This window comes from Poecilia mexicana, unplaced genomic scaffold, assembly GCF_051168715.1.
Source record: "Poecilia mexicana isolate PSO_F unplaced genomic scaffold, ASM5116871v1 scaffold_19, whole genome shotgun sequence".
Classification (NCBI taxonomy): Eukaryota; Metazoa; Chordata; class Actinopteri; order Cyprinodontiformes; family Poeciliidae; genus Poecilia; species Poecilia mexicana.
The window spans coordinates 24817304-24878461 of NW_028263388.1; the positions used below are offsets into that span (position 1 = coordinate 24817304).

Consider the following 61158-nt stretch of genomic DNA (forward strand, 5'->3'; position numbering starts at 1 on the left):
GTGAGAAGGTGGGGATGGAGGAAGGAGGACGGGGTGGGCTGGGGGGATAGAGGCAGCCTGAGATGAGGAGATGTGTGAGCAATGCTAAGGCTAATGGTAGCAGCAGTGTTAGTGAAACCCCCTTCCTCTTTGCACCAGGCAAGGCGCAAACTCACATGTCACACATGCTCTTCTCGCAACACTTTCCAGCGAGGAAGAGAACCGTTCCTTCTCTGCAGAACATGCAGCTTCACTCATTTCCTGAGCATCATAAGCGAAAAGGACACAGATGAGGCTCCTCCTACCGGGCGCATCTCTGTAGAAATGGGCAGTTTGGAGCTGAATGGCGACCTTCTTATTTTGCAGTGATTCAATCAGCCTAAGCCGCCACAATGAGTCCAATGGCCCACAGGATGCAGATAAATCAGCGCAGAATGCACACGGAGACCATTGAGGAGACCAGAGCTGTTTCATATTGATGTCATCATCCTCTTCTGTCAGGACCCAACACAATCTCATTATCTCCTCATATATATCGTAAGCCATTAGAATAAAACTGTTTCCTCAACATCGAAGGATGCAAAGCAGGCCATAAAAGTCATGTGCTCTGCAAGGAGCCCCCCATGTCCTCTTCTCTCCGAATTTCTGCACATTTGTTGGGCCTAACAAGCTGTGCAAAAACCAGATTCAGACTGAAGTGAAAGGTTTTATCATCATAAAGCAGACAAAGAAGGAGACTTAACACCTTTGGTTTCCATAAGTTTTCTGCTGCCTGTCAATTGGCATTAAGGCCTCTTGGCAGGAATATCAGCTCTTTATGTCAATATATTCATGCAGGATGGGACCAAAAAGGAAACAAACCTGCTGAAAGGGAAGGACTGCCTGCACACAGGATGTTTTTCATCTGAACTGATTTATTTTGTTTATTTCATTCATTTACATTTTAAACCGAGCATGTAACATAAACATGTTGACATAAGCAAAAGTTTAGAATAAAAATAAGTACCTTGAGGAAAAAAGTATCAAAAGCACTCTACTGATTCATTGTGCCAAATGAATTTATGTACTAATATAATTGGTTTTAAAGTTTACACTGTAAAATATGCCAGTTAATTTATTAAACAACTAAACACAAAATCAACATATTCTGGGTTTTACTTGTTTCAAAAAGTTAATTATAAAACCTTTTAGAATCATTTAAAACCTGCATAATCTATGAACAATCAGTTACTCATTTCATTAATAACTTTTCTATGATAGCTTGTACAAGTTAAATCTGCCTGTCTCAACTCAAATCTAAATATTTTGGCTCAGAAATGCACCTTTGTTACCTAACTTCCTGAACTATGTTGTAAGTATTTACAGTGCAGTGAAAAAGTATTTGCCCTCTTACCGATAGCCAAAGATAACTTCACACAAACTGTATTTATTACTAACAGGTTGGCAACATTTATCTGATGCATCAGTTTGTTGTTACACTTTGGACTCATTAGTCCACAGAATATTTTCCCAGGTTTTGAGGATCATTGAGGTTTTTTTTTCTGTCTTATCATCCTGAGGTGTTTGGACTTTTTAGTTTAATTTGTGTTTCTGTTCTGTGATCCCTTCTTTGTTCCATCTTAGTTTATGTCTTGTGTTAGTTTATATATTTTCTTTGTTTATCGTTTATGTCGGTTTCAGATTTTTCCTTTCAGATTTCTCTGTTTTGTTTCCCTCAGCCTGCCACTCTGCTCCCTTCCCCAGCTGCACCAACTTACCTGTGATTAGCTCTTCTGGTTCTCATCTCATTCTCCAGTTGCATTTATGTTTTATTCTTTGTTTCTTTTTTTATTGAAGTCTTTGCTTTCCATTACGCTCTCGTTTGAGTCCTACTCAAACAAATGTGACATTTTGGAAAGGTTCTTTGTGGTGCTTTTGGTCAGCAGTGGTTCTGACCTTGGGATTCCTGTTGGAGGCCATTTTTGCTCAGTCTCTTTCTTATTGCTGAATCATAAAAACTGACCTGAGGCAAGGGAGGTCTGCAGCTTTAAATGTTGTTCTTTGTCTTTTTATGAGCCACTGGTTGAGTTCTGGATGTCCTCTTGGAGTCATTTTGGTGCTTTATTCTCCATTTGTGGATAATAGCTTCATTCACTGCAGTACCAAAGCCCTGGAAATGGTTTCCAGACTGATGTTTGAGACTTTGTCATATGTTCTTGAATATCTTTATTTTGGGTTATGATGTACGGTTTTCGAGATCTTTTAGCCTATTTTGTGATGTCAGGTTCTGCTTAAGTGATTTCTGGCAGTAATCTGCATGTGACTTGTAAAATAAAGGTGGGTAATCAGTGAATTTTTGATTTAACAAAGAGGAAAGTCACTTTTTATCAAACCGTTTGGTTTGATAAAAAGTGACTTTTTTCCTTACTAAATAAGATCTCATTTGAAAACAGTATGTTTTCCCAGGTTTGAAGAAAAATGTTTGATTATCTGAAACTTTAAAGTATTACAGATAAGTTAACACTTTTCACTGTATTATAAATCATGCTTTGACTGTTGACCCTTTGCGCGTGACGTCATTCTGTCCAGAACTCCGCCATGACAGACCAAAACAACCAAAGCGCTCCTTTAAAGCTAGTCTGAAAACAGGCATCTGTTACCTAATATCGCTTCTATTTAGTTGATTTCACTTTAAAAATGGTCATGCTGCGTGGTCGGCTGCACAAACAGACAAGGATGAAAACCAAACTTGCCGTTTAACTTTTAATGAGTAAAGATACGCAGCTGTGAATAATGACTCAGTGTAATCCCGGAACACTTTTCACAAGGTAAGAAGACTAACGTTTATATACTTTATATGTATGTATGACTAGAACGATACAAAACATTGCGTTATGGAGAAGGTACGTGTCTAACCATTGGTAACCATGGAGACAGTGCCGCACCGTCATGTAGCCTAGCATGTATGCAAAAAACTGGTTAACATCTCCTCTTTTGGACGTTTTTATGTTGCTCCGGTGTAAAGGTAAACTCTGTTTATGACATGGTGACATCATGTGGTGTGAATTCAGGCGAAGTCAGTAACTTGATCACCACGTCAGGAGAGAGGAGGTATGGGTCGGTTTCTAAGCTAGCCGTTTCAAACTTTTGTAAATTCCCCGTCTATGAGCTTCAACCAGGTGACTTACGTTCAGAGACAAATTAGCGTGACTGGAACAAGTAGAAGCCATGAATAAACTGGTAAAAACAACTTGGGAAAACTATTTCAGCCGCTATGTTCTATACTCTCGTCCCTCACTTCCGGCGTCCATCCAATGATTTCGTGACGTAGTTGCAAAGGGTCAGTAGCGTAACGTGCTCTCTCTGTCACCTTCCCAGACTGGACCCCATCAGATCCAAGCAAACTTTCTGGTTTCATTATCTTCTTTTAAACTTTGCATTGACCCATGACTAAGCAGCTCATGTATAAAAGTAATTTCTTCAGACCTGTTTAGCAGTAAGGTATCATGAATATGTTTTCTTCTGCTGACACCAATCATAACAGCTGCATAATCTATTCACTATTTTAATGCTGAAGACATACGCAGGCAGATTTGTTTGCCTCTGTGCACATCCAGCATGCATTTCTCTGTTCGGAGCGAATCGTCAAGCTGAACTGCAGCTTCATATTTCGTCCCTGTAACGACTCGTGCCAGAGCTGATGCTATGATTGCCACTGAGGCATCGAGAAGATAAGTGGGGTAAAAGTCTCTGCATAATTCATGGCGCCATTAAAAGCAAAAAGTGCCACAACATTTACCAGGCAAAAGTAAAAACATTACCGCCCATCTGCTGTTATGGTAAATCGATACTCAAGTAAGTGTAATAATCTAATAAAAACATGAGCGCAGAGCCTGAAGAGTGCGGCGTGTGTAGGAGGGGATGCACTGGGGAACAATTTGCTACATACCTCCTTCCAGTAAATACATGCTGTCTGTTTGTTATGTTGGCTGGAAAGGAAATATTAATAGGAAACTAATTACCTTAAATAACTTCCACTACTTTAGGCAAAACACTTTCTCTCTATATCTGAGAGCCGTACTTCCTTTGGCAGTTATAAAACTAACTCCTCCCACTAATTGTTACTTTCAGTGGCAGGTTTTCCTTTGGAGTCTGCATCAGAGGAGGTGTTTTCGCCTTAATAAATAAATTCAGCTAAAAACACTCCTTTCTGATAGGTTTCCAACTTTCACATAGTAACTTTAGACCAGGGGTGTCCAAACTGTGGCCCGGGGGCAATTTGTGGCCGTTGGGTCACTTTGTGCGGACCCCAGCTGCAATTCGAAAATGGTGCAAATTTGGTCAGTTGATGCAGATGGAGACTTTTAATTTGTAATTTTCTTACAATGGAAAATGTAAAGTACAACACAAAGTGTTTGTCTTTTTATAGCCAAGTTTCAGCGAAAGGTAAAACTGTGTTTATTCAGAGACTTTAAGTGAAATGATGCAGCTTTTATTCAACATGACTAAATATTAGTGATGGGTAGATGAGGCGTCATGTATCGTTTCGACACATAGCACAACTGTGTCGATACTGTGTCACTTAATAGTGACACCTGCTGGACATTAAAAATTCCTACAGGCATCGTAGTGATTTGATGACCTAGTCCATACAATAAGATTTAAGTCTTTGTATTTTATTGAATATTATATATTGTATTATGTTATATCTTCAGTTAAAATTTAAATATATTTTATATACAGTCAATAAATACTGTGAACATGTACTATAAAGTGAAATTTTAAGTGAATGTGTTTGGAATGAGGATGCATGGACTGTTTCTTTTTCCACAAATCTTTATTTAAAAAAAGTTTTTACAACATTTTGAAATTTAGCCTGTTACGCTTTTTTGACAAAACTTATGCTGTAGAAAAAAATTAAGTAAACATTACATTTACAGCGAATCTTTGTTTTTCTTAGAGGTTGCATTCCGAAAATAACCCGTGATAGGTGAAGTAGTTACCTTTAGTTTTTACAATTATTACACAGCATAATTAAATACTCTACATTGAAACCAAAGAACAGATCAGCGGATGTGTGTGTGCATCAGTCGGGCCTTAATGTGACCCGTAGTCATGTCATTAAAGTGTCTCCTCCAACCTGCCCCAGAGATCCACAGCTGTATCTACAGCAGAGCGATGGATCTTGTCAAGCGAGCCCCTGCGCTGCCTCTGGCCACAGTTTTTTTCCAGCAGGCATTCAATGTTTCAGTTTCCATCTCCTGAATGGCCAATCTGTATACCGTAACGTCTTTGACACTCGGGTAGAGAAGAAGCGCGGAGACTGTTTTTACCAATCATACGGTAAACTAAGAGTCAATTTCAGCTGAATTTGGAGTCAGATAGATCAAGTAGAAACTGACAAGAACCGGATGAAACAACAAAAATGAAAACAAATTTATTTTCCAATATAAGATCTAAATGGCCCCACACTGCTGCGGAAACCTTTCCTTTGAAGCTGCTCCATAGTTGACGCTGTACCGTAAAAGATCAAGAATTCGTTTGGCAAATGCATTTGACAGATTGACAGATTCGCTTCCTTATAAACACAGTTTGGCGCGTTAATGTCATTTCAGAATGACGGTTCCTGTATCGGTCACGTGACTTGCTGAAACCAATACGCGCACCGACACGGGTTTTGGTCTGTGGGCTTGACACATGTGCCGACGCATCGGAGTTGCCGGACCCATCACTACTAAATATAGAAAATGTTTTGAAAGAAAGCGACATACATCCCGTTCTTATTACTGAAAATAAGTTCTTTTAAACGGCAACCGTGCAAAATCTACGACGGCATTTTAGGGTCACTGTAGATAAAAAAAAATTAATTAGTAGTAAATTTCCACCAAAAAAACTGAGAAATTTTGAGAGTAATATTTGACATTTTATACAAAAAACATGAAAATTTTATAGTTTAAAAAGTCAAAATTTTTATACATTTTTTTCTAGCAATTTCCTGGGGTTCATCTGACATGAGTTTTTTGGTGGAAATTTATAAGAAAAACAATAAAATAATAAATTTAGCTACTTTATTTGCTTGATTTTAGTTTTTTTGTGTGACTTTTAGAAATTGTGGAGTTGTACTTTTTTATTACTTTAGTACAAAAAAGTTTTTAGTATTACTTTAGACCAAAATTTATCGTTCAACTTTTAATATCGGAGTGAGACGTAGAGAAACTCCTGGTAAATTATCAACTGTAGAACAAACTTAGAAAGTACCATCTACTTAAAAACCCAGAGGAAGAATCAACATCTGGAACCAACATTTAGTTTTATCAGAACAAGAATCCAGAGAAACATTGACTAGTTTATAAATTATGGACTGCTTCTTCTTATTAAACATGGGAACCAGTCTGTAGTTTTATACTTTTACCTTTTTGTCTTTCTTTTGGTTCCGTTTGTATTTCATCTGATTTATGTAAAACTCTTTGAACTGCCCTGTTGCTGAAAATGTGCTACATAAATAAACTACCTTACTTTACCTATCAGAGGGGCAACATTTAAATGAGCAGATATTATTTTGTAAAAATGAAAAGCACATATTATTTTCAGTCAACTAAACATTTATGCTCTGGTTTGTGTTTTTCTCACATAAGATCCCAAAAAATGACCCTGAAATTAGAAGTTGTGACGGTATAAAATGTTTAAAAGTTCAAGGCGCAGCTTTCGGAAGGAAAACACTTCATGTTTTATTAAAAAAAAGACAAGAATAATGGATATCAATAATTCACCAACATAGTAAGATACTGTCTATCTTCCAGAAATAAAACGCAGCTGGATCGCTGTTGTGTTTGTCGTAAACTCTCCATGCCAGTGAGCGTTTCTGTGGGAGTTTAGCTTTCATTTCGTCTCTCATCATATCAGAGATGCCAAGGCGTCTTCTTTACTTTGTTTCCTTCCAGGACTGCAGACTGCAGCAACATTAAACGCCCCATTCTCTTGTTGGCATCAAAGGAAAAAAGAAAAAAAACAACAGAAAAAGGCTTTTGCACTCTTCCCGGTTCCTCGACGCGGGCCCCAGACTGTGACACCTCTGCTTCACAGCAGAGTTTATGTTGCGTCAAGTTCCCCACAGACTCTGCAGTCTGTCTTGGGCCAGAGGAGCCAGGGGAATCCCTGGAGAAACACACAGCTGGGAGGTTTATTGAAACTGAAGGCAAAGACAGCGCCGGGAAGAGGAGACGATTGTTCAGGCGCGGCGAAACTGTGGAGAGCGACTGTACCGACGCCGAGCGAAGGGAGCAGAGCATCTTCTGGGAGGATGCTGCAGTCGTCAAACAGATCAAACTCTCCTCCTCGTTCTACCAAACAGAAGGGGCTGACACTCCTGGGAGGGATTTGTGTTATTAAATCCACCTCCAGTGGATTACAGGTTTGTCCTGCTGAAGGGGATAAAGCTGGGTTTTTAAAAATTCCATCGTTGCTCGTTTGAAATGACACGAAAACATAAAATGTGTTTGCCTCTAGTGCTTCACTCTTAGTGCATATTAATGATCTCAGTTGTGCTGCACAAACATTGTTGGGTCACAGGACTTCACATGAATAACAGCCTGTTTAAATACAGGAAAGTGAGGACTGAGTTAGGTTCTGCAAAGTTATTTTCAGTGATCGTCTCTTGTGCAAAGGAGAGCAATTGTGCCTCTGTGCAAAAAACCAAATAAAAGATATTTTTGTGTGATTTTACCTTTATGCTTTATAAAATGAAATTACGATTGTTTTGACACCTGATAATCTGATAGATTTGGTTAAATTGGGAACAAGATTGCAGTATTTGCTAGATTTTCAGTTGCTGTGTTGTGCTGCTCTGTGTCAATATATCCAAACCATTTGAGTAACTTGTTCCCCTCCTCGCCTGTGGGGGCGCTGCACCAATGAAGAAAACGACACAAAACCCTCTAAAGAGGAAACTGAGCGCAACTTTCCTCTTAGTGAAATGGTGTCAGATTTTAGAGGTTGTAGGATTTCTCTTTTGTGTTTGGTAAAAAAACAAAAAAAAAAAACATGAGCCATTTCTTCTGCTAGCCCTAGAGTGGTGTGTTTGTTTTGGTTGTTTTTACCCAGAATGCCCTGCGCTGTAGTCCACTTCCTGCTTTTGGAGCACTCTCCGGTCTGGTTTGTGTTCACATATGCATCCGATCCTCATCAGAGTTCACTCTAACCGAACTGAGACGAAGGTTTATAAGGGCCAGAGTTTGACTTTTTAAATTCACATCAGAGTTTGATTACGCATTCACACCTCAACAAATGAACTTTGACCTCCTAAACAAACAAAGCAAAGTTAAATTACGACAGATCAAACAGGACTGGTGTGAATGAATCTTAAAAAAAATAAATTTTCTCCCTTTTCATGTTAATTTCAATCTGAGGTTGATTATTTTAACACCACTGCCTCCCAGTTCGTACCACCCTGGGTGTAGAACCAAATCGCAGAACTTCTCTTCAAAAGAATTGACTTTTTTCGTCACCTTTCAACCATATTTTCTCTCTAGCATCTTAAGAAAATCAAAAACCTACTGAAGCTCTCTCAACTTTTCCAGCTTCATCGCATGCCGGCCTCTGAACATTGAGACGTCTCATGGGTGGGAGGTTCTCCAGAGACCAGAGTACAAGCCAAGGACAATTACATTCAAGAAAATGACTTCACAGCGTCCCCTCAGATATTTCAAAGTCAATCTACCAGCTGTAGGGCCCAAACGTTTTATCTAAACATATTAAATTTATGGTTATGGTCCACGGCTGATGCAATGCTTATGACACAAATCCCTTGAAGTTGTTTTGTAATGCGGCCTCCAAAGTGGACATCTGTGAAAGTCTGTGCAGATTCGCCTCACCTCAGGGGCTTCCAAATACGTTATAATACGGAGCAGGATAAAAACATGCGAGGCAAAGCACTCCAGCTCCATTATGTCGGCCTTTTCAGAGAAAAAGAGCGGAAATGGGAGGCCGGAGAAACGTTTCCGTCCGTCTTCCATGGGAAATATCTGCCTGCGTTTGTCTGACTGCATCACACATCACCTATTTGGCACATTCACAACATTAATAAAAATAGCAGTGCAGGTTACTGTGCAATTATGCTAATGTAACATGACAGACCATTTGATCCATTAAAGCAGCTGCCACGCTCTAGTGATTAAGGGATGTATTAATGTTTTGCTGGTTTTGTTAAAACAATATGAGCTTCTTTTTTTTTTCCTTTTAATGAGTTACTCAGATAATCTGTCTCCTGTTATCTAAGATTAGAGTGATGATTATCATCCCATCACAACAAAACAATGAATCTTTATAGGTTTATGCTAAAACAAAGCAACTAAATAAATGTAGATATTTATAGTAAGGAAACGATTCTCCCCAGCCTTGTTAAAATAAGCAGGAATTTCTCCTGATCCAAAATGTAATATATTGAGAAAAATTAAATAAAACTCATTTTTCACAATAAAACTTGCAGCAGTAACTCGTATGAGACGTCATTCGTCACTTTGACCTTGTTAGCTGGTTTCCTGTTTAGTTAGAAGCGATTTTTCTGCAGGATGAAATCACAACAATGAATTAAAGCGGCATATGTTTCTAATTGCTGAATAACTTCTTATGGCTGGCGGAAAATTGAGGGAAGCGGTGAAATAATTAGCCTGTCAGTCACCGAGGTGCGAGGACAACACGTCTCAATTTTGACAGACCTGAAGACGTTGCAGTCGTCCACCGCGTGTTTTCACCTGCATGAGGCTCTGATTTTAAAAAAAAAAAACATTTTATGTTAAGTTATAACAACCCAAACTGACGTTGCTACCAGAAACAGGCAACAGCTGGATGCTTTAAAGCAATTAAATCCTGCAGTTGGTTAGAAGAAAGCACCGTTCTATTTAGTATTTTTCCTCAAAAACAATTCAAAGCAGATTTTTTTTTTTTTTGACTTTATGAAACAGAGCAGCTTACCTTCACAGGAATTAAAGGTCAGTCCATTTTCTTTTCTTGCAGAAAACAATTTTAATTCATTTTTCCTCACCAGACCAATAAATATCTGAACTAAATCATCTAGTTTAAGTGACTCCTGAAGCCTCGATACCTCATCTGTAACCAGAGCCGCTCAAAATGCAGAAATTAGTTTTCATCCCTGGTAAAGATGTGTAAAAAGCCTCAAAATAAATTCCTGTTTCATTGCTGTAGCGTCGTCTCCCGCTGAATAAGTTTGAAAAACTCGGCCTTTAAATGGAGTGTTTTTATCCATGTTAAGAAAATCACAAAATCATGGCATCAGAATTACCCTCAGGAGAACCAAACCCGCAGCATTACAGATCCTCCACCCTACTTGGAAGTGTGTATCAGCTGCTTTTCCAACAGTCACCACCTTTTTATTTCTCCTTAAACCTGTGAAGTCCTTGTTGCTACACTGCAAAACACAAAATATTACCAGGTATTTCTGGTCTAGTTTCTAGTGCAAATATCTCAGTACACATGAAATAAGACAAAACTAACTTAAAACTAGATATAGAGGCTTGTTTTAAGTAAATAATTCCTTAATATTGTTGAAAAGGATCTACTTCCTCTGACGCTGTTGCCTAGCAACCCAAGCCAAGCCGTTACCTAGCAACCCAGTTCTAGTTCCGCTGGCAGATTATTTCACTTATACCAAGACATTTTTCCCAGTTAATTTATCTGCCAATGGAACAAATACTTTTTTCATCAACATTAAGGGATTATTTACTTAAAACAAGTGCGTGTATCTTGCTGAAAAGGTTTTTTTCAAAGTTAGTCTGTCTCTAAGACATCTGCACTAGAAACTAGACCAAAGATACATGGTAAGATTTTGTGTTTTTACAGTGAGGTCCAATTTAAACGGACGGTTTCCTCAAATAGTCTGATGTGAAAGTTTAACTTGGACCAAACAACCAGGCTCTGGTCCATCTGGAAACTCAATTTCTCATTTAAAACATAATATAAATACACACAAAAAAATGCAAAGAAATCCACGTTTGCATGACTCTGGGGTTTCACTTGCATGTGTTTTGATTCTGAGGAAACCAGCTGACAGATGGATTTAGGTTTGTGATCCTACGATCCTAGCCAATGGTTGAGCCAGATTTTTTAATGTTTGATGTGAAAAGGCTCCTGTTCTCATCTGACCACATGGTTCCAGTTAAAGTCGCAGCAGAGGGAAGCAAATTTCACATCAGTGATGGTTGGATTAATCTGTGTCGTATTTCTAAGCCTGCAAGACTGAACATCATGGTACACAAATTATAAATCAACAAAGTTAAAATGACAAATTCTACAATGACTTCAGTTGTATTTATTGTAAAATGATTGCCAGGGCTGCCACTTATTTTTGTATTTTTCTCAGTTTTTCATGGTGATGTTGGTACAGCAATGAAAATTTTATTTACTTTGAGGCTTTTGCACATCTTTACCAGAGGAAACTAGAAATATGTTCATGTCTATATTATTTGGTTCTTGATTGAGAATCACATGTTGGCTAAAATTTAAGCAGTATGCATTGTTCTTCCAAACGTAAGAATATTGATAACTGTTATTGTCACAGTTGATAACAGCTCGTCTCAGGCTGTAATATTAAAATCTTTATCTGAAGCATTCAGATAAAAATATCCCTGAGAAACGAAACCCTGGTTTTTAAATCCTCTTCGTTTCTCATTGGGTCAACTCTCCCATCTGTTGATACGATCACATAATTACAGGTGCATATCAGTAAATTAGAATGTTGCTGAAAAGTTAATTTATTTCATTTACTCAATTAAAAAATGAAACTTAGGTTTTATATTGAATAATTACACTCAGTGGGATATAGTGTAAGCATTTGACTGTTGCTTTTCATGGTTACGGCCCCCAGCTAATGAAAACCAAAAATTCTGTTTCTTATTCAAAAATGGATGTTAGACCGATGAGAACTGGACTTTAACCGCAGTATCTTGGTCTGGGCTCCTTTTGCATGAATTACAGCATCAGTTAAGCGTGACCTGGAGGTGATCAGCCTGTGGTTCTGAAGAGATGTTCATGTTTATTAGCAAGACTAATAAAGGCCGTCCTGTTGCTTGAACACCATTTTCTTCTGGACTTCTTCCTTCCACTCAACTTTCCATTAATAAATGATTGGAGTATTGGACTTTTCCCCAGCATGCTCAGTTTTAACCTCCTTCTTTGCTGGTTTCATTATTTACATGTTCAAAAAGCTAAATTTGCGGATTTCATTAGCTGTAAGCCATAATTACAAAAATGCTTGACATATATCTCTCTGTGTAATGAATCTATGTACGGACTTGAGCTGACCTTCTAAAATTATACCATTGTTGTTGATATTCTGATATTTTTTGCACCTGTAAACGTTAAAAAAAAATTCCAAATCTACCAGAAGCAATCAGTTATTTCACAGAAGCAGATGGGAATTCACAGATCTTTAAAGATATTTTAGAGCAAAGAGTACACTGGCATTGAAGATGTTCTTTTCAAAACCTCTATGGCAGAAATCCATCACTTATATTAGACATACAAATGTCCCATTTTAGCATCATCATCATTATTACTATGACCTCTTATGTCCTGTTACAGTTAGTAAAGGTTTTTTTTTCCAGATAACATAAAAAACTGAAAGCTTATGCTTCTGAAAGTACATTGTTAGCTAAAAACACTATTTCCAAGGGAGGGGTGCAAAAAAAGCCACAAATGTGTCGACGGAGCTCTGGACTGAATGGTCACCAGTTCAATTTGAGCTCAATTGCAACAAACATTTAGTTCCTGTTTAACAATGTAAGCATATATTTTATTGTCTTCAATCTTTCTTTCATTCATAATCACCAGAACAGTAACCTGACAAAAAAACCAAACAAAAAAACAACAAATGATCATGGGAGAAGCAAGCTGACTAATTTCAGACTAAACCGCCTTCATAGAAATGTTTATTTTCCAGAACCAGTAGCGTCTGTGACCATGTATGGGGGAATGACTAAAAGCCTGTCTGAACAGCGTTACAAAACAGATGGCCCCTATCATTACCAGGGTGACTAATGGCTAAACCACAAACCATACATTCAATCCAGGTTTAGCGCAGGAGGGACTTCATAACGTCTCAGTTCTTACTCGTGTGGTTGCCATATTGACCCGCCACAACCCAATATATGATGGATTTATTTCACACGTAATGACACATGGCTAGACAACTGTACACATTATATCAAACTAACAAAAATAAAGTAATACAGAGTTGAAACGCAAGAAGCGTAAATGGCATTTAACATATGAAAGTTACACTGTAAAAATGTGGATCTTACAATTGTCATACAACCAGACATTATTTATTAATATACTGTACATTTGTCACTCACTCCAATCATCCTTCTATGGATGCGTAATCCCTTTTCTTCAATGCTGCTGAAGATGTCTAATCATCATCATGGCAGCATTTTGCTGCATGAGAACAGAGGTCGTATCAAATTCCAGCCTAAAAGCAATCATCCGGTTACTGATCGGATTCAAATAACACAATGTCAATACTTTATTTTTATCCATACAGGATTCATTTATCATATTGGTGAAACAGCATTTTTACCATCATACGGCGCTGGTATTTAAGTGTCAGAATTTACCAGTTCAAATACCACATAGCTGGCTTTTACAAAATACATAATACACTCTCAAAACACAAAAAAGTTTGTAATGATTATTATTACTCAAACAACAGATGAAAATTTGTCAAACGGAGATCTGCGTTTGCCGTTCTACAACCTAAATGGTCACGAAAGCCAATTGAAAGATTCACAATGAGTGTTGCAATTGAGCCCTTATGTTTCTGAGAAGTAGCCAAATTTAAAACATAACAAACGTCCACCTGTCACCACCCCTGATTATTCACAAAGAAGAAACAAACTATACCGGCTTATACATCCGTCCCAAAATATGTCTGCATTGGAGTCTGCAATGATACATATTTAGATGAAAATATATTTATATTATTTGTGGATTTTTCACAGTAGTTTGTACTGCACTGTACCTTTTTGTCCATCTATTATGCCTACATAATTTTCACCTTGAGGGAGTCTGTTGAGTCACTTGAGAGAGTGTTTCTCATGTATTTCTTTTTTTGTGGAAGAAAAATGTCTCTTGTATTTTACTCTGAAACATCTCCATTCTGCAGTGTGGTAAGTGCTGTGCGTATCTTTCGTCTCTGCTGGCCAACAACAATTGGGGAACTGAATTACTCTGACAGACTAGTTTGTCTCTTTTTTCCTACGAGAATACAGCTTGTAGAAACTGCAAAAAACATTTGCTTTGGCACAGATTTACATTGTAGCAATGGTCACTCCTTGATCTCCATGGCCATGGTCGCTTCTACAAACACAGTTGGGCCATTGTGGTAATCCTTGGCTCAGTACACCGTCACGGATAAGTCTATGTGTTTGTGTATTGCCGTGTCAGTCTATCCTCTCTCCTGGTGTAAAGTCAATGCGCTCTAGTGTCTTATCATTCCACACGTTAACCCGACATCAATTCCCTCTCTGTCTTTGAGTCCTGCCCGCTCTCCCTCTCTTCACTCGCTTTTGTTTTTAGATCTGGGTCTCTTGGACGTTTTCCTTGGAGCTCCCCTTGAAGAGCAGTGGCTCCATTTGGGGGTTCTGGTTTTGGCCCATGAAACCCTTGATCGATCCATGTAAGCCCATAGTTGGCATGGGGAGAGACATCGGCAGCGGTGGGGACATGGAGCTGGTGTTGGTGCCGTTGCCTGATGCAGAGAGCAAATTTGATGTAGAGATTGGGACTGATGTGCAGGAGATGGGGTTGTCCTGGCCGTGCTGGTTCTTGCTGTTGAGGATTCCACCTGGTCCCATCCCATCAGTTATACTGAGACCCATCACATTGTTGTTGAAATGATGTGTCTTGTAGTAATGGTTTAGGGTATCCGTGCGACCGATGTTGGGAAGGTTGACTACTTCCGGGTGATGTATTCTCAAGGTTCCCTCCGTACCAGTCCCAGAATTTATCGTCGAACCGCCAGAGATGCCACTTCCAGCCCCAGCTCCAATTTCATCCTCGACGTTGACAATCTCAATCGCTCTGGCAGGGCCGTGGTGTTTGTGTAGTTGGTGTTGCTTACGGAGTTTGTAGAAGACCACCAACATCACAGCTGCCATGAAAGTAATGGCGACGAAGCAACCAATGATGATCTTGGTTGTTTTCATTACATCGTCCAGGCCTGGAATGTTAGTTACATCCATTAGAGACACAGTCACTGAATTTTCAGTAGTTCTGGGTGACAGTGGCGACAGAGTAGACAGAGATGGCGATATAGTGCTGCTAGATAGACCGTCTATCCCTCCATGACCTGGAGGCTTGGGGGAACCAACAAAGGTCTCATTCACATACTGTCTTGCTGAGTTCTCGTCATCTCTTGGCTCCACCGACTCAACTGTGACAGTGGTGAAATAGCTGTAGCTGTTACTAGGATCAGAAGCAGAGACGTTGAGCACAGCGGTTGCAGTGGTATTCCCAGCGGAGTTGGTTACCATGCAGGTATACTGCCCAGTGTCCTGCACGGTCACATTCGTGAAGTTCAGTGTTCCGTCATGAAGCACTGAGATCCTAACTCGGTACGATCCGTGTGTCATCAGTGTGCCGTTTGGGGTGAACCAGTTCACAGAGGTCATAGAGGTTCCGGTACGGCATTTCAGCTCTGCGGCCATGCCTTCGGTGACATTCAGATCAGTGGGCGGCTCCACAATCACAGGAGCATAGCAGACAAAGTGGGTCTGATCCAGTTCCCCAATGTACTTTCCTTTCAGACCTGGCGGGGCATGGCAACGAGCACAACACGTGGTGTTGCTGGGAACTGTCTCTTTAAGCCACCAGCTGAGCCACAGGACATCACAGTTGCAAACCCAGGGATTATGGTTGAGGTGTACCCTCTCCAACTGGTGCAAAGGGGTGAACAGATCATGGGGCAGAGAATGCAGAGAATTATGGGAAAGGTTGAGCTCCTCCAAGTTCTTGAGGTCGTCAAAAGCATTGCGTTCAATGATAGTCACTCTGGAGTGCATCAGCCAAAGCTTTCGAAGTGACACCAGTCCCTGAAATGATCCAGGACGGACAATCCCCAGCTGATTCCCTGATAACTCCAACTCCTCAAGTCGAACAAGCGGGGTAAGGTTAGGGATGTCCTTCAAGCCGCACATGCCGAGATTCAAAAAACGCAGATTTACCAGACCTTCGAAGGCAGCCTCTGAGATGAAACCCAACTTCCTGAGTTCCCCCAGATCCAGACGTCTTAATGAGGGAACGCGGTTGAAAGCAAAGGCTGGCAGTGTCTCAATGGGGTTGTTTCGTAGCCATAGTTCTCTTAGTTTGCTGAGGTACTCAAAAGCTTGAGTTGGTACCACTGTAAGACGGTTGTCAAAAAGCTCCAACGTGTTGAGGTTGGGGAGGCCATTGAAAGCTCCCACCTCAATCTGCCGGATGTGGTTCTTGGAGAGCTGGAGAATTTCTAGATGCCGCAGATGCTTGAATGTGTCAGACTTGATCACCTTGTGTAAACAAAGAAGACAAAAAGGGAGACATGGTGGCAACATCAGAATTGATTAAATCAAAACCCGTCATTTGATTCTTTGACTTTTGAAGGTCAAACCATGTTTACCTGAATTGAGTTCTCTTGTAGATTGAGGTATCTTGTGTTTTCTGAAATGCTGTCTGGGATTTGATCCAAATTCTTCCTTGTACAGATGACCCGGCTCGCCTGGTTGGAGCAGGTGCAGGGGTTGGGGCACGGCGGTGCCGCCTCTGTCAGCTGGGGTCCATGGTGGTGAAACCACAACAGGAGCTGGACCAGCCAGAGGAGGGGGGAAGGGGTGCAGGGGCTGGTCACCATGACAAGACGCATGGCAACTGAGTCATGACCCACCCCTAGTTCTGGAATATTGATTAGTCACCTCCAAAAGGGTAGGTTAAGTGCTTCTCTCGACATTCATGGTTTTATCTGACTTTTTTGTCTTGAAGAGTCAAAAACTTGAACTGTTACAGTAACGATTGGTAAGTAAAGCTACCTACTTAACTTTGCTCATACTGTCTTGGGAATCAGACTTAATTTTTCAATATTTCACTGAAAGAAGTCCTGCACTTCTGCTCCCATAACATTCACCAAAGTAGCTATCAAGTTAGGAGGGAGAGGTCCTTGAGAAGAGCCGTCACTGCGGGGGCTGTTGCTTCTTACTGTGGGAAGAAAGAGAAACGGAAAGAAAAGAGAGACAGTAAGTGCACAGAACATCAGTATAGGTGCAACAATTTAAAAAGCCAGGCTTAAATCAATGCATATTATTTTTGGTGCCACAAACTGGGCTAGTGGTTTTCTTCATATGTTGAAACATCAAAGTCATGGTTTGTATTTCAACAAATTAACAAAGCCAAAAGAGAATTTCAGGAGTTTTATTCAGGCATTGATCAGACAGAGTTGACATTTTGGTTTGGTTTGATTCCATTTTCATCCCATGTCCTCCTGTTATTGTTTTTTAATTTAATGTTTGAACAATTAAATCGTAGGTAAGGCCCTATTGTCATGTTGATATGTTACAACTAATTTGATTTGATAAAACAGGCATGCCCAAATCCAGTACTGTTTTGTAACTTTTACATGCATCCTGAATCAGACGTTTTGCTACCAGGACTAAATAACCTGCTGATGAGGGACTTCAACCATTTAATTTTGGTTTTGGACATCTAGGATAGTAGCTCTCCAGGACTGGACTTGAACACCTCTGTTTTTAAAAAAAATTAGCACCAATGTTTAATAAAATAAAACTCGTATTTTTTAATTTCAAACACATAATCCTGGCTTTCAAAAAGAGGCAACGTGAAGGACAAAAAAAATAAAGAATATTATAAAGAAAGCATGGCCTTTAAGCTCATAAAATTCATCCGTAAAAATAGTTTGCCTGGAAAGAGTAGCAGTAAATTCATAGGGGGGCTGTTCCCACCCCCATACCCCCCTTTGTGGTGCCACTGCACACACTCATCAATCACTGGGCCTGAATATAGCAGTGGGAACAAGAAAATACACACTGTCACAGCTTCATTAATTACACTGGAGGGTAATAACTGATACCTGACAGCTGCTTTATAGCATATGTTGAATATTATGTGCTATAACAAAGATTTTCAAACAAAAATTGTAAAAATATTTTAAAAATCTTTTTTTTTTGCATTTAAAAAGGGAGGGTTTACAAATCTGCACTGTGTCATTGCCATTTGTGGTTAAAAGGGTGACGAAAACATTTTCAAACAGAAATGGATCAGCAGACTCTCTAAATTTAGAAATCCCTGGGCTGTTTGTGCCGTAATGATTCGATAGATAGAGTGCTCGTTGTTTACTCAAACACCTCATGCTTGACACTGTGACTTTAATGGTCACATGGCTGCAACGTCCGTGGAATAAAGTCAACAAGAAGGCGCTTGTATCCAAGAGCCGCTGGTTTTCATCATCCATGTTCCGTCTGAAAGAAGCGTGTTTGTGCCGCTGCTTCTAATTCCCTTAATAAACTGGGGTTCTTTCGTCAGCATCCATACATAGCCAGTTCTCAGCATCTGCTTTCCTGTGCAGCAGCGATGCATTCACTCCTAGGAACACGGTTGCTGTGGCAACCTGCTCACTCACCATCTTGTGTTTTTTACTGTCCAGTCGCCCTATTCAACGTTGCTGCGGTTAGCCGAGCCAGATGAGGCTTTGCAGAACAGACCAGCAGCACCTATTGGGTCCAAATCTCCAGATATCTGCCTCAGTCCTGATCTGTTATCATGGAAGACCGAAAAAATGAGACTTCTGGTCAGACGGTGCCGATGCAGACGAGAAGTGGCTCTAAATCTGATCAGTCTGAACCTTGGCCTTCAGTAAGAGCAGAGGAAGCAGATCTGGCATCTCTATGAAGTCTGAGGTTGAAGTCAAGATGAGTCATTATTGAAATTATAGTTCTCAGAAGTGATAAAGCAGCGTTTATAAAAGCTCATATAGAAAAGCCTGATAAAAATAGGCCCTTTCAGACGCTGAGCACAGCCCACATCCTCTCTTTGACACACAGAAACGTACACCCATCCATAACTAATAACATTTCAACGTCACGCTATTAAATTGTTTTGTTATTAAGGTGTTATTTACATATTTTTCCACCTACTCTCCACTAGTAATAATAACATCTAACACGGCTGAATGAAGGTAAAATGGCAAAATATCTCTTCAGATCAAGGGATCCAGGATGGCTGTTGTATTGTTACAGTGACTCATGAAAGCATCAAAACATTATTAATATTCAACCAGTTACAGATCACCAGCTTTCCCAGGGAAAAAAATCTGTTTGCTGACAATGACAGGGCCGAACATAACACAGGTTTACAGGAACGATTTATTTCTGGTGAGGCGTTTTAGCCGTCAGATTTTTGTGTAGAAAATCAAATCATTGTGAAATTCTTTGCAAGCGTCACACCTTCAACTAAAACCCTCGTCAGCCATGACAGCGAAGTTTAGCCACATCCTCCAGGTCTCCTGTCTGGTGTATTTAAAAAATGACGATGTATTTTACGTTTTACAGGCCTGGCATTTCGGATGATTCCAGAATAATGCAATGTTTCTAAGCAACTTTCTATGTGGACTGCTAAGATATAATTCGACCGATCACTGTGCTGTACAGGACATGAACTTGTGCATTTCCACTAAAGGAGACGAAGAGACACCAGTTAACCTGACATGCATGTTTCTGGACTGTGGGAGGAAGCTGGAGTACCCAGAGAGAAGCTAAATATTCAGAGGCAGAGCATCAAACTCTGTTACAACGTGGCCGTTATCATGTGTCGTTTCCATGTCAACGGGGCACCGAGTTCGACTCTGTCCCAGGGGCCTCTCGTCTCCTAAATCCGGCCCTGTGGTCATTAGAGGCACAGACATGGTGGCATTACTGACACTCAATATATTAAATAAAAACTGTTACAAAATCCCCAATCAATGACAGTTTGTACCTGTTGGTTATAAAATAATGCTAAGAGTAGAAAATGGTAATAAAATAAATCCTTTTCTTCATAGAAACTCGTTCAGTTTTGTTATTTTTCTGTCTTTTGAACCAGAGGTCCCCTGGCAGAGGAGGAAACTGTATGGACACCTGTTGACTTGACCTGCCATCCTAAAATTTTCCACTCCACCAGAGCAGCAGCAGCAGCAGCAGCACCCCTGATGTTCTTTAATATTTACATCACTCCTCAACTCAACTGAGGGCCATTAAAACCCGGCCTTCATCCTCAACCCCTGCGATTTTCTTCCCACTTTCACTCAGATGAATTCCCCTCCGTGGACTTAGCTGTTTTAACATGTCAAGAGCAGATTGCAACCATGTAGATATTGATTCTTCGATCTGATCCGAAGGCGAGCGCTGGGTCGTGAAAAGACAAATTAGCTCCAAGCTGCTGACCAACTACTCCAAACCCAATCACATCATCATAAGCATCTGGTTGCACTCAGAGCTTCTCCTTCAGGTCTGCAAAGAGGCAAATCAGAAAGAGGACAGACACACAGGGGCTCAGACCCACCAGTCACATATCATGTATTTACAAATGATGGAGAAGAGCACAAAGCTGCACAGGTGCAGCAGGGCCAACATCATCTACTGTAACTATGACAACGCTAGATTGATTCAGGACGTGGGAATCGAGGCAGGATGGGGCTCATTTCCACCAGCATCCACATAAAAAAATAACATTTTCTCTCGTCTTTTTGCTGATGGCAACATTTTTCCCTCCTTACACGGGAGGTGTGAAAATGGTGATAAAAATGCATCAACTTGACCGCTTCCTCCTGCAGTCCTCATCCTAATCTGCAATCTCACCTCATCATATAGCCGCCAGCTTGATATCTCCTTACAATAGCACAGAATGGCCTTATTCATCTGCAGCTGCGCTCACTGCACGGCGCACCTTCTCGGGGAACGCAATTGAAATTCTGAATAGGCCTAATTCTGCACATGCTGCATTACAAAATGGCTTGCATCCATTCTCTCTTCGGGGTAATGACAACACGACTGCACCCACTATATAAATATTCTGGATTTTTAAAATTGTTTTTCGTATAAAAACAGGCCCGGTGCGCGTGTGTGCGGCTTACATAAGGGAGTGTATCGTTTGATTACATTAGATGATCAAATCCTATTAATTATTTACCAAAAATGTTATGCATCTTTAACCTTTTCGGGTATTTTTCCCCCCCAGCTGATGACTGACTTCGGCATCCTCGCAGACAAACATGACAACACAACACGCCAACCATTTCAGCCCCTTTTCTACCTGTACGTCCAAGAAAAGCTTAAAACAGTACATACCTTTAATGTTCGGCGTCTGCATGCGGCGTAATGTCTGCGTCCCCTCTCTCCCTTTCGTGCCCCCTCTGCGATCGTGCCTTTCCCCCCCTCCACAACCTCGCTATCTGTCTCTCCTTGTCTCTCCCCTAAATTGATTCGCTTGTTTCCACGGCTGTGAGCTGGCTCTTGTTCTTGTAAGCTAGATCCGCAGCGCCAACGCAACGCAGGGGGGCTACAGTGCTGGCAGGTTAAAGATGAACACAATCCACACACACACGCGCGGAACCGAGCAGGCGGGGTGGGGGGGAGCGAGGGGTAAAAAACAGAGCGAGAGGGAGGGAGAGAGAAAGAAGAGATCAGATTACGGGCCGATGGAGAAAATGATGTTATAATTGTCACATTTAGGGAACGAGGTCGGGGACGAGCGCATCGATGCGTCTTATCCTTGGAGAGGAGCGCAGCGAACGCGACGTCGCCCGCCGGGCAGAGCGCTTTGCGTCCAGCATAAACGGCTCTTTACGCACATTCCGTATGTTTCCGACTGAATCCCACTAAGGCGTAATTGGAGCGGGGGATATGTGGCTGCGTCCGCCTGATGCTTGGAGCATTAATCAAGGAGAGACTCACATAGAAAGGTTTTTATTTAACCATGCAGGTTCCTGCTGCAACATCAGCTCTGTGCATGTAACGAGCAGCTGTATGGTCACATTTATTAATATGACTCAGCAGCGCTGAGGTATCGGTGGGACACTGTGAGTCAGTGTGTTTTCTGCGGAGAAGATGAGATTTTAGATTTCAGTAAACATTGTTTGGTTCTGGTTGGAGTTGTGTAAAAACATATGCACGTTTCTTTTTCATATTTTTACCAAAAACTAAACGTGACCAGGCAACACGTTGTTGTGCATAACTGTGAAATGGAAGAAACAACATATTTTTGCACAAATAGAAATCTGAACCCCCTAATAAAACCCAGACTGGTTAAAGATGATTTACTTTGATTTAAATAAAGCTGTTTTGCATATAATGCAAAACTAAAATCACCCTTAACGCACCATCCCTATGGGAAGGCATGGTAGTGGCAGCATTATGCTGTGTGAAGCTTTTCAGAGTTGATAACAAGATGGACGGAGCTCAAATGACATGGAAGCACCTGGAAACAAAAATAAAATGTTTTTTCCCAATTAAAAATCAGAGTAGGATGCTTCTATCCCGTCACCCCCTTTACTCTGACAGCCCTAAATAAAGCTCAGCATCCACAGAGTGAAGCTGAGCGCTTCCAGAGGTCACTCATCACATCTGCCATCAGATTTTTAATAATGTATGCAGTAAATCACATGTGCTCTTTATGCTGCCTTCATGTGAAATATGCATTCTGTATTTATTTGTAGATAAATACAGATTGACATGAAGGTCATGAATTTTAAAATTCATGCAATTTGTGTGTGCATTTTTAAATACAGATTTTAAAAAATGTTTTTAAATATAGAATTTAAAAAAATATATATTTAAAAATTTCAAATTATGTATTTAAAAATGTCAAAATGTAATGTATTTGTTTTATATTTTTCCTGTGAGTATTTTTTTTTAGCTATTCTTATATTCAGTGGGTTATGTTTTGTTACTGTACTTCTGTATTTAGTGAATTTTCCCCACTGTGAGATTAATAAAGGGCTTTTTTATTCTATTCTGTCCTAACATCCAGGTGTGTCGCCAGATCCAGATTAGTAAAACAGATTTTACTGGCATCTGATTTTATCTCCAAATACTTGCAGCTGTTCTGCTGAGGCCTCGGTGGTCATGAAGACCAAGGATGGCAGCAGACATGTCGTTCTCTCTCTGAGTCATCGCAGATATGGAGGAATAATATTCTGACACAGGAGGAGAACAAACGCAGGAGAAAGATCAGATGAGAAAAACTCAACTGTTTGACCAAAATGGAGAAAATATGTGTGGAAGTTTTAAAGGTGACCTTATTCTTTCTGGAACAGGTCTGTTCCAAAGAAACACATGTTTGTTACACTTTTTCCACAAAATCAAACTTTTGAGATGTTTTAAGGTGTCCTGTCACTTTAAATCCAAACTCAACGTTTACACTTGCAAATGACAGTAAACTGATGTCCAGTAATACAACTATATATCTTTGAAAAGCAGAAGTGGAGCTTCCTGCACAACCAACTAGAAGGCAGCGAGTGGTTTCTAAACAGTTAGTCAACAACAAAGCACTTTGTCTTTTTCAGCAGCCATTGCACAGTGCATACAGCAGGAAAACCAGCTGACCAAACATGCTGGAGCTCAGCTTTGGTTGCTGGGTAATTTATCTGCTGATTTGTGACGTTACATTCCAGAAGTTTTTGAAACGGCTCATTTTCCTGAATCCGAAATACATTAACTTACTAACAAAAACTCAATAGGGGTGTGTGTGTGTGTGTATGTGTGTGTGTGTGTGTGTGTGTGTGTGCGTGTGCGTGCGTGTGTGTGTGTGTGTGTGTGTGTGTGTTTTGTGGTTGTTTTAACGCTTAGGATGTTTTATGAAGCAGCAGAAACCCAAAAATGTACAAAATGTGAATTTTGCATAATAGGCCCCCTTTAAGTTAAATTTATTTGCACATTTCAGCAACAAAACAGTTCATACCATAAGGACATAAAACAGTTATCAAAACAATCCATAAACATTACATTTCGTCAAACACAAAATCTTACCAAGTAGTTTTATTCTCTTTCTTGCTAAACTTGAAATAAGACAAAACTAATTTAAGTAACTTTTCAGCAAGACATAGGAGCTTGTTTCAAGTAAATAATTCCTTAATCTAGATTAAAAAGTACCATTTCCACCTGCAGATTATTCTTTCAGGACATTTTTTCCATTTTATAAGTGAAATAATCAGCCAGTTGAACTAGAACATTTTCATCATTATTAAGGAGTTATTGACTTAAACTCCTGTATCTTACTGAAAAGCTACTTCTTTTATTTCATGTGTACTAAGAAAGTTGCCCTTGAAACTGGAACAAAAATACTTGGTAATATTTTGTGAAAATTTGTTCCAGATTTGTGGAGCATAAAAACTGAATTCTGCTGAAAGTCCTAAACCCAACTGGGATCTGAGGCGAGTTTTTACAGACGCTGTCCTTTAAATCTGAACTATGATCCAACGAAGAACAGATGTAAACTAAAAGCTGGTAGAGACAAACCACAGAGAACGTAAAGCTGTGGTTCTACAAACGTTTACCTCAGGAGAGCTGGAAACCGACGCGCTAAAACCCTTATTTTTATTTCAAACTTTAAAAACCATGCATCCTTTTCCTTCCACTCTAAAATGATGCACTACTTTCTGCTGCTCTATCATGCAATCCCAATAAAACGCACAGAAGATGTTCATAATGAATGCCCGGTGCTGGGACGAGCATGTTGGAACGGCCAGCCAGGACTAAATCTTGCTAACTAATGATGTCTGTTTTCTGCAGACTTTGCATGTGTCCACCTCTACAGTAAACACAACGCTGTAAATAAACAAAGCCGCCGCTGCGTTTCCTTGTCATCAGCATCCAGACGCAAAAAAGAAAAAAGTCTGTTGCCCTCGTGAGCTTTGCATATGACTAAAATAAAAAAAACTTGTGTTGCTAATGTGCAAACAGGAAGTGTTCTGTGAGATGCACTGTAAAACATTAGAAGGTTTAACGTGAAAATGAAATTTAAGTAAACAAAAAATAGTTTTGGTTTTAACTCAGAAATTAAAGTTCATAAAGTTGATTTAACAACAAGAGACAAGTTGTCTGAACATTGTTTTTAAGTTCATTAATCTTGACTTGTGAGTTTTAACTTAATGCTGCATTTAAACCAAATAATTATTTCACAAAATGCAAGAAAAACAAACTGTCCCATGAGCCACATTTCTCTGTTATTTTACTCACAATATGAAGTTAAAATAACGACTTATTTTACTGTAGAATAATTTAAATTCTTGTTTCAAATCACATGAACCAAATTTCTGATCTGATGATGAATTTTATGAAACATCTGAATGAATTCAGCTCAGAAACATTTAGTGTGAACAGAACAACGTAACACACTTCCATCTCAGGAGACAGAAACACGCCGCTAAGCATTCTGGGAAATAGTTCCCACTCCTGACTTTTTCTTCTTTCAGTTTTTTAAGTGTTAACCTAAAAACTCTTAATAAAAACTCTTAATAAAAACTTTAACACAACTTACTGCTGTAAGTTTATCTTTCACAAATTCACATTTAGGTTCAAAATATGAAACTCACTAAATTTATTTGACTTAAAGAGCAGAAGACAGACTCAACTCAATGTGAATGTCATGTTTTTCAGTGTGCCATCAGCGGCTTCCTGCATGTTTTAATTAGCCAACAGAGACGGTTTGTGCCGTAAAGAGGCGCCACTCCTGCGTCAGAGCGCGGCCTTCCTCCCTGCTCTCTGCCATGTCTGACTCCACATGTGGACGGATCCTTTCGGGTTCGGGTCGTAGCTGGAAGGAGGAGAATCTTCCTTTTATAGCTTTTCATCCCAGTTTGTGAGTAAAAATAAATCTGTGCACATCTTTGCTCTGTCTCAGCACACACTAAAGGTCAAAGGAGCGAAAAGGCCAGTGATGCTTCAGAAAGACCCTGAAGATATGAACTCCCTCTCCTCCTCTGCACCCCCGCCCCTCTCTGTGAACGCCGTGGCGACCATTGTCCTCCATCCACTAGCTTTTGCTGAAAGCTGCACAGCAATGAGGTCTCTGTGCCTTTTTGCCTCTCTCTTCCTCTCCCCTCCCCCCTCTCACTCCTTTCCTCTCTCTTTCTCTCTATCTCTCCCCCTCTATTAAATTTCCAGTCACACAGTGGTGCAGAGGATATTCCTCCTTTCCCTCTTCTCCTACCCTCCTCCTCCTCTTTCCTTGTTCTCTCTCTCAGTCATGGTAAAAAAATCTTCACCTATATCCAGTTCTGGCCCAAACTGCCTTTCAGCGCTTTTTTTTTTTATCCCTTTCTGCCTCTCGTTTCGTCTGTCTGTACATCTTTCTGCCTTCCGCACCATTTAAAGCGATTCCATGCCAAACCCACCCTGCGCCTCGGCTCCCCTTCCTTCCCCTCTTTCCACTCTGTGTCCTCTCTGTGTCATTGCACATTGAATCTGATATCCCTCTTATGGATGTATGGCATGTTCGTGTGTGTGTGTGTGTGTGTGTGTGAGCAGTGGATAGGAGCAATGGAGAAGGGCATGCATTTGTGCACAGTAAATGACCAAACACTCGCTGCTGTATTGCTTGTGTCATCAGTACATCGAGGGTCTTGGAGTAGAAATATAGGGAAGACGACTAATCCCCCAATCCAGAGGATGAGTGCACTGCATTTCCAATACAAACCCAAACCCTATAAACTCTTAATGGTGTGTTAGGACGCCACAGGGGAGGAGAAGAGGAGGGTGATGTGGATTTGGCAGCAACATGCTAGCAACAAGACATATGTGGCATGCTGATAGCGCCAGAGAGGTGCAGCTCACACCGAGGAGAGGCTTTGGTTCCCGTCCATCAATCAGTGCGTTAGCTACACCCCCAATCCCAAACCGGGCGACGCACTTCAAAGACTACATCTTGCAGGAGGCGCTCATGGGGGGGGGAGGGGGATTTAAGCTCTATTTAACGGCTCTGACCTCCTAATTGGGATTCTGAACTAAGTGATTTTTTTTTGGGAGGCTATATTTAGCGTTTCAGTTGAAAACGTTGGGTTGACTTATGTCCAAGAGAATAAGAGAGATACAAGAGAGAGCTTCAACTTATTCACAGTGACATCCGTTAGTGTGTGTGTGTGTGTGCGTGTGTGTGTGTGTGTGTGTGTGTGTGTGTGTGTGTGTGTGTGTGTGTGTGTGTGTGACAGAGAGAGTGGAGAGGAGAGAAAATAGAGTGAAAAATCCGAGTGTCACAGTATCTTAGCAACTGCCTCCATCTCCTTGGAGACGAGAGCTGACATCATTTCCTGTCTACGAGAACTCACTGAGTTTGTACACGGTGTGTTTGTGCACATGGCTGTATACGCCGGGCTGCGTGGGTGTGTGTACGTGAGCCAGGGTTTCCAAGTAAATATGCAGATGTGTGTGCGGCCTTCTGCGCGGAGACGGAGAGCCGAGAGCTTCCTGGAGTTCAGGAGAAAGTCCGCTAACCGCTAAAAACCCCCAACAGAAACTGTTGTGTGTAACTGTTGGCCGTGTGACGTGTTTTCCAGGAATCGCGGTCCAGCCTCGGTTGGACCTTTCTTTCGTTAGAAAGATGTCTGTTTCATTTTTCTCACCGCTTCCACTCACATTTTAAAGAAAACCTAATATGATGGATGTGTTTCATATTCGGGCTTTGATTGGAAAAATTCTGGAAAGTTGGTCCGTTTCTGAGGATTTCTTGTTTGTGCTCAGGTCAGCCATTACAGGAGGCGCTGCGTTGAGCGGAGACAAAGCGTTGACTGCCATCTTGTGGACAGAATGGGTAACTGCAGCCCTGTTTCCTGTATTTCCCAGGGCTCAACCAGTTTTCCACAAATTTAAACAAATCCAAAAACCAAGACTTAAATAGAGAGCTATTAGTGCTGTGATTTTTTCTGTCCCAGCTGGGAAAAATCCTCCCCACAGCATGACACTGCCACCACCATGTTTCACAGTGGGGCTGTTAGTTTTCTGGAAAAGAGCTTAACTGTTTGCTCTGTAAAACCATTTTATGAATAGAGGGGAAACTTTTTATCTTTTTATTTATTTCATTTTTTGAAGGGAAAAAAACACGATTTACTGCAGCATTTTTTTATTTCCTTCGTAACAGATTCTACAAAGCTTCTTCATTGTTTGATAATTTCTTGCTTTGTGTTCATGTTTTCCCTTCAGCAGCTGCTTGATTTTAACATAAACAAAGCCTTGCCTGCCATCTTGTGAGCAAAAGGTGAACTGCAGCTCCCTGCTGTATTTCACAAAAACTCCCAACTGTTTTTGCTTTGCAGATTTTTCCAAGTAATCAAAAAAGCAGCATCAGTTTTACTTTTTTCACTCACTTTTACTGGACTTTATACAGCTTCTATTTCATGTGATCATCTATAGACTATAACATAATGTAAATAAATTCAGTTCTGTACTGAATTTATGATATTTATGACATTTTTCTGCATTTATTAATGCTTCAAATAACTATAACTTGTATGAATCTTCACATTTTTAAAGTTCTGGTGAAAATCTGAAAAAAATAAATAAAATAAAAATAAAATTAACCTTATTCCTGCAGAATTTCATGCTGGAATAATATGACAAGGACTTTTGTTTAAGTTTTTATCTTCCTTACCATCTAGTTTACTACCTGGTAAGAAAAAAGTCCCACAGCATTACAGACCCCACACCGTACCTCAGCAGTGATTATCAGCTGCTTTATCATATATTTCTCTGCTGTTGTATTAAACCCGTCTGGATTTCTCAGTCAGTGTCGTCTGTTAAAATCTGTTTTATGTCAAAATTCATGCTATGTTTTACAATAAATATACATTTCAGTCTCATAAAGTCGATGCAGAAGGTTCCAGGTCCAGTGAATTTAGCAAACATGTTTATTTTTCATAATAAAAAAGGAAGAAGTGGTTCAGTGTTTCCCACACAAGACAAGCTGAAACTATTCACACCACAAGCAGATTTAGATTTAAAATCACAAACTTTTATTTTTGATACAAAGAAATAACATCAGCTGAAGCTTCAAGAGTTTCTCGAGGATTTATTCCTGATCCTTAGAAAGTTTGAAATCCCCAGCTGTAAGAGAAAAAAAAAAACAGAAATAAATATTAAAAACACTTAAAGATCTGATGAACAAGTAGGAAATTTATATCACAACTTTTCAAGCATCACGAACTCAAATTGTCTTTTTTTTCTACATTTAAACCCAAACAAATGAAAACAAAAACCTTTTCTTCAGAGGTCCGTTAAAAAATGCTAATAATTTAAGATATGTGTAACATGATCTGCTGCTCCGCTCCTCTCTGATGATCAGATACAGAAAAGCTTTGATTATCTGATCGGAAAAACAAACTAACGCCATTAAGGTCACAATCAGCAATACCCGTTTCCGCCTGCAGGGGCGCTACTCTAACAGACCGCGGAAATAAGCAATCGATCACCTGGTAAATTAAAACCAGATCAGTCATTTCTACTCTGATTATTAGTATTTTTTGAAGGGCAGTTTTGCTTCCAGGGACTTTATAACCCTCCCATAACATTCTGTTGGTTTTTGTTTCCGTTTTATTCTTTATTTTTGTTTGTTTTGGCGGATATTTAAAATATCTTCCAGTTCCTCTAATAATTCTTCACAAAATTAAAGTTTTTTTTCATTCTGCATTATTATGTCATTATTAATGTATTACTTGAAATTGGTCTCAAAACAACAATAACATTATCGTTTATCTCAATAATTTCTGGGGCAATTTATCATCCAGAAAAAAATGCTGTTGTGACGGACCTAACCAGGGGGGCCCAACATATGGTCTGTGGCCCCTGGAGCGATTTTGTGCGGTCCTCAACTGCAATTCAACAAGTAACAACTTTAAGTATTGCATAGAGTAAAATTATTAGCAACAAATTATATCTTGTTGGGTAGAACACCATTTATTTGTCTTTAAAATCTGCAAACTGTCTTTCTTTAGACAAAAATGCAAATTTCATCCCAAGAGATGTTGGACTACTTCATTCTTTTAATTATTGAGTGGGTAAAAAAAGAAAACAATAACATCTTTATGTTTTTAACTCTAAAAAGCGTGTTTATGTTCTTGGGATCGTGATGAAAGTCTTAGACTGTTAAATGTGAAACAACTGCTCTGTCAGATTACCTCTTTCCAGATTGCCTTCTTCGCCTTCGAGTTGCGCGGACATTTCAGAAGTCCCTTCTTCTCAAAAAACAGAAACTCCACCAGGAGCTTCACTGCCGTGTTGTCGAAGCTCCTTTTGTCTGGTAAGGTGTAGTTCGGGTCGTAGGTGTGATGCATCGCCACCAGAATCACCTTCCGGCTTCCTTTGACAGGAAGACAAAGCGTGAGTCAGAACAGACCTGTTGTAGGGACATCCTGGTGCATATTCATTCACCTGAGACGGTGGACAGCGCTGACTGGATGTCCGTCTCAAAACGACTGACGATCGGACAGAAGACGATTGTGTAATCACTCAGATCAGGGCTATTCTGCAGTTTTGCGCCTCTTTTCTTGAGTTTTTTTTTTATTGTGAGATGAGAGTCTAAGGTGTTTCCAACAACATGTAAGTAAACCTTCACCATGATTCCTGAAAAAGAGAAAAACAGTCATTTACGTTTATTCAACCAAAGCAAGGCAAAAATATATATTTCTAGAGATGCACAGATATCGATACCTGATATTGATATTGGTGTTTTGGTCGATAACCAATATTTTTACTGATATTATTTATACTTCTCTACTGTTTGGACACCTTTGGTGGATATAACTCAACCAAAACACTACTTCATGTTGGATTCAATTTGCAACTGTAGACTCAAAGCAAAAATTATTTATAGCATTTTGTATATTTTGAAAATGGATGTTTTATTTATTTTTTTTTAAGTTTTGTATTATTATCTTTTCGAATGAAACCAGATTATATTTTACTGAGAATTTACGATTGAATTTGGAAATAGTGGTGGTTTAACCAAATAATTATTTCACAACATGCAAGAAAAAAATCTGTCCTCACCAGTTAAAGAGCCACATTTCTCTGTTATTTTACTCACAATATCAAGTTAAAATAACTATTTATTTTACTGTAGAATAATTTAAATTCTTGTTTCAAATCACATGAACCAAATTTCTGATCTGATGATGAATTTTATGAAACATCTGAATGAATTCAGCTCAGAAACATTTAGTGTGAACAGATAAACGTAACGCACTTCCATCTCAGGAGAGAAAAACATGCCGCTAAGCATTCTGGGAAATAGTTCCCACTCCTGTCTTTTTCTTCTTTCAGTTTTTTTAAGTGTGAACCTAAAATCTCTGTTTATTCAACTCTTAATCAGAATCCTTAAGATACGTTTTATTATTCTGTTTTTCTGATTGATGCTCAAAAGAAACAGGCGTTCTTTGTCCATTACACCTTGTATAAAAGGCTCTGATGTTTTTCTGTATTTTATTTTGTAATATTGGTTTAGAGGTCATTTGGGAAGTGACGTAAGCCTGTGTTAGTACTGAGCTAACGCTCATGAGGGCAACCTAGCACAACTTCCGGGTCAGTTCACTGCATTTTTCCAACCGTGAGGCCGCATTCCCGGTGTAGCACTGAGAAATGATGCTCCGAGTGTTAAGTTGATGACAGAAAGTAAGTTACTGCATTTAGCGTTCTATTTGTTCACTCTGGATTCAGTTATATGTGTATTTCAGCCGTATCTGTTACTGCTTTACATCGAGTTGTCGCGGCAAATAGAGTAATTAAGGGCATACGCTGCCGGTTGCCGCCATTGTGTAGATTTTATCTGGCCACATGATGGCGCCAAAGTGCTTCTTATGTTAAATTCAGCTAAAAGACTGTCTGTGGGTTTTCACTGAGTTTGTATAAGTTGAACCTGTATTGCTGTAATATATTAGCCTAATGGCAATTTATTGTTATTGCAGACTGCTGGCAACACTGAGTATCAAGGCAGAATAAACCAGCTCACATCTACAAGTTTGGTCTCATGCTCTCCTTCCTGTATCCTGACCGATACACCGTCTTGTTGGCTGCAAATACCCACGAACCTAATCCACATTAACATTGGTCCTTCGAGCCGGATACAGCTCTCAAGATGGAGCCAGACAGAGTGACACCTCCTGATGTGAGACCTAAGCGGCCGACACGCCGACCAAGCCGATTTGATGACTTCGAAGTTGAGTACACACATCATTCCATTAGGGAAATGCCACATTGGGAAACCCCACCGCCTCTTCCAAGACATGTGGAATACCACCTGCAGTATAGTAACGCACCATCTCACTACAGTGATAGTGATGGGACCTGCTATAACACTTCTCCTCGGCTGGAGAGAAGTGAACAAAGGAGGAACTTTAGAGACCTCTCACCTGAATTTCCCCCCTACAACCGACTGGAGTCCTCCATCCAACCACCTCATACAGAATTCAGAGCTTTACAGGTGGAAAGAAAGAAGCTACTTCAATCACAGGAAGTTCTACAGGAGGGCCTGAGAGAACTTAATGAAGCGAGGAGTGATATCAGAGCACTGATTGAAGCTGCTCACTCACTGAAGGAGGACATGGCTCAGCTGGCCGCCTCAAAATATACTATTCATCAGCCCCCTAAGAGCAGCTCAGAAAGGGTTTACACCACCACCACTAACACAAGGCCGATTAAAGATGAAGATGAGGATGACTGGCCTGATCCACCTCCATGGCCTGAACCTGGTGAGGATCTGCACACAGAATTCTCCAAACTAACGGTTGAAGAACAGCATTCAGATTATGGCTTACGGTACTACCCCCCGCCTAATACAGCATCTTTGTCCAGTAAATCCTTTCTACCGACACGGATCCCTCAGGCTCAGGATCATAGAAGAAACGTCTTCCATGCTCCGTCGCAACATTTTGAGCCATCTTCACGCTGGACAACAAATAATGCAGGTCTGCTGCAACCAAAGCCTGTTCCAGTTAACCCCTATACTCCAGGCACTGGGCCAGCGTGTGAGATGTCGAACTGGCACAATTCAGCTCCACCTCCTTCAGCTGAGTTGGTGTATAAGGGCCCCAAACCAACAATTCCAAAGTTCATTCATTCGGACCCTTCTGAGTTTGCCAGGCTCCGAATGGCCCTGGAGAACCTACTCCCTCCTAACGCAACTGAGCTCTTTAAGTATCAAATACTTGTGGACCATCTTAAGTTTGATGAAGCTCGGCTAATAGCTGACGCTTACCTGAACTCACCAAAGCCTTATACTGACACTATGGCTGCCCTCCATGATAAATTTGGACAACCACATCAGCTTGCCTTAAGGAAAATAGCAAGTGTCCTAGATGGCCCAGAAATAAAGCGAGGTGATATAGTAGCCTTCCAGAGGTTCTCTCTCCAGGTGCAATCACTAGTTGGTCTGTTGCAAACATTAGGACATGAGGGAGAAGTGGAACTGAACTGTGGCTCTCACGTTGCCCGTCTGATAAGCAAGCTCCCTCCAGAGCAAAGAGCTGACTTTCGTCGACAGCAGTTTAAACAACCTGGCACCACCTACACCCTGTATGACTTATCTGAATGGCTTCGTCATGAGTCATGGTGCCAAGGGTTTGATAGCCAAGATGGTGGGAAGGGTAGTAGAGAACGGACCTGCAGAAAGGCAGATGCCCATCCCTTCAAACAGACTGTAACAGTCCTACATAATGTGAAAGGACCCTCAGAACACACTTCCTTGCCACCAAAGGAGAGTAGAGCTAGAGGGAAGATTAAGAGCAAAGCCTATTGTGCCTACTGTGAGAGCACAGAACATTATTTCAGTCAATGTGATGGTGTAGCTAAGCTCTCCAAAGAAGAAATAAAGAACTGGATTCAAATCAACAAACGATGCTGGCGTTGTGCCCGAAACCACCTAGCTGCTCAGTGCACACTGAAGAAACCCTGCAGCCTTTGCCAAGGAAAACACCTGCTAGCTCTTCACGAGGTAAATGCCAGAACTGAAAGAAACGACATGGGTGTTGCTGCAAAGGAAGAAAGTTGCCTTACCAATTCAGCGTCAGGTTCCCTCTACTTAGATCGACATGGGGTCGGCCACCGTGTCCTGCTCAAGATTGTACCTGTGGTTCTAAGTCACGGGCAACGCACTTTAGATACCTTTGCAATCCTGGATGACAGTTCTGAGAGGACCATGCTTCTCCCGGCTGCTGCAAAAATCCTTGGTCTGGCGGGCATCCCCGAGGACCTTCCATTACGCACTATACGCTACGATATTCAGATGCTACATGGACGTAATATATCTTTCAGTGTCTCTGCAGCTACCAATCCTGGGCTCCAACACAAGATTGAGGGAGCATTCACAGCTGACTGCCTCAACTTAGCTCATCATACATATCCTATTGATCAGCTACAGAGGAAGTATAAACACCTGCAAGGGATCCCAGTGCCTGCGTTGAAGCGAGCCGAGCCGCTACTCCTTATTGGCTCAGACCAGCCGCATCTGATAACCCCCATAGAACCGGTTCGGCTTGGCCCACCTGGCAGTCCAGCAGCTGTCCATACTCGGCTGGGGTGGACCCTTCAGGGGCCAAGTCTTTTGATGGGGCGGCCAACCCAGCCTGCCTTATGCTTATTCACATCCTCCCAATCGGATGAGTTATTTAAGCATGTAGAGCGGCTCTGGCAGATGGATGCAGTACCTTACACATCTGAGAAGGATGTGACCCGGTCAAAGCAGGATCTTCAAGCTGTGGCTCTGCTCGAAGCTCAAACGGTTCGCATAATGGTGGATGGCGTGCTGAGGTATGCCACACCTCTCCTCCGCCATGCACAGATGCCACAATTGAATGCACCTAAGGAATCTGTCATGGCCCTGCTTCGCAGCACAGAGAGACGCCTATTAAAGGATTCCCATCAGGCTGAAGCCTACAGATCAGAAATGCAGAAGTTGATCCAATCTGGAGCTGTAAAAGAAGTAACACCAAGCATCTCATCAACAGAGAGCTGGTACATCCCCCATCATCTTGTCAGTCATAACGGGAAGAATCGCCTGGTTTTCAACTGCTCTCATAAATACCTTGGACAGTCCCTGAATCAGTTTCTGCTGCCTGGCCCCACACTTGGAGCCCCCTTACTAGGAGTCCTAGTCAGGTTCCGTGAATATCCCATAGCTGTGAGTGGAGACATCAAAGGGATGTTCCATCAAGTACTCCTCCTCCCGGAAGATCGCCCCCTATTGAAGTTCCTTTGGCGGGATCTAAAGGCAGATGAACCTCCTAAAATCTTTGAGTGGCAAGTCCTGCCCTTTGGGACAACCTCAAGCCCCTGCTGCGCAACATTCGCTCTACTGCGTCATGTTACAGAACACACGCAGCCCGATGACAACCTAAGATTTTCCATTGAGAAGTGTTTCTACGTAGACAACTGTCTACAGAGCGTCGGTTCACCTAAAGAAGCCAAAATCCTTGTAGACAGACTGAGGGAACTGTTAAAATCAGCCGGCTTTGAGTTACGTCAGTGGGCTTGTAATGACCCCAATGTTGTGAGTCATTTGCCTCCCGAAGCGAGATCGCAAAGTCTGGATCTGTGGCTGGCAGAAGACAAATCCAACTCTTCAGAGACAACGCTCGGGCTCAGTTGGGACTGGAATACAGACACATTAGGCTATAAGCACAGACCTGTGTCCTATGAGATGCCAACTCTTCGAAACATCTACAGAGTACTAGCGACACAGTATGACCCTTTAGGCTATCTGTTGCCTTTCACTACCCGGGCCAAGCTCCTCCTTAGGCAGTTGTGGGATAAGAAGCATGATTGGGATGATTCAAACCTTCCATCCACACTCCTACAAGCTTGGAATGACTGGGAGGCAGAGCTTAAGTTTCTACCTCAGCTTACCTTCCCACGTGCTTACGCTCCTACCAAAGCCAACTTAAGAGAGGACAGCCGTGAAGTGCACATCTTCGCAGATGCATCTGAGAAAGCTTATGGAGCTGTGGCTTACATGAGGACTGAAGAGTGCAGTGGTCAGGTTCACCTCACCTTCATCCTAGCCCGTTCCCGTGTAGCTCCAAAACGGACCCTCTCTATCCCTCGCTTAGAGCTTTGTGGAGCTTTGGTGGCAGCACAGTTGAGCAGTATCCTGAAGAAAGAACTCACCTCGGCTATCAGAAGAACAGTCCTGTGGTCGGACTCGACAACTGTCCTCAACTGGTTGAGCTCACAGTCCTGTCGTTATAAAATCTTTGTTGGAGCCAGGATAGCTGAGATACAGGAGTTGACAGAAAACTGCACCTGGTGCTATGTAAGCTCCGAAAGTAATCCAGCGGATGACCTTACCAGGGGGAAGGCTCTGGCAGAACTCAAAGTGCCAAACAGGTGGTCAGATGGACCCCCCTTTCTGCTCCACAGTCCTGACACATGGCCAGAAAAGCCAAACTCTGAGCCCTTTAATGAGGAATCAGAGCTCCGAAAGACTGTATTCTGTGGAACAACGACCACCTCTGCACCTACCTGTCAGGATAGAATGGAGTACAAGTCATGGCAGGAGCTCTTGGATGCTATTGTTAAGGAACTTCAAGGGCAAACGCTATCAACTTCTCCACCTAATGCTGAGGAATATCAAGCTGCTGAACAGGTCATCCTTAGGCGAGCTCAACAGGAGTCGTTTCCAGAGGAGTGTCGTTTGCTTGCTGAAGCAAAACCTGTTCCACCCAGAAGTCGCTTACTTACCTTGGCACCTGAACTGGATACCTCAGGAGGCCTTATCAGAGTAGGAGGTCGATTACGACGTCTAGGAGGTCTTGATGGATCGACCCTGCATCCTATTGTCCTGGACCCGACTCACCCCTCCACTCGTCTTCTCATCCAGAAATATGACATCGATCTCCATCATCCAGGGCCTGAACGGGTCTTTGCAGAGATGCGGAGATCTTTCTGGATACTGCGTGGGAGAGAAGCGATACGGAAATACCAGCGCACCTGTCCTGAGTGCCAGCGTTGGAGGGCTCAACCCTCAGTTCCAAAGATGGCTGACCTTCCTGCCGCTCGGCTTAGGTTATATAAGCCAGCCTTTTACTCCACTGGTGTGGACTGTTTTGGGCCCATGATAGTGAAAATAGGAAGACGGCAGGAGAAACGCTGGGGAATCATTTTCAAGTGTCTGACAACTAGGGCAGTACACTTGGATCTCCTAAGTAGCCTGGAAGCAGATTCTTTCCTTATGGCCATGAGACGATTCATCGCCAGGAGAGGGAAGCCTGCAGAGCTGTGGTCTGACTGTGGGACCAATTTTAAGGGAGGGGATCGAGAACTCAGAGAAGCCTTTGCCAACATGTCAGAGACACTACAGGGACAGCTAGCCTCCCAGAAGATTAAGTTCCAGTTTAATCCCCCAGCAGCCCCACATTTTGGCGGAGTGTGGGAACGAGAGGTTCGTTCAGTGAAGTCAGCTCTCCGAACCTGTGTGGGTTCCCAACCTCTTCAGGAGGAGGTTCTTCTGACAGTTCTTCTGGAGGTGGAATTAATACTGAACTCAAAGCCTTTGGGCTATGTATCAACTGATGTGGCAGATGTGGACCCTGTGACTCCCAATAGTCTCCTCATGGGGCGGCCTGATGGATCTCTACCTCAAGTGGTCTACCCAGAGATAGAAACCCTCAGTCGAAGACGTTGGCGGCACTCACAGATTCTTGCCGATCACTTCTGGGCCAGGTTCATCAGAGAATACCTTCCTGGCTTACAGACGAGACACAAATGGCAATCAAACCCTCCTGAACTTCTGCAAAACGCAGTCGTTATGATTGTGGATCCCCAGTTGCCCCGAGCCTTATGGCCGATAGGTCACGTAATCAAGATTCATCGGAGCGCTGATGGACTTATCAGATCTGCGGATGTGAAAGTTAGTGGACATGTCTACACTAGGCCAGTTGCTCGGTTGGTCGTTTTACCAGCCATGCCAGATGAAGGAAAGGACACTGAGAAGAGCAGCCAGTCGCTCCCCCAAGACTAATAAAAGCCTTTTATGTTTAGCAAATGTGTAACCACATTTGGGGGCGGCTGTATAAAAGGCTCTGATGTTTTTCTGTATTTTATTTTGTAATATTGGTTTAGAGGTCATTTGGGAAGTGACGTAAGCCTGTGTTAGTACTGAGCTAACGCTCATGAGGGCAACCTAGCACAACTTCCGGGTCAGTTCACTGCATTTTTCCAACCGTGAGGCCGCATTCCCGGTGTAGCACTGAGAAATGATGCTCCGAGTGTTAAGTTGATGACAGAAAGTAAGTTACTGCATTTAGCGTTCTATTTGTTCACTCTGGATTCAGTTATATGTGTATTTCAGCCGTATCTGTTACTGCTTTACATCGAGTTGTCGCGGCAAATAGAGTAATTAAGGGCATACGCTGCCGGTTGCCGCCATTGTGTAGATTTTATCTGGCCACATGATGGCGCCAAAGTGCTTCTTATGTTAAATTCAGCTAAAAGACTGTCTGTGGGTTTTCACTGAGTTTGTATAAGTTGAACCTGTATTGCTGTAATATATTAGCCTAATGGCAATTTATTGTTATTGCAGACTGCTGGCAACACTGAGTATCAAGGCAGAATAAACCAGCTCACATCTACAAGTTTGGTCTCATGCTCTCCTTCCTGTATCCTGACCGATACACCGTCTTGTTGGCTGCAAATACCCACGAACCTAATCCACATTAACACACCTATTTGAAAATTTAAACTAAGGAAGGAAGAAAGAGGAAGAACATAAAGAAGAAATGAAACAAGAAACGATGATAGAAACTAAGAACCACAAAATACAGAAAGAAATTACAAAAAGAAGGAAGGGAAAAATGAAGACAAGGAAAAAGGAGAAGATGAAAATACACAAGTAAGGACAAAATAAGAGAAAATAAATACAGTGACAGTGGAAGGAAAATTAAATGGTAAGTAGGGATGGGCATTTATCATATCATGATGCATTTCTTTTGATAAATATTTTTTTATTTATCATTGTGACGATAAATGGCAATTAATATTTAAAATTCCCCCAAATTGTCAGGGTTATTTTTACTGTTTTCTCCTTTTTGTTCAATGAGACTTGATAAATACCAATAAGTTTGAAAATATGATTAAATACTGTGTGGAGCTTAGTGATACAAATCACACTTTTTTATGTATCCGAAAGAAAGTATTACAAATATATTTATGGTACATAGGATATTTAAAATAGCAGAAATGATGTTTGTGGAGATATGATTTCTGTCATGCAATATGTCACATAAGAGCATTTTAGTCCAAATTAATTCAGTTTCCACTCTAAAAATGTTTACTGAGATCTATCAAATGAGATGATTTCACCAGTTTTATTGTTTTAATTTCACCAGTGTACATAAAAGGCTGCAGGAGCTAATTTAGAGCCAACTTTGTGTAAAGGTGCGGAACGTAACCCAACATGAATAACTGGTTAAATAAAGGAGCTTCGTGTTTAAACCATTTAAACCATCGATTACCCGCTGTGGGTTTGTGTTTCACTATCGGACAAAAACAATCATAAAACGCGTCATATTGTGTTAATTATGCAAACAAAAAGAAAAAAAAGCAGATAAGAAAGCCGCTGATATCACACAAAGTTCGTCACAAACGAAATAAAACTCATTTTTCTGTCATTTCTCCAAAACCTGAAGCTTAGCTGAGCGTTTTTCCATCTCTGGAGGAATATTATTCCGTAATTTTTCTGTGAAAAGGTGAACTTACCGTTGACTTTTCCGAATGTCCTTTTTCTGTCTTTCTGACTGAAAACTTTCGCTTTCAGTTAGAAGGAAAAACGAGGTGAAGTCACTGAAGTACCACCGGCTGTCCAGCAGGTGGCGGTGCTGTGGCGGTAATTAAGAGTAAAATCAAATCAAAACTGATTTTTATCATTTTGTTCTCCAGATAACACAAATAAACATTTAGCTGTACACCTGTTTCACCTTTACTATGTATATTTAAAATATTTTTTCTGAATATCAGATGAAAAATTATGTGTTTGGGCAATTGTTTTGAACCTATTCCTGCTTTATGTTTAAGTTTTAAAGTTAATTTTCTTTCAGAACATGGAAGCTGATGCTGGTTTTGTCTCCCAGCCTGCAGCTGTGCTGGGTTTGAGCAGCGATCCCTCATCCAGCCAACGTAGGGCTGTGTTGATCATCTGTATCTGCCCTGATGGGCAGGACAGGAAGACTTCCCTCCACTGGCCTCCGCCGCTGATAAACGAGCTGCGTGTCTGATGGAGTGGTCAGCGGCCACATAACCTACATTTAGAGTGGAGGGAGTGAAAAATGTGCTGGCTGCTCGCATGGAGACGTTTGTTTCATCTGTTTTGTCTTTGAAGTTCAGATTCCTACCTGTTTTGTTAGTTCAGCCTCAGTTTGTTAAATTTGAATGCTTCCTGTTTATCGTGGAGTTTTTTCGCTGACGGTGCTGAGCTGAGAGTTGCACCGCGCCTCAGTTATGGTTTATGGAGGTCGGAAAGGTTAAGCTCCTGTGCACTAAGCTACAATAAGACTTATGCTCAGGGAATGAGACAAAGGGCAAACTGATTTTATTATTTCTGATAGCGACACCGAAAATCCAAGCTGTGGTCTCAGCAGAGAGTTGCGATTATAACATTTAATCACGGCGCCCTATCGCTGAGCTGCGCAGGCTTCTCGCCTCGAGGTTTGATTTACCCGCCCTCTTCCTGAGGAAAAATCTCATTCAGTAGACGGATTGCCGAGCAGCTCCCTCTGACTCGCCTCTATAAATCATTCTTTAATCAGAGGCCTGAGATTGGGCGCAGACACCCGCAGGAGCTCCACGGCGACATCTCAACTCCTCCCCATGTGTCTTTGCAGTCTGGGGAGTTTTTACCCTCCGCTGTTTTCCACCTTGGGCCTTGTCTGCATTTGTACCAGTCATCAGAAAAAACGAAGAGAGATGACCGCCCACCGCTCCTCAAACACTTCCCCCGCTGGAGGGAAAGTTGTGCCAGATGAGATCAGTTCAGACCCGAAAGAGGGAAACTCAGGAGTTCAGGTCGACCTAAAGGTCTTATGACGTGTCAGCAGCCTGTGAGGAATGATCCATTTTGCATTACCATAACTTCATCACTCTACATTGTAAAGAGAAGTTAATGCATCGTCATCTTTGGCATAAATCATTTTGAGCTGTTAATGGTTTATTAGCGTAAAATTGATCGATTCTGCTTAGACCTTCTTTCGGTGTTGTAGTTTGGCCTCCATCCATCTGAGGGCGCTGCTGGTTATCCTTAAGAATAGCCAGTTGATACATAAACAAAGATGGCGGAGCCATACCAGAACGAGAAGGAGAAACGGTTCAAACAGAGTCTGATGGGATTCAAAATTCACTTTATGCAGTTCTGTTTTAAAAAAATAAACACTCAACAAACTCATTAACCGCGTCGTGCATGAATTATGATCCTTTATGTCAGGATTTTTTTCCCCAATGTTTTTGATTTTCTTAAGACATAAAAAGGTGGGGGGAATGTAAAACAAAAAGAAGTTCTAGGATTTTTTCCTATGTGATCAGTTGCAATTTCTCCATATACAAAGTTGTTATTTGAGAAATATATCAGCAGTTTCAGTCTTTAGCAATTACTTGATGTCACAACATTTTATTTTTACTTGTCAGAGTTTTTTCTACGGTAGAAGGAGGGACTGGATGATCCCGAGTTGCGTTTTCGTATGCTTTAAATACATTTTCCCTGCACTTGCAGTGGATGGCCAGTAGTTGGCAGTGTATTGCATGAGGGTCAGTGGTCTGTGTGCATTTAGATGGCTGCCCACTGCAGTGACCCCTATGCATGAAGAGGCTACATTTTCACTTTAATACTAATGAAACAAAAAATTAAAATATATTGGGGGTTTTTTTTTTGTTTTTTTTTTTAATGTAGCCCTTTATGCTATGAAAAGACAGCCAGGCCTCTTGATGCTGAGGTTTTAAGAAAATGGCCGCTTATCAATTAATCGATGAGATCAGTCAACTTTAGATTAACTCATTAATACATGACTTGCTTCTGTCTGATATAAAGAATAGTAAGATAACTGTACCAACTGCTAGCGCGGTGGTGTTAGCATCAGGAACTCCAGTGGTGAAGCCGGAGTACCCCCATGGTGTCTTTCTGCCACACGGGCAGAAAGACCCCATGGGGTTCGAACCCGTCACCTCCTGGGTGCAGGGCAGCTTTTCCAGTAAATAAAGTCGGCCAACATTAAAACATTAAGCTTCTAGGGGGAAAAAAAGACTAGTTTAAATTAGCTACAATTTCTGATCAACATCTGGACAAAATTATTCCAAAATCTTTTAGATTTTCCTCATAATCACATGTTTATATTTACATTTATGACATGAAATGAAAAGTATTTTCTGGCATGTACAGAATTTTTTGCTTATGGAAAAAGAAATCTTCCAGAAGCGACGGTTTTAGTTTTGCTGAAATGTTGACAGATTTGCTATTTAAAAATTGTCTAATTAGCAAGAATGAAGATCAGGTGTTTCTGGCCTGGTTTGCTGCAAAAAATAATTAACGAGTTAAAAAAAAAAAAAGCTTGTAAACAAAAAAAAAACGCAGAATTAATTCTCACCACATAAGTTTGATTTGGAGCTTCTCCATATCAGCCTGAGGAAAATGAAAAGTTATAATACAAGTGAAACTCAGGAAAAGTTAATTTATTTCAGTAATTTAGTTTAAAAAAATGGATCTCAGATTCTTTTCAAGTGTTTATTTTAGTAGATCATTGCAGAAAGCAGAAAAACACCAAAATGTGTTAAAATTAAAACATAAATACTACATAAAATATATACATTAAAGTTTTTTAGTACAGAAATGTGAAGAAGCAAGTCATTCATAGAGCTGTGTTCAATAATATCAATGAAAAGCTTAGTGGAAGGAAAAAGTGTGATGTATAAAATGTTTGACCTAAACATTAAGAACCTTCACTGGAAAAAAACAAAACTGAACTCCAACTTTTAAAATTGAGTTAATTTGCTAGATGTCATCAAATTAAGTTTGTCAAACATTTTATTTATGTTTGTTTAACATCACAACTTAAAAAACTTAAAACACTTACTTGGATAAACTTAATTTGATTATTTATAGCAAATTAAATCATTTTTAAAAGGTGGATCAACAGAATGAGATTCATTTTTTAAATTAAATCATTGAAATAAATTCACTTTTAGATAATTTTGCATGACGTGAAAAACGAAATATTTTTGTGGAACAGCAGGGTTGTTGCACTGAAAAAAATGATTCCTTAAATTAACTTAAAAAAATATTTGTTGATGCTAATTTATTATTATTATTGGTCGACATATAATTCTGATTTGAATAATTCTGAGACTAAAATTAGATGTAGCATTTTTAAATTGGTTCAAATGAATATTTTTTCCAGTGTACAGGGTGGGAATGGTAATTACTGATGGTTATGGTTGCATTTCAACTGTTATTTATTTTTGCTGTTGCAGTAACATTTTAGATATTTAATCACTTCCATTTTCAAAATGTTCATAGATTTATTCAAAGGGACGAACTGCGCCGCGCTTGATGGGACAAACTTTCCACCAAGTGAGTAACCTGCTGAACGCAGGAAACCGGAGGGGGTCGTTTGTTTTGGTTTTTTTAAAGCAAAGTGCTCTGACGTCACCGTGTTGGAATATTTTTGCGCCACTCAGCTGGTTTGGAGCTCCCAGTCCGCGCATGTTTCCACAGAGCGCGCTGCGCTCCGCTCCGGCGCCCCAGCCGTGCGTAATGATCACGGAGAGCTCAGGAGCTTTAAAACAGGATGTCGCTTCCCAGGTCAGCTCGAAGCGACCTGACACCTTCCCTGGTGCTGAGCTGAGGAGACGGGGATCTGGATTCCTGTGTTGTTGGGAAATACAGCCTCCCGCCCCGTGGAGTGGTGGAAGTACTGACCTGTCAGTGTTTCTGAAGGTCTGTGTTGATTCGGAGTCATCTGGCAGCTCCACCGCTGAAGCAGGTGAAGTAGTTAGTCAGGATGGGGCGCCTGGTCAGTTAGAAAACCATGAACTGTTTGTCTAAATGGAGAGATGGCATGCGTGCTCATCTTCAGTCGACATGTCCCGTTCTCACACCGGCTCAGAGGAACATCACTTTGTCTCTTATCTCTTTTTCTGTCGTTTCTGTGCTACTGCGCGCTTTTCCCCGGCGGTGCTGTCATGCAAAAGTCAGGTGATCCGACGCCCAGCTGTCTGCAAGCTGATGGAGCCAAGCGGCGCCTTCAGAAATCCCTGTCCTGTCTGTTTCCGCCGGACGCCAGGAGGAGCAGCGCTGCTGATGAGGCGCCTCACCCGCAAGCCGACCCGAGGCGCTCCGCCGCGGCCCGCACCGGCAGGGAGAACACCCCCAGTCCTCCGATGAGCCACCTGAAGTTCGGCAACAAAAAGTTACCAAACGCCATTATAGTCGGCGTGAAGAAGGGAGGAACGAGGGCGGTGCTGGAGTTCATCAGGATTCATCCGGACGTCCGAGCGGCTGGAACCGAAACGCATTTCTTCGATCGAAATTATGATCGAGGTCTGGAGTGGTACAGGTAAGAACCAACCATAAGCGATAAACGGACATCTTCAGGCGCGGAATTATATTATTCTTTATTAAGTTTTCAGAGGAAAAAACGTGACACTGAATACATGGAGTCTGCAACTTCACTGCAAAAACACAAAATCTGTCCAGTTAATTTTGGTCTATTTCTGCTGCAAATATCTCAGTAAACTCGAAATAAGACAAAACTAACTTAAAAGAAAAATTTCAGCAAGATAGGAGCTTGTTTTAAGTAAATATTTCCTTAATAATGATGAAAAAGTTCTACTTCCATTGGCAGATAAATTAACTTATGGTAAAAATGTATTTCAGTGAAATAATCTGCCAGTGGAAGAAGTAGAAGTCAATATTAAGGAATTATTTACTTAAAACAAACCTCTATATCTCACTACAAAACTACTTATTTCAAGTGTGTCAACATATTTGCTCTATAAACTACACCAAAAATACTTGGTAAGATTTTGTGTTTTTGCAGTGCTAAAGATATAAAAAGACTTTATATTAAACTGTTTTTTTTTTTTTTTTTCAAGATTGGAGGCTAAAGAAAAAACATTTTTTGTTCTGAGTTTCTGATTCCACATATAAATTATAAACTGTAAGCAACGGTTTAGACGTCATTCTGAAAGTTCATTCTGCTGTTTGATGTATTTATGGATCTGAAATTCTTTAATTTCTGTTTTCATGCACTTAATGATTTGGGGGAAATCGTCATATTTTCAGTTTTTAACCTGCTGATCAAGAGAAAATAAGTCAATTTATATTTCATGACTATTGATTGCTGTTTGTCTGTGTAAGATTTGACTCAGACTTGTGGCTGGAGCCTCAGGAAACCTTTACTTTATGTAATTAGGTTATAATTATAGTCTGAAACCACTGAAAAGCACAAAACATAATAAACTTTATTTTATTATCAGTTAAACTAGCATCAAAACAAAGACATGCATGGCTTTTCAAAATAAAGGCCTTTTATGTTAATACATAAAATAGATTTTTTGTAAATTGTCTTGAGATGAGTGTAAACTGAATTGAATTGAATACATTACACCTCAGTAACACACATGCAGGTCAGTCAGCATCTCTAGTAGCATTGGGCAGATTTATTCAACTTCACAAAATGCATTTTCTTTCAAATATTTATAAATATAAATATAATATTTATGGTCTTCAAAAAAACAAATAGGAACATTTTTCTTGAGTATTTTGGAGTTACAGTGTCTGTGATTACCCTGAAGTTCGCGCTCAAACTTCACCTTAAATCTGCTTTCAAACTGCAGCAACAGACAAAAACATCAAGGCTGGACTGTCAAGGTTTATTGATATAAACCCAAGAGAAATGCAAGTAGCTTATGGATGTACACTGTCACTTTAAATATGCAAGGCGGCCATCTTGAATGCCTGTGTAAAACTCTTGTGTCAAACTCGAGGCCCTTGGACCAAATCCGGCCCGCTGTAGCTCTTTATGTGGCCTTCTAGATTCTAGATGAAACACTAAGTGTGATTAAATATCATGTTATCAGTCAAATCAATGCAGTTTTTATCTGTTTACTGCCAAATTACATCAATCAGTCCCTCCAGTTTCCTGAGAATCATCGTGGAAATTCACACAAAATCAACAAATACCCACACATTTGTGCTAATACATATTTGAGAGTTTATTGCAGATTTTTCTCAAAAATTTTCAAAAACTTTCTTACTTGTACTAAACAGCTGCCTCAGCTGTAGTTAATGTCAGGTTGTAGTCCATGATCCACACAGAGAGGAATTAAAAAGTCACGTTTACTGTCAAAAACCCCACAAATATCACAAATATTTCCAAATTAGTACCACAAACACTTTGACTTTTATCGCAAAAAAAATCACAAAATGAATCAAAAAATCCTGGAGGGACTGAAAAGATTATGAATATTATCATTTAAGTTTAAGAATTCATTGATATTTTAACGGTTTGTGATCAGGTTTTATCAATCCAACCGGCCCTTTAAGAGGTTTCATGACCTTGATTTGGCCTAAAACGAAAATGAGTTTGACACCGCTGCTGTTCAGTGAAACAAAATATAATAAACCTCTGGGTTAAACTGTATTATTCAGCTGATTAACACCCCACACATTTAACATATCTTTAATTATTAAATTAGCCCCATTACAGATTAACAACAAGAATATGTTTGTTTGTTGATAAGAAAAGTATGTATGACAACCAGTCACTCTCATTTACTTTTAAAGACATGCTACTGTAATGATTGCTGTCTTGTAGTCTGCGGGGGAAATGTGTAGACAATAATTACAGAGTGAAAGTATCTCCACTAATTGGCGCTCTTCAGGATGTTTGGCAGCTGAAGCCCTTTTATCTCACAGTCGTCTTCCAGAGATGTGATCCCACAGGCCGCATACTGCCGTTTGACTGTCAGCTGTCAGAACTGGTGAAAGGTCAGGCGGCGGATGCTTTGAAAATAAAACAGCTGTTTCATTAACAAGGCCCAATTCGTTGTCAGGAATCTTTTTGTTCTAAATCTGTAGCTCAGTGTGCATGGCCTGTTTTAAGCAATATCTACACAAAAGAATAAAGATTGCTGCAGTGAACTTGCCAAGCATCAGATGGTGGCTTTCCTGGCCAAGTCTGTGCCGCGCTAAAAGCTGCAGAGCAGAACCAGCTTGGCCAGGTCCTCCTGCGGAGAACAAATAACAGCAAACAGACGTTTATTTTCAGACTCTTTCTGTGTGCCCTGAGCTGGTTTTGTTGTTTTCCATAAAGTTTAATTTGTGTTCTTGATACGACATCCTGTGTGTGTAAACGTGACCCAGATTATTCCAATGGCTGAATCAACACATCATCATGTTCTGCAGCCGCGTGCTAATGGCTCATTCATGGATTCAGATGTGTTGGGGAAACATCGAAAACATGTCTTATGACATTAGCACCAGATCAGGAGGCGTCCTTCACTCTGGAGCAGAATTACACAGCAACTTTAGAAACCAGACAGAGCGTTGATGGTGCACTGTAAAACATTAGAAGGTGGTTTAACTCCATCTGCTGCCTGGAAAATGAAATTTAAGTCAACAAGAAAATAGTTTTGCTTTTAACTCAGAAATTAAAGTTCATGAAGTTGATTTAACAACAAGTTGACAAGTTGAACTCCATCAATATTAAGGAATTATTTCCTTAAAACAAGCTTCCATCTCTAAAAAGCTTCTTGTAAATTTGTTCCGTCTCATGTGAAGTTCGCACTAGAAACTGGACCAGATGTCTGGTAAGATTTTGTGTTTTTACAGCCTGATGGTGGATTTGAGGCAGAGATGTCCAGACAGAAACTCTGTGCCAAACTTCTCCTCAGTCAACACCTGCAGTAGCAACCATGTCCAAATGTGCAGATAGGCTGGTTGCTAAGAGACCAAAGTTTATTTTTCACACTGCATATGCAGCACCAGAACATCGTTGTGACTGGATTAACGAGGAACCAATTATTAAATGTTAAAACAGATAACCAAAGATTTTCCTGAATTCAACTTAAGTTCTATCAGAGGTTATTGAAGTAAACATGTATTTTCATTCATTACTGCATCAGATCCAGTGTGATGCAGTAATAAAACAAAGGCGGATTATTTAAAAGTGTTGGTGAAGTTTCTGATTCAATAGTTTATGATTACAATGAACAGCCAAATCCTTAAAAACAAAGATTTGCTCTTTGTTCCTTTTTTATTGGTCTGAATCTCTCACTGGTTGTAACCTGAATCTGCTTTGCCTCATTATTTCCTGATCAGGTTTCAGTCACCAATGTTCACCTTTTGAAACAAACCCAAAAAACATGATTGATCAGCCAATTTGAGAGGCAATTATATTTTCACACAGGTTTGAAATTCATTTAAATTAAACAAAAACACAAGCAGAATAAACTTATAAGGTGACATTTACTTTTTAGTGGTGCTGCATTTGGAAGAAAAATCTTATGCTGCAGATCGTCTTGAATCAGGAATTCACTGTTGTAAAATAGACTTGTGTTTTGATTGATGAGAATCAATTCAGACATAATAATAATAATAATAATAATAATAATAATAATAATAATAATAATAATAATAATAATAATAATAAAACATTTCAGGTTTTTTGTTTGATTTTTTTCTGATAAGAACATAATCTAATGTAAATGATCTTTTGTTAGCAGCTCAGTCTCCTCTGCCAGAACAAACCGTCTGAAAACATTTACCTGAACCACCATGGCCTACTTTAGAGACCCAGAACTAACCTCTTTCACATATATATATATTTATATATATAAGTACATGTTCTGATTGCTTTCATGGTGATTTATTACTCCTGAACAGTTCTGGGCTGATGTGCAGGGAAGCTGTCTACGACACGAGTCTCAAGCGACAACAAACCACCAAGACTTTGTTCATCTACATTAAGAAACTGGGTTTAAAATGGAGCCAAGTTTGAGTGGCTTTGTTCACCCGCTGTAATCCTGCCCTAAATATATAATTTATGCAGTTCTGACTTGTTTTAATATTTTACGTTTGGTGGTAACTTCAGCAGCTTTGAACAGGTAAATAATCATCTTTCCCTAGAAATCCTGCCATGTTCTTTACTTTCTGTTTTTGTTCAGAGGTTTAATGCCACGGACCCTTGAAAGCCAAATAACGATGGAGAAGACACCAAGCTACTTTGTGACCAAAGAGACGCCGCACCGGATCTCTGCCATGTCCCAGGAAACGAAGCTCATTGTTGTGGTGCGAGACCCGGTCACTCGAGCGATATCAGACTACACCCAGACTTTGTCCAAAACGCCGGACCTGCCCAGCTTCCAGGACCTGGCCTTCAGGAACCAGAGCCTGGGGATCGTGGACGTGTCGTGGAACGCCATCCGGATCGGCCTGTACGCGCTGCACCTGGAGAACTGGCTGCGCTACTTCCCCCTGGCTCAGATCCACTTTGTGAGCGGGGAGCGTCTCATCACGGACCCGGCCGGCGAGCTGGCCCGGGTGCAGGACTTCCTCGGGCTGAAGCGCATCGTCACCGACAAGCACTTCTATTTCAATCGCACCAAGGGCTTCCCTTGCCTTAAAAAGCCGGAGAGCAGCGGCTCGCCCCGCTGCCTGGGCAAGTCCAAGGGCAGAACTCACGTCCAGATAGACAGAGACGCCATCGAGCAACTGAGAGATTTCTACCGGCCTTATAACGTCAAGTTCTACGAAATGGTGGGACACGACTTTAAATGGGAGTAGATGTTTGAGACTTGATGCTACGGGATGCACTGGATACAAAACGTCTACACAGCTGTTCCAATGCCAGGTTCTTATAAATAATGAGTCCAAGAAAAGTAACTTCAGAACTTTTTCCACCTTCACTGTAAAACATCAGAAGGTGGTTTAACGTGAAAATGAAAATGCTGCCTGGAAAATGAACTTTAAGTCAACAAGAAAATAGTTTTGGTTTTAACTCAGAAAGTTCATTAAGTTGATTTAACAACAAGAGACAATTTGTTTAAACTTTGTTTTTAAGTTCATTCATTTTGAATTGTGAGTTTTAACTTAATGCTGCAATTTAAACCAAATAATTATTTCACAAAATGCAAGAAAAAAAACTGTCCTCACCCAGTTAAAGAGCCACATTTCTCTGTTATTTTACTCACAATATAAAATTAAAATAACGACTTAATTTACTGTAGAATAATTTAAATTCTTGTTTCAAATCACATGAACCAAATTTCTGATCTGATGATGAATTTTATGAAACATCTGAATGAATTCAGCTCAGAAACATTTAGTGTGAACAGAACAACGTAACACACTTCCATCTCAGGAGACAGAAACACGCCGCTAAGCATTCTGGGAAATAGTTCCCACTTCTGTCTGTTTCTTCTTTCAGTTTTTTTAAGTGTTAACCTAAAATCAAAAGTTTATTCAACTCTTAATAAAAAGTTAGCACAACTTACTGCTGTGAGTTTATCTTTCACAAACTCACATTTAGGTTCAAAATCTAAAACTAAATATATTAACTTAAAGAGCAGAAGATAGTAGATACAACTACATGTTTTTACAGTGTTTGATATGAAATATACTCTGTACAACTCAGTTAAAAACTAAAACCTTTTTGGGGCAGACATAAAACAATTTAAAAAATTTCATTTCACAATTATGTTCTGTTTTTTTTTTAAATAACCTGTGGAAGGAGCAGTCCACCATGTTCTTCTGTTATAAAATGTTAAAAGTTACAAAAATTCAGAGTTACACAGGCAGTGCGCCACAGAGGCCCTCACAAGGCAAAACCTTGGGGAGTTTTTGCAAATATGCTGTAAGTATTAATTTAAAACTTTGCAAATTTATAGCACCACATTAATTATTTTTTTTATAATACCTCTGGAAAGATTAATTTAATTTATGTAGTAGTATTTATGCACATTCAGTAACATTTTTATAAGTGCTCCAGATTTAGCCAAAAGTCTATTTTTCTTCTGTTTTTCCTAATAATGAGTAATTTGCCTTCTAAAAACAAGCAGGTTACACGAAATAAAGTCAAAATGATGTTAACTACACAAATTTTATCAATAAATACAAATCAGTACAGGCTAAAAGTCAATAAACCTGACATTTCAACAAAGATGTGTAGACTGTTCAGGTCAGCTGTGTCCCACATCGGGTTTGCTTGACACACAGCTGAAGTGGATGTCTTGAGTCATTTGTCTCCAGACATTTTTCAAGCCATTGCAGTTCTTTTTTTGACGAGACTCTTATAAACACGGACCTGGTAGTTCCAGCAGTCTGTTACCAGCATCAGCATCCTGTTTGTTGTCAGACAGAAGAACCTTCCAGCTCTGGGATCACTTATTTCAGTTAGTGCCGCTGCAGATTCCTGCTGACCAGATTGCTGACTTTCTCACAAAGGGAAGAGATTCCGGGGAATAGGATTAGTTCCTCTTTAAGTCAGCTTCCCAGGCTTTAAAAGAAAATAATCAAGGCATGCTTTGAAAGCAAGACCTTGGAAAATGTCAGCGAAGTCTTTAGGGAGGGAAGCATTAAGCTGCTGTACGATGGAGGGACGTCCAAACCGCAAGGCCACCAGGAGCAAACCACCGGAAAAGAATCTGCACAGCGATTATTACCCACAGTGTTCCTTCCCAGCATGACGCAAATTCAGCTAGAACATGAGATCAAATCTGTTTTCTTTTCTAATGTTTCTGTTGCGATGATATCAAATCACTTTAATGTTTGTCCCCAAGTTTCATTAAATAAAGCAGAAGGAAGCGCTCATTATGACTGTTTTGATGCTGTTATATTTAAAGGCTCGACCTTGTTAGATCAACACTGGGAACGTCTGGATCTTTACTATTCCTGGCTCTCCATATATCTGCTCGGATCACAATTCGTTTGAGGTTTATCGCGTTCTGTAAGGTTTGTTGTGAGCTTAGAGGCTGATGATGGGTGTATGACTGGGTGTAGGTGGGAAGAATTTCAATCACTTCTCAAAGACAAAGCAAGGAACACTGAGTGGTTGGAGGTTATCAAATAGATTCTGGGACCGAGTGTCACATTATGGCAGCGAAAAGTTTGTATTTGGTTACGCTCTGTGAATACTAACGTCCATGTTTGTCTGCTTGCTGCAGAAGAATATCACTTGCTGATGCATGAGCAAAGGGCTTATCTTATGAATTGAAGAGGTGGGTTGTGTGTGGGAATGCACTCATGTCACATATGACACTAAATATTGCTATGCAGATTATTCAATACACATTTTTAAAGCCCTGTGACTTATTTGGAGCTTTTCTGCTGTTTTAAGTGTGTGTTGCATTTCATGTTTGTGAAAGAGGTGCAGCTTTACAAAGGAAATGTGGAGGGGCGTTTGTAAAATTACACAGTCAAAAATTAGCAATAATTTGGGTTATTTAGCCTGACAAGAAAAATAAATTGAAGGGTTTGTTTTTCAAACTCAAAATTTTACTATGTTATTAATTCATTTATAAATGTAACAGTTTCAAAAATAAATATTTAATTAGAAAGATAAGCATTTAGTGAGCAAGCTAAATATTTGGCTCTGAGCTAAGCTAAATACTTTCCTAGCACAGCGCTACGTAAAATTGACATCTAAGTGAATGAATAGTGCAAATGAATTTAAAATATTAAGCAAGGTTATTTTCTCTCTGAATAATTCAAATTATTGCCGTTAATTTTTAAATGTGTAATTTTACGAACATCACGTTCTCATTGTTTTCCCAAATTTCTCTCTGTAAAAGACCATAAGAGATGCTAAAATAAAGTAATTTACAGGGCATTCAGGAATTAATAAGACTGAAAGAATATAAATATTTTAACCTTTGACCTGCATTCCATAACTATTCACTATTAAATCCTGGAGGCAGAAGCTAACGGCTAGTCCAAGAGAGATCAATGAATCTCTGTTAAAAATCTTCACAGCAGTTTAAACTAACACTATTACATGAACCTTTAAAACGTCGAGGTTGTATTAGGTCAATATATACAAAAACACTAATCCTTTTCCTATACAGTTGCAAACAATCAATTTAGTATCAATAACCACAAGCATTTATGTAAACAAGTCTCAACAATGTTTTTTTTTTGTTTTGTTTTGTTTTGTTTTTTTAGGATGGCTGAAACCGGCTTTTAATGTCATAATTTTAGTTAATGTGTTTTATTTTCCATTATGTATATTTTTTGTGCTATTAGGACATTTATTCAGGAAAGTTCTAAGTAGGAACTAATATTCAGAATTTTGGTTCAGCCGGGGCACATGAGAGCGACGCACCCCCTGGTGAAGCACGAGGAGAATAACAAATGGCAACAGAAAAGGCCAGTTTAAGTTAAAGCAGTTTAATGAATGCTGAAAATTAGTTACAATGACATCATTTCAACCTCTAGAGAAGGATCAGACAGCGAGGTATGTTTATCTGCTGTATTTTTATTTCTTTATTGTATTCATGGCACCATCTTATTCAAGTTTTGCTTTAGGTCCACAGTGGCGTAGTATTGATATGACGCTGGTTCCGCCCCCATGGTGACGTAGAACAAGCCTCCCCCAATCATTCCAGGGGGTTTGTCAGCAACTGACCAATCGACGGTCTTAATTTATCTGGACGTATTCCTCCCTTATCTGGAGGAACTGACCTGTGACAATATTGCCAGTGTTTATCACAGCAGATTTTGAGGAAAATAATAAGAAATCATGTGGAATGTGCCTTTACTCAGAGCGTGAAGAGGGCGGAATATAATTTATTATATTTCCAAAACCAAAAAGGAGTCTGGAATAACACAAGAAATAGATCATGGCCTGCTACTGATGTAAAGTTAAATGAAACTGATAGACGGGAACCACCATGTCCATCTGCATGAAGGTAACTGGTAGTAGTAAACATCCCATTTTTGTCATAATGACGCTTCTTCATACTCAAATCAGGCCCTGTAGCGGTTAATTAGACAAATAAAAAAATGAACACAAGTGAATAAAGAAAACTATATTTAGGTATCTCCTTTGTCATAAATGCTGTTTTTAACCTAAACAATGTAGTAAATTATCTGGAAGTAATCTGGCTAACGGCCCACGTTTTAACGGCTCAAGGCTAATAGCTAACGGCTCAAGGCTAATGGATAACGGCTCAAGGCTAATAGCTAACGGCTCAAGGCTAATGGCTAACGGCTCAAGGCTAATTGCTAACGGCTCAAGGCTAATGGCTAACGGCTCAAGGCTAATAGCTAACGGCTCAAAGCTAATGGCTAACGGCTCAAGGCTAATGGCTAACGGCTCAAGGCTAATAGCTAACGGCTCAAGGCTAATGGCTAACGGCTCAAGGCTAATAGCTAACGGTTCAAGGCTAATGGCTAACGGCTCAAGGCTAATAGCTAACGACTCAATGCTCACGGCTCCAGGCTACCAGTTAAGCGTCAAACACACACAACTCAGTCTGATTAAGATAACAATGCTAAACATCTGGTCATTTCCAGACTAAGTGAAGGTCTGTGCTGGATTTTATGTGTGTAGATTCCAACGGTAGCTCTATGGCAGCATGAAAACACAGACTGCAGTAACTATTATATTTACATTTGCACAGTTTTATGTTACGGTTTATTTTTAAGCATTTTTCTGAAGGCAGATTTTCACAAGCAGGTATTATTTAAGTAATTACTCACCTGTTTTGTCATGCAAAATGTTTCACTCTCACATCCAACCAGACTTTATAATTTTTCCTCTAGGGCTGGATCATTGATTTATCTGTTATTTCCTGGTAATAACCTTACAGACCTGGTGTCCGACTCGTTAGAGAGTTTCTTGCCCACTGTGTCTGCATTAGTGTTGGCTGATAAGGCAAAAATGTCTCCGTAACGCATTTACTACCCCTGCTATTTTAACACAGTTTGTCGGGGTTTGCTCTACTTACGCATGGAGGCGGAGCCGACGTCATAAATGCTGCGTTCACACCAAACGTCTTTTGAGTGTCAAACGCTCCGAACGTTCAAATCGTGCCATGCTAGGTGCTTGAAACGCGCCGCAACAGGCCCTCGATGCGCCTCCACAGACTTTGAATGTAAACCAGACGAGCCTGACGCTCAAAACGCGTTTGGTGTGAACGCACCGTTAGATTCATAGCATCAGTAAAATAACTCTTTATTGATGCTAAGAAGAGGTTGAAGTGATACCTGCATGTTGCTGACTGGCTGTTGGCTTATCTCAGTTAAGATAAAAAGGGCTCAAATCAAATTGACCAACCCTGTTAATCCTAAAGCCAAGACATTTTTGATGTTCAAGCTCTGAAAATATGTTTTATTGACTAATAACACTAATTAACACCCATTTTCACTCTGTTCTCTTCATACTTCAGAAGCCAAGTGCTTTAATTTGTATGAGTACTGTTTCATCTCCCTCCTCCATGTTTTTTCCATGTGCTGGCAAAATGCTTTGAAGATTTCCAATGTCTGACATCCAGAAAGTCGAGCTGAGGAAACTTCTCATCTGTGCTATGTTTAGACTCCTATTCTCATTCTTCCACTCTTCTGCATTAGCTCACACAGCTGGCGCATTGTTAAAAGCAGAAAAAGAGAAGAAAAAGATGCTCCTGTCTCTGCGACCCTCCTTCAACTCAGGCGTGTGGATTATCTTCTCCGTTTCTCCTCAGAGTGTCTCTCTGTCCCAACATTCATTAAACCCGCAGGACCTCCAGCTGGAGGGAGGCTGTGCCGTCCGACCGCCACGCCCTCTGACCGCCGCCACCTCCGACCGCCTCCTTGTCATCATTTCTCGGCGACGGCTCGTTTCTCCGTCTCTGAGCCTGCACAGGTGAGCCTGTTCCCAGTGGCGGCGGCGATGAGCTGCAGCCCCCTCTGCTCGGTACACGGGGGTCCTAATTAGGCCTGAGAGCTGGAGGAAAGCAATCCCTGAGAACAAGCACCACCGGGCTCTGATTAGGCTCTGCTGCTGGACGGCTCTCCAGAGATTGCTTGCAGGTCAAATCTCTCCTTTTCTTTTTAGTTTTCCGTCTTACACACACACACTCACACACACACACTCACACACACACACACACACACACACTCGGTTTCCTCTTTCAAATATAAATCCCCTCAGGATTTGTGAATTCCTTCGCCTTTCTGAGCATCGGGATATGACCTATATGCACTTAACTAACAAGGGGCTCATTTTCTGAACGATAATTTGCAAAGCAGTTTAATTAAATGGAACAATTTTCCAAACATGCCAATATGTTTGGATTAAATCTGTAATCAAAGATTTTCCCCACTGAGAACATGCTAAATATAAATAACTAAATGGAATCAGGTAGGAAAGTATAAGCCTACTTCTTATCAGTTTTTTATTTTGTTCCCTTTTTTTTACATGAACCAAATCAAAATCTTGACGGCGGCTGAAGACGGTCTTTTTATTTATTCGGATGACGGTGATGTTCCTGGTGATGATGCAGCTCATCTCCAGCATAATCCCGGTTGCTTAATGTCGCCTCACCATTCGCATTTTTAGATTTTTAATGAGGACGGAGGCAAAGATGGAGGCTTACTCCCGAAAAGGAATCTTCCCTCAAATCAGCAGCGCTGGCATCATTTTTACATGTACTTGTTAACAATGCTGTAGCAAGTGTTAATGCACGCCTACAGGAAAACATAAATTACATACTGCTCTATTTAAGCAGCAGCAAATTTTAAGACTCTCTCCTCTCCTTCTCTCTCTCGGCGTCTGCTTGTGATGTTCTCTTGGGATTGCACAAAGTTCCCTGCTATCTGAATGAGACAGCAGCTGACACTGCAGAGGCAGAGATTCAGCAGTGCACCTCATTCAGTCCTAATGTTTCAGAATAGTTTAGCTTCTGCAGCCGACAGGGTGTCCCAGTGGTCGAAATCACCAGTGGCGTAGGAGCCAAATTAAAATGAAGTGCTGACAACTATGGCACAGTCACCAGCATGTAATGGTGCATGCTCTACAACTATTTGCAGACCCGAGTTAGAGCAGCGGGCAGCAGAGAGGAAAAGAAGTTAAAGACTGAGAGGAAATGTAAACATTTAGCAAAAAAATAACTAATAATTCCACGTTAAAATGCTTTGAAAGCAAAATAAAGTAAAATCTGATGATTTTCTGCTTTTTAATTACTCATAATTGATGCTTTCCCAGAGAAAATGGTTGTTTGCATAAAAATAGATTAGAAATTCACTAAAAACTGCCACAAATATCCAAATATTTAAAGTATCACACTGGATCTTATCGAAAACTTAAAAAGTAGCTCCTTGAAATGGTCTTCCACTTGTTTGAGGATTTTTCTCCCAGAGCACATCTAAAATATTAAAAAGATAATGCAGCTAGGAGCTGAAATATTTAGCTGCATTGCTTTTTGACTCTATTTCCTGGTTTTTGCAGAGCAGCCAATCCAGGAGCGGTAATCATTTTCAACCAAGACCGGAAATAAGAAAGACTGTAGATTTTAGCTTCTGTGGTAATGAGCTAAGATGGTTTCCATTGTTCATATTAATATATTTAATAAAAGAGTTTGAGCTGTTAAAACAGGCAGATACAAGAGTTTTTAGAGGCAGGCCTCAAGTGTTGATGGATTTTAGCTATTTATGCTGTGCAAAACACAAAATCTGTTTTTTTGTCTAGTTTCTAGTGCAAATATCTTAACACACTTGAAACAAGACAAAATTAACTTAAAAGTAACTTTTCAGAAAGATATAGGAGCTTGTTTTAAATCAATAACTCCTTAATATGCTTAAAAACTGGCAGATTATTTCACTTATAACACGGAGAAGATGTCTCGTTAAAAGTGAAATAATCTGCCAGCAGAACAAGTTTTAATCAATATCAAAGAAATTATTTATATATCAAGCTTCTGCATATTGCTGAAAAGTTACTTGTAAGTTAGTTTTGTCTTATTTCAAACGTACTGAGTTATTTATGCAGGAGAAACTAGACCAAGACTTTGTGTTTTTGCAGTTTCACTACTGCTAACACCGTCGGTCCAGTGTCTTCCTGAAATCCATTTTTGGCATCTTGCTGCAAGATTGAAGAAAAATCCTCCAGAAAACATTTACTTACTGCTTTCTCACCAAGCAGAAGGGACAGAATGGTAGTCCAACTTAGCTAACGCTCAGTTTTCACCTGGAGCCACATTAGCAGGAAACCAGGCTAACTAGGCTAGCCAGCAGATTTGGCTACAATCACATCTTTTCCAGCTCAGAACAATAATCCTTCTCAGCCCAGTCCTGTTAGACCTGTAGTCGTAGAGGTCAGAGTGTTGTTGGCGCCACCTGTGAAAGTGTTTTTAACAGAAAAACAGAGAAGGCTAAACGGTGGACACGCCGCTTCCTGCTGGAGCCTTTCATGTTTCACACCTGTGAAATTGAGGAAAGCGTTGTTCGGCTGCAGCTCTTGGTTGTTACGTCTGTTTGACAACTGAGAGTCTTCTCTGAAGCAGCTAAAGTGAGATGGAGAGCTGATTAGACTGGAAGAGTAGTCAAACCTCAGTCTGTCTCACCAGGAGATGCGTCCTAATTAGAGCGTGTGCCTGGCGTCTCACTGAGAACGAATAACAAGCCTCCTCCCACAGCGGCCTCCAGACGAGGCAGCCAGCCCTCTGATGCGGCGGAAAGCTCCGGACTGCAGGCCCCACTGAGCGGACCGACGCTGGATGAGACTGTCCGTTATCTGACAGATAAAAAGAGAAGTGAAGGACAAACCTCAATGTGCTTTTCTGGGGTCTTTAATGTGTCCGAGCGACACATGGTGAAGTGGCAGGAAAGTTTTAGCTTGGAGGTTTAAGTGGTGTTTTACGGAGCCGAATGGGGGACGTGGAGGTTTTGTTCTTTTGCTTTCTCTCGTAATAATGTACTCATCAGTCCATGGGGCATAATTTAATACTGAAAGTCTTTCTTATGGTGAAACCCTAGTTTCTGCTACATCATAAGGTTTTTGCATGTATGTTAATATCTCGATTGTGAGATATCTGAAGTTTTATATCTTTTTCTTTAGGATTTAAATGCACCACAAACCTATGTGCAAAAGCAAAGCAGGTCAAACTTGCGGTTTCCATCCCTTCTAAGATGAAACCTTCAGTAAAAAGTTTCTGTTTTTACCCTGTGACTTATTTTCACGGGATAATAAAGTCATCTGACAGTTTTTATTGTCTCTTTTTGTGCTGGTAGTCTGAATGTTAATAAAGAGCCGTTTTCTCAACCTTACACAGACAAAAACATGCAGTGAAGAAATTGATTTTCAATCAATATTTTGCATTAAAGACTTAAAATGTTTTCACTGAGGCTCTTTAAATGTTTGTAATTTTTAACTGACATGTGTGACTATTAACTACGAAATAGTGTATTTGCTAATTTGTTGAAGGGAAACATAAAACTTATTACAAAGGAATGCAAAAGAAATATGTCCCCTACGGGGCTCCGTAGTCTTTAACCCTTTTGAGCAAAACCTTTCCAGAAACATTTTGTTGCACTGATAGCTGCAAGGGGCTGCTGTTGGTAGCACAATGCTACCAGCTGCACCACAGAGATCCATAATATTTGAATTTAATGTTTTTCTCCCACATAACCCCTAATGTTAACATGTGAACAGAATATCTCAACGATCTCATCGGCCTCTGAATAATTTATCAGTTTTCAGAGATATTTTTACATGCTTCACTGCAAAATCTGGTTTTGTTTTTCTTGATACTGATACAAAAAATATACATAACTCTCAGTTTGTAATCCATTTGTAATCGTAATCAAACCCTGATTAAGTGCTTATTTGATCCATATCCAGGATTCATTATTTTCCTTTACAAATGTCTACTTTTCATTCGATCACAGAGTAATCCACTCACTTTGTGGACGGATCCAATCTCCCGGGGCAGCTTGTCTCAGATTGGATGTCAGCCGCGGGAGACAGATGCACTCATCACAACTTTTATGAATGCATCACCTTTTATGTTCGTATAAACATTCATTTTTCTCGCTCGTGTAATAAAACAGGACAGGCCTTCGTTCACCGATTCCCCAAGAAAATTGGAGCTTTCAGGATCTTTGTAAGATAAATACCTGCAACCTCAAGCCTCATCTTCAGTGGAGTACATTTTCCCAGGATTATTTGGGCATGCTTTTATTTATTTATTTTCTGAGCAAATATGGCTTGTGAAAAATATCAAAGTGTGTTATTTGCCTCCACCAAACTCCACAACATCAAAGACTCCCCCTCCGGTCCCACAAGAACCGAAGAACCTCGGGTTTTTTACCCGCGCAGCTTCATCTGTCTTCCATCTCAGCTTTGCTCGAGCTCAAAAGGCAAAAGCCTCTAATGATACGAGCTGCAAGATGGAGAGGCTGCTGCCAACAAAACAGGAAGGGAAGGGAGAAAAATAAAGATGAGCAACCAAACAGACACATTTTGGGTGATGATTGACATCGCCGCATCTCTTTATTATTCCTGTGATGTTCGTCCAGACTCGCTGTTCGCCCAGAAACCGTGGCCTCACACTTTGGCTGATGCAGCAATCTGGTGTTGTGCGCCTCTCTGCCTGCCAACCACCTGGCTGGAAGACGCATAATCACCCTCCCAGTCAATCACTCCTCACACTGCCGATGGCGTAGGACGGGTGTCGGAGGAAGTACGGCGGACACGCACGGGCTGCGTGGCCGCCTCTGACACCTTACACCTTGCTCCCCCTGCATTCCTGATCAGCCTCCGTTGTTCCAGCAGCGCGCCCATTTGCATTATGCAGGAGAGTCGGAGAGAAGCAACATGGCAGCTGGGTCTGAGATTTCACGCTTGTTTTAGTGAGAATCTCCTCTCCTGCGAATTGATTCATTAATATAAAACCTGTGAGATGTTAGCGAGGAGTTACTATGGTGATTATTATTCATTTATGACACAGGATTTGCTTCCATACCTGAACTGAACTACAGCGCAGCCTCTCTCTGTGAGATCTGGTTGTTTCCAAGACGCCATTTGGAGTTACGTAACCCAGCCATGGATGTCCTACATGGCTCGTCATGTATATTGCAGGAACCTAAAAAGCAAGCTCTCCACTTCACTGCACTGAGGGGCTACTAGATTTTTCATCTCTGATTAAAAGGAACCAGAGGACTCCATCACCGTGCTCC

General features: G+C 40.6%; 3 protein-coding genes across 3 annotated transcripts; 1 reads left to right on the plus strand and 2 right to left on the minus strand.

Annotated features, from left to right (window-relative positions):
* Positions 1–12385: 12385 nt before the first annotated feature.
* Positions 12386–17184, minus strand: lrrc4bb (leucine rich repeat containing 4Bb). Its single transcript, XM_088000883.1, has 2 exons — positions 16625–17184; positions 12386–16514 (listed from the first exon to the last, which is right to left on the minus strand). The coding sequence occupies exons 1-2, from the start codon at positions 16865–16867 to the stop codon at positions 14544–14546; spliced, it is 2214 nt and encodes a 737-aa protein (XP_087857009.1). The 5' UTR covers positions 16868–17184; the 3' UTR covers positions 12386–14543.
* An 11678-nt stretch (positions 17185–28862) lies between these two features.
* Positions 28863–39822, minus strand: LOC148153779 (uncharacterized). The gene is made up of 4 exons (XM_088016574.1): positions 39720–39822; positions 30405–30596; positions 30152–30333; positions 28863–29081 (listed from the first exon to the last, which is right to left on the minus strand). The coding sequence occupies exons 2-4, from the start codon at positions 30589–30591 to the stop codon at positions 29028–29030; spliced, it is 423 nt and encodes a 140-aa protein (XP_087872700.1). The 5' UTR covers positions 30592–30596; positions 39720–39822; the 3' UTR covers positions 28863–29027.
* Positions 39823–43431: 3609 nt separating this feature from the next.
* LOC106918741 (heparan sulfate glucosamine 3-O-sulfotransferase 2) lies at positions 43432–50221 on the plus strand. Its single transcript, XM_014988725.2, has 2 exons — positions 43432–44557; positions 49170–50221. The coding sequence occupies exons 1-2, from the start codon at positions 44055–44057 to the stop codon at positions 49786–49788; spliced, it is 1122 nt and encodes a 373-aa protein (XP_014844211.2). The 5' UTR covers positions 43432–44054; the 3' UTR covers positions 49789–50221.
* Positions 50222–61158: the final 10937 nt, after the last annotated feature.

What these genes read in the sequence shown, in the direction of transcription:
- lrrc4bb (XM_088000883.1), bottom strand. Translation starts at nt 16,867, where the DNA reads ATGCGTCTTGTCATGGTGACCAGCCCCTGCACCCCTTCCCCCCTCCTC. An exon ending in TACAAGAGAACTCAATTCAG is followed by an intron (nt 16,515 to 16,624) that starts GTAAACATGGTT and finishes TGTTTACACAAG; the next exon opens with GTGATCAAGTCTGACACATT.
- LOC148153779 (XM_088016574.1), bottom strand. Translation starts at nt 30,591, where the DNA reads ATGGTGAAGGTTTACTTACATGTTGTTGGAAACACCTTAGACTCTCAT. An exon ending in AGCGCTGTCCACCGTCTCAG is followed by an intron (nt 30,334 to 30,404) that starts GTGAATGAATAT and finishes TTCCTGTCAAAG; the next exon opens with GAAGCCGGAAGGTGATTCTG. An exon ending in AGAAGGCAATCTGGAAAGAG is followed by an intron (nt 29,082 to 30,151) that starts GTAATCTGACAG and finishes TTTCTCTTACAG; the next exon opens with CTGGGGATTTCAAACTTTCT.
- LOC106918741 (XM_014988725.2), top strand. Translation starts at nt 44,055, where the DNA reads ATGGCATGCGTGCTCATCTTCAGTCGACATGTCCCGTTCTCACACCGG. An exon ending in CGAGGTCTGGAGTGGTACAG is followed by an intron (nt 44,558 to 49,169) that starts GTAAGAACCAAC and finishes GTTTTTGTTCAG; the next exon opens with AGGTTTAATGCCACGGACCC.